The sequence below is a fragment of the Apus apus genome, chromosome 1 (assembly GCF_020740795.1).
Source record: "Apus apus isolate bApuApu2 chromosome 1, bApuApu2.pri.cur, whole genome shotgun sequence".
NCBI classification, from domain to species: Eukaryota; Metazoa; Chordata; class Aves; order Apodiformes; family Apodidae; genus Apus; species Apus apus.
In genome coordinates, this window is record NC_067282.1 from 198,425,918 (window position 1) to 198,480,557 (window position 54,640).

Sequence of the window (54,640 nt, forward strand, 5' to 3'; positions counted from 1 at the left end):
GTGACAGCCCTAGGTAAGCTGACATGTTTATTAATGCTTACCAGATGAGAAAGCTACCCCATAACTCAGACTTGGTGGGGGAGAGGGAATCTCAGCCCGTGTAAAAATCCAGGTAATAAAGTCTAGGATATATTAGTTTGATTTTTTTCAGCTGGTTGTGAGCTGAGTCCTGCAGCTCTTAGCTGAAGATCCCTTTGCCATGTGCCCCTGTACTCTGGGAAGGCATTTTAGCTTCTGCCCGGCACTTACACCTGAGCTGATCCCACTGTGAGGAGGGTGGTGACAGCAGGAGTTCCCAAATTGTTGAAAACATACCTCGCTGAGCTTAAAAAACAACCCAAAACCTAGAGGGTCAGAGTGCTCCACAGGGAAGCACAGCTACATGTGTGTCTGCAGGTACAGACCAGGATGGGAACTAGAGGATAACCTGTGATTAGGACAGTCCTCAGGCATATATCACTTAGGTGGTCAAGACAGCAGGAGGGAATGAGGTTGGAGTACCCACCATCCCTTTGGTGAACAAATTCCTAAAGTTGTTTTCATCTCACAGGGCAAGAGTAGGCCAGAGGTTGTTAACAGCAACCAAGCTGGATAAATCAGTACCCTGGGAATGAGGAATTTCTCTTGCAGTCTGAAGTCATTTGCACAACCATTTACGTGAGCTAAGGGATCATTGCTGGAGCACAACCAAAGGGCAGGACTAAGATGTATTAAAGAGCTGAAAGACTTCTCACTGCTGAAAGTTGAGTTCATGGACCAGTTTCTCATGTGATAAATCCATAGGTTTCAGTTACAGACACCTCAGGGCAGATTCGTTGCCTAAGAGCACAACATCCCGTACCCCTAACTCTGATCTTGGCAGACAAAAAACATGAAGAATCAATTTTTCACTCCTTTGTTTGAAGAATGACTGTCTGTAAATGCTGATTATAAACTTATTTTCAGTGCTGGAGTGAGTCCAGAGAAGGGCAACAAAGTTGGCGAAGGGTTTGGAGAACAAGTCTTATGAGGAGCGGATAAGGGAACTGGAGTTTAGTCTGGAGAAAAGGAGGCTGAGGGGAGACCTTCTCCCTCTCTACAGCTGCCTGAAAGAAAGTTGTGGTGAGGTGGTGGTTGGTCTTTTCTCTGAAGTAAAAAGTGGTAGGACAAGAGGAAATGGCCTCAAGTTGTGCCAGGGGAGGTTGAGATTGGATATTAGGAGAAACTTCTTCACTGAGAGGGTTATCAAACACTGGAACAGGCTGCCAGGGAGGTGATAGAATCACCATCCCTGGAGTTGTTTAAGACATGTAGATGTGGTGCTGAGGGACATGGTTTAGGACCAGACTCAGTAGAGTTAAGTTAATGGTTGGACTCAATGATCTTAAAGCTCTTTTCCAACCAAAAAAATTATAGCATTCTAGGATTCTGAGAGCCATGTCCTCATCCTTTCCCTCCACTAAATAAAAGTATCCAAAATGCAACAGAGAGGAAAACTGGTTATGTGATAAAGACAGAATGTACAAAGCTTGATAATGGTGTATGGGCAGTTCTTGCTCCATAAGACCACAATCCAAGCAACTCAGAACTCAGGTTTGCAGTAAACCAGAAAAGACAGACAGCCTCCATCTGGGCAGGACAATCTTCCTGCTCATTCACTCTTTAGAGTCACATCCTTGATTGGTCTAATCTGCACAGCTCAACTGACTACACTCAAGTGGAGTGGGTTTACAGCAGGTAATTACTCATGCCTAGAAACCTAAGTGCTGTTGACACCATGGAGGAGCAAGTCCATCTACAGACTGAAGAACTGGATTTATCTTTCTGACTTCTACAGAAACTGCTAAAGCAAAAGGCTCAACGAAGAAAGGGAAAATTTAGGTCCAAAGCATTGAATTAAGTGTGGGGAAAAGACATGTTGCATCATGCACTCCTTCCACCAGTGCAGGGATAGGTCCCCAAAGCAATTAGTTTTCCAGGAAATTCATCGCAGCTTTAATTCAGAGGCAGAGAGTCAAGAGCAGACTAAAGGGCTTAACAGCTCACAACACAACCACTAGAGAAGGATTTAAATCTGGTGGGTCTTGAACAATCTTTTACATGTCTTGGAACACACCTTTTCAGCTGAGGGCTTCCGGAGACTGTGCTACAGACAGAGGAGAGGGGTTCCTGAACATGCAGATGTGGAAGCCCAGTCTGTATTTTCATGCTGGGCTCAGGTCTGCCACTGATTACTGAAGCTACTGATGGCACTTTCACCAGTGGAACAAATTCAAGAATCGTGCCCCCAGTGAGCAGCTTTAAATTAACCTGATTATTTCATCCCAACTCTTTGACAAATGAGTCTGATTTATTTAGCTCATCTGAAACAAGTTCATTTTAATGAAGTTATTTATATAGCTCCTTGATGCCATTAGCCAGATTACATGCTGTCCAGCAGGCATAGTGCATGATCTCATTTCCAACTTACATCCCTTCTATTTCTTTCAATTCTCTAACTTAAGTAGCAGGAGTTGAGAACATATGTTCTTCCGTTTTCTCTCTAGATGGCAAAAAAGTCATTTGACAGCTGCCAGGTAGCATTACCAGCTCATTTAGTCACTTTTTCTCTAGCTTAGGAAATCAAATTAGAATGTGAAATACATTTGTGCTAAAGTGCATGGAAACACAGGCCTGTTTAATGTCCAGAAACATATCTCTGTCACTTTTGGGAATGGATAGTGTTATCCTGGCCATTGCCCTGTAAATTGCCAAATTTGATTTACTGTTTTAATTACTTCTGAAGATTTTGCTCACCAGTTTTTGCACATCTCTGACAGGAAAAAATAGACTGATTGTGACCCAGGTTTCAAGATCTACATTGCAATTAATTTTCCAAGAGATGAACTTCTTGCACTGGTATCCAACCCCTCTGACATCAGTGCATCAGCATATGGGCACAGAAGTCCACTCTGTAGAGCACCTGGCATGTCTGCAGCTTTGCTCTGAACACATCAGAGAGCCCAAGATGATGGACACAGGTACTTCAAGTCACAACTGAAATTGGGCACTGGGACTAGCACTGAGACTCCTTGATTATTTGACTTCAGGTGGAATTGCAGTAAGTGAGCTAAATGTAGCTGAAGAACTCAGTCATGAAGGACTGGACTGACATTATCAATGTCATTTATTAAGTGTTGAGTTTGAAAACCTGAGCCCCAGACATGCTTAGAAGTCACAGGCCTCTCCCTGGTCCTTCTGATGCAAATGCAGGTACTTCTCGAGATGTCAGAGGAGAGGGAAAAGTATCTCTGGACATTTCTGGAGAATGATCTTGTCTGTCTAAATTAGCCTCTGGTCTTCTTCTTGAGTGAGGCATCCACAGAATGTGTTAGGCACCTACATCCTAAGTGGACACATCTATCTGGCCATCACCTCAGAACAGGTCCCTAAAGGACTGGTTTCTTATTAAGAGGGAAAAGCATGAGCAGAGCACCAGTGCTCACTACTTTTTGCATGAGAGCTGCTGGCACAAACTGTGTCCTGGAAGTTGGCAGGTTTGTGCTCAGGCTCCTTCTCAAAACGGGAGATGGGTCCATGGGCATGTTCTCCTCAACAGTGAAGCCATCTAAAGAGGTTTCTAAGGTATTCCTCCCACAAGCACTTCTGATCAGATGTCCTGGAACCCTCTTCTGTGGCTTTGCAACAGCTTTGTGACTTTGTACTGAAAACTAGTCACTGAAAAAACCCAGAACAAAGCAGGAAAAGAACAAAAACTACCTATTTTTTACAATCTTCTTAACCCAGATCATTTCAGTTATGTTGCATTCTGGAAGGGATGGTGAAGGCATGGAATGCTGCTCCCTCTCTCCTGACATGGAGCCAGACAATGAGCCCAGGGTAGGAAGCCTGAAGCTCAGCTAGGAAGGACAAAACAGACTCTCACATTGAGTGCCCTGGAGCATATAGGGCTTTTACATTAAATTCTTTTTGGAGAAAATCGGAGGCTAGTGACAGAAACCCATGATTGGCTCCAAGTGTGCTGGCTGCTGGAATAGGGTCTTCCATTTTCTTGGTGTTTCAGGTCTACAGCTCTAGCATTTGCAGCCATTCTCCAATAATATGGGTGCACAGCTCCCTCCCAAGCAAAGCAAGGAGACATGTGAAGAGTTTAGGCACCTCTTAGACAGCAGTTCTAGAAAGTGAGGTCTATCAATTAATCTTCAGCAGCTTTTTAGATCTTCACATTTATAGATGACTGATCCCCCATCCTTCACTAATTCCTCTGAAAATTTTTTTTTTCAATAGAAAAGAGATTGTTTGGGGTTTTTTGTTTGCTTGTTTCCCAGAAAGAAACCACTGAGAAACTTTCAGTCACCCTGTACACTGCAAGAAAAACAATCAGCAATGAGCCACAGTATCAAGAAAGCAGATACAAGGAAATATTAAAAACTGGGGCAGAAGTGATCCTCAGAAGTTGTTTAGGTTGTGTCTCTGGTGTATCTACTGGCAGAAACTCAGGACTACAATTAAAGGGAGGCAGCAAGACCAGCATGAGCCAAAAAGACAGGTTTTGCAAACACAAGAAAATCCTTCATCGAAGCGAGTGTTGCCATCGGTATCTTCTCTTCCAGTGGAAAGATCTGGGTTAGGAGTAGAGTTCTGCCTGTCAGCTCTGTGCTAATCCAAAGAGAAAAAAAAAAAAAATTAAAAAAAAAAAAATTGGCCAATATACTTCAGTAGTCGAAGTTGGAAGCAGAACACCAAAGAGACAAAGATTTTCATTTTGTAGTACAACAAATTTAGGAAGAAACCAGAATGAAAACACGAAGTAGAAGCCGTTTGCTCACATACCCTCTATGGGCTTAAGCTGGTTCCCGGTTCCTGGATATATCGCAGCACCATCTGCCAGCAAAGAGTAGAACTACATGATCAATGGTACATTTGCCTGAAGACTGTCCCTTTCAAATGCACGGGAACTTTGTCATTACTTTCACAGTAACCAGCATTTGGCAAATACCACCAAAAATATGAACCTACATGAAAGCTAAATCAAGCTGCAAGTCCAAAATAGGATGTGTCTTTCCAGTATGGAATACATCACACTCCTCCCACAGCTTCATGGAGAGTTCAACACCATGACCATACAGCTCCAATTATTGGAATGTATGGGTGATATAGGCCAAGGAACCAGCTCTCATCCTCCATGTTGTCCCTCCCTCTCTTACACAGCTGCTTCTCCCCTGCCCACCCATAGCCCCTGCAGACAGTCTGTGTATGATGCCAGGCAGAAAGCACCTATCCACCTTTGTCTGTCCCTCCTACAGCAAGAATGGAAATTTGCCACCCTCTCTTCATGCCTCCCCCTGCCATCAGTTCCCTTCATTTCAGTGGCACATAGTAAGTTACTTCCCAGCTGGGATCCATCTGCTCCTCCCATATGCCCTGTCCTTTTCTGTCCCACCAGTGATTCTGTGAAGCCTTGTTCCTTCCCCTCTTCTACTGCCCATTCAGCCATCTAACAGAAACCAGTTCCACCTTCCTCTCCTCCTGGATAACCCCTCCAGCCACCAAACCCTTTATGGATACAGTGGACTGCACAGGTCCCTTTCTGCCACAGTCACTAGCATCATCCTGATGCCACTGGCAGCTCAGACCATGTAGACCTTGATGGCAGCTTGCCCTCTTCTCAGTGTCTCTGGGACTCTGCTCCTTTTTCTTCACATTGAGCTATGTCAACACATGCACTGCTAGTCTCAGGTTACGTTCAGTGTGATTGCTACTGTTATGGCCCCAGACGGGAGAGCTGGGCACCTCTAGATGGCAACCCAGGTGGTAAATGTGCTTGCCCATACAGCCTAGGCTGACTGTGATTGTAATTTAGGTGTCTCAGTAGAGGTTTCAGGGGAAAAAAAAAAAGAAAAAAAAAAGAAAAGAAAAAAAAAAGGCCTTCCTTCCCATATCCACAGCTGTCTATATCAAGGATCCAGCATATATTGACATACCTTAATATTTTCCAGGATTCTAACAGAGGGTAAGATCTTAAGGGTCTTTTCATTCTATGATTCTGACTAACTCAGCAGGCATTCAAAGCATATACCCAGAGGCTTTCAAGGTGGGTCAGTCCATTACAGCCTCACCCAGGTGCAAGCGAGGAAATATATGAAATTGCTACCAAAGACAAGGTCTCAAAACAAATGACAGCTCTCTATAGGATTCTTCCTAGGCCAGGCCCCAACGTAATAATTTTTCTTACAGGAGATTCACTCTGCAGCAGAGAAGCCACACAAGCTTGCCTCATGCTCTGTTACTTTCTCTGGCATCTCCCTCTTTGATGGCAGCTCTTCAGAGCCTGAGCAGTCCTCCCTAGCCAGCACCTACCAAACTGTGTGCATATAAATCAACATGTGTTATATAAATACTAGATTGTTTATATCTATAAATATTTTTTCTATAAATAAGTAATGAATAATTTGCTATATCCATATGTCATTAGATGCATATCTATACAGATAGAAATCTATTTAAATATGCATAATCTCTTAAACAAACAGGAATCTGAGAAGAGAGGTGTCTTTCCCTCCAGGCATGTTCCTTCCACCTCATGACAACTACTTACTCCACTCAGAAATTCCCTGCCCTAGAGAGTAATATCTCCATGTCTGCAACAGCAAGATACAGTTCCTTGGGGAAGGATGGAAATCCCACCTACAAATGCTTAGTAGGGGATAATCCATGAGAGATAGTCTAGCTTTCCTCTGTGGACTTGCCTTTTGTTTGTAGCAAAATTGTTATGACTGGCATGAAGATACATTTTTGGAATGTGAATCCCAAACTGCTGCTCAGCACCCCAGTACCTGTCAGTGAGACTAGGAATGGATGGAGTTACAACAGTGGACTTCTGACGAGTTACTTCTGATGGGTTAAATCAGTGGTTCAGCTCTGCCAGCCCAAAGCAACAGAGGGAGTGATTCACACTAAGTGGGCATAACAGATAAATACATGTAGACAAATGAGGAAACCTGAGGATTGCAACAAGCTGGAGGAAACAGCACAACTTGTGACAGCATCTTCCACGAAACCACAGACAAGAATACTAAACCAGTCCAGGGTCTGCACTGGGACCAGTGCACCTGACTGCACGAAGCAAGGTGCATCTTACATACCAAGGCAGAACAGAAAGATCCTTTTCCTGTAAATATCAAAGCTCCTTCCATACTGTTAAAGTTCCTTCAGTGCTGTGTTCAGTTCTGGAGAGCTCAACACAGGAAGGACATGGAGCTGTTGGAGCAAGTTCAGAGGAGGGCCATGAAGATGACTAGAGGCTGGAGAACCTCTCCTATGTGAGACAGTTGGGTTTGTTCAGCCTGGAGAAGAGAAAGCTCCAGGGAGACCTTACTGCAGACTTTCAGTACTTGAAGGGGACCTACAGGAAAGCTTGGAAGGGACATTTTACAAGGGCATGGAGTGACAGGACAAGGGGAAAGAGTTTAAAATTGAAAGAGAGTAGATTCAGATAAGATATTAGGAAGAAATTATTTAGTTTGAGGGTGGTGAGACACTGGCACAGGTTGCCCAGGGAAGCTGTGAATGCCCCCTCCCTGGAAGTGTTCAAGAAGAGACTGGATGGGGCTCTAAGCAACCTGGTCTAGTGGAAGGTGTCCTTGTCAGTGCAAGGAGGTTGAAACTGGATGATCTTTAAGGTCCCTTCTAACACAAACTATTTTATGACTCTGATTCTGCTGCCAGTGCAGAGACATACAACTGAAGACCTCCTGGGTGAGATCCAGTTCACTGAAATTAGTATTTCTTCCAGCATTTAATAATTTCATGCATAAAATGAACTTCCAGAAGTCAAAACCCTTGAGATCTCCATCTTTTCTACAACATAGGCAGTAGGAAGCCATCTTATCCCAGAAGCAGGAGGTGCAATGGGGCAGAGTTTGAGCAGCTGAGGTCTACAGGTGCCCTGCATGGGAGAGGCTGTGACCTGCACTGGGCCATTCACAAGGGTCTGAAACTGCTGTAAATGAGCCACTGTGTGCCAAAACACCAGCTTGTCAAGGGAGCACATGGAGCCCCTGCTCAGGCAGATTTAAGGCAGAGAGGCAGCCACAAAATGGGAGGGAGGAGCCAGCTGAGAAGACTGAGGTGTGGCTGGAGATTTGCTCTTGGAAGAGGATGCTCCATGCCAAAGGGGTGCACTCCCAAGAGATTCTGGTCATGGGCAACACCCCATCAGTGCAGGGATACCCCTAAGGGAGTGCAGCCCAACAGAGACCCAAGCTAGAGCAATCATTAAGAAACAAAGAGCAGCAGAAAGAACCTTATCACATTCCAAAAGCTGGAGACGTGGAGATTCTCACAGGTTCTCGCAGAGACAAAATACAACATTGGGTGCATAAAGACAATCACCAGGGCTGGTGTATGGATTATGGAAGATGGGGCAGAACCTCCTTGCTTTCTAAGCTCCCTCACTCTCGTGTAGAGCCAGGTACAGCCTAGTATAAGTCATACAACAGGCACACCCCTTTGTCCTGAGGGACCCTGTCAAGAAGATCTAAAGGTGATCCCAAATGGTGAAATTAAGACACAAACAAGGTCAGATGTCACGTACACACCAAACTTTACTGGAGCTGCACAACAAAAAATTAAAAATCCCTAGAGCAAATAGGACAGAAAGAACAAGACAGGAAAGTGAGGAGAAAGCAGAAATATGGAGAACAGCAAGTGACAGGATCGTTACCACCATGGTCCAGCCACGTCATCAGGTGGGGAAGCACTTCACTGTATTGATAGTGTCACAGCTCTTTATAGTCACAGTTCTTGACCTCAGCCCCTTTTCTGTGTACATGCCCAATGTGTCTCTGAGGTGATCTTCAGGGGGGGTCTCACATGGTGACCTCCTCCTCACAAGTCTTCCTCAAACCTCAGGGCTGCAGGCATTCAGCTGAGAAGGGAAAGGGGTGAGTACCGAGCTGTGTCCTTCCTTTTTGATTCCAACACCTCCTGGTTAATTTCCATGTCAACGAGACAAGCCATTGTTTTGAGCCAAAGTTCATTTCCATGCCTAACGTGACAAGCTTGCATTGAGACACCTTGACGCCACAAGGTTAGCTTCTCACAAGCCTGCTGGCTGTCACCTTAGCAAAGGCACTGGCACGGCCTCAGTGTAACCCACAGGGCATCTAGGGGAAGTTGAGTCTGCAAAGAGGCAGAAAATGTGTTTATTTAAATGTTTGATTGATTTTGCTCCTATTTTGATATCCAAATCAGTGATCAGAAGTTGGTGCTAGCTGGTAATAAATTAAGTAAAAGCTCCTCTGAATTCGAGATTCCTTTTCCCATGAGTAGGTCCTCTGAAGCTCTAGGGAATGGGTCCTATATTTGCCTACTGCAGTAAGAGGGCTTACCTAAAGGGGTGTTGGTTCTCTCCACACCAAAGGAAAGTAGCAGCTTTGCCTCAAGTTGTGAATGCTCCCTCCCTGAAAGCGTTCAAGGCCAGGATGGATGGGGCTTTGAGCAACCTTGTCTAGTAGCAGGTGTCTCTTCCCATGCAGGGGGGTTGGAACTAGATGATCTTTAAAGTCCCTTCCAGCCCAATTTTATGATTCTATGAATCAATTGTTTGTCTGAAAGTGCATCTCAGTGGAGCAGCAGATGGGAGGTGGCTGTTTGTCTCAGAACAAAAATACTTCATGTATCCTTGGGAAACTCAAGTTAGGAGCCTAAAGGACTTCACAGACAGGGGTGCCCTAAGAGATCAGGTTGATCTGAAGCATAAGCAGTTTGGACTGCCTACTGGAATCTGCAGGACTTCAACGTTTCAAGCAATTTACATGGGGTTTGGGCATGCTGATCCCAGCCAGTTAATTTGAGAGAGAACAACAGAAATAAAGATTTGTACAAAATGTTTCCTGCACCTCTGCTAATTGTTCTGACTAGACATCAGGGAGATCCCTATGTCAGTTCATTCGTGCTACCTGCCCACTTGCAACTGCTGCACCAGCCTTTCCTACATGCTGGCCCGTAGCTGCCCACCAGCAGGCATGCCAGCCTCCCTAACCAAGAGGCAGGAGACAGAAAGGGATGTATTCACACCCCAGCCCATGGATTCAATAACATAATCAAGATCTATGGTTTTCTCTTCCAGCTACATCAAAATCTATTCCAGGGCTTTGAATACTACTCCTCCCTATAACCTTCTTCACATTTAGACCATACACACTCTTTTGGGTCAGTACAAAAGCAAGCTGCTAAGGCAAACCACACTGCTTGTTATCTTGTACATCATCCACCCTGTGCACCTCCCAGTATTTAATACATATAATTCAAGGCCTTCTTTAACTTCTACTTTTCCTTGAATCTTGCAGATTAAAACTTTTTAATCTGTAATAAAAAGGTTCTACACCAAGCTTTCAGTCTTCCATACTTCCTGACACTGTCCATGTAATCAGATTTAGGATTATTAAGAGTTTATATTTTGCCTTCAGGATTTACTGAGCACCATGGTGAGTCACCAGCATGTTGGTAATCCCCCACCTCACATCTTCTTATCGAGCAGCGCCACAGCCTCACCTTTACCCTAATGTCTGATGAGGAGTGAGCGTAGTGTACCTACAGAGCAATCCTAATTTAGCTTTAACTTCTTCGAATTTAAGGGAGAGAAGTTCCCCCTCTGGAACGCAGCTGGTGAATCCTGAGTACATTGCAGTAGAGACACCTGGTGGCTACGAGCAACATAGGTCCTCTGGAAGAAAACTGTATGGGTAGAAAACCACCTGCTACTTTTAAAAAGGGATTGTTAGGTTCATAGCAAACTCTGTGTTTGATTTGGAGGTGCCCCTGACAATACAGGCGGGGTGGATCTAGATGACCTTTAAGGTCCCTTCCAACACAAACCATTCTGTGATTCTATGATTCTTTCATCAGCTTAAGTAGATACATACACATGCAGTTGTTCCCCTAATGCATGAATCTCATTTGCTCCACAGAACAAGAATCCGTTACAGTGTAAGATTTTACCCTGTTCATGCAACACCAGAGAACACCAGTCATCACTTTTTCAACATATATCTTGAACTTGATATAAAGTAAATGTTCAAGTGTGGTTGCATCTAGCATCTGTCAGGAAAAGTGGTATTATTTCCATTACACAAACAGGCAGTGGGGCACATACAAGGCTCATGATCCCAAAACTGTGCAAAAAATCTTGCAGGTCTGTGAATAAGACACAGGATGGTGGGACACAATTCCCAGTGTCCCAGTCCATAAAGGGCTGCCATGTGATCTGACAAGAGTGGCTTTTCACCATATCTCATTATGACACATCCCAGAACAACACTTCTACATAAAAGCAGGTAACATTTTTTCACTTAAAATAGGGTTTTCTACAAAGTACATCCAGATAAATAAGATTAAAAAATAAGGAGAAAGACTTTATACCCAGCATGAACAGAGCTCATAACTGAGGAGATAATATGTGGAGAAATTAAGCGTGGTATGGAAGAACTCCTTCATGTTTGCTGCTTACTACAAGAGTTCTTTCTAGAAATTTTCACATGGTGAAGACACATATGAAATGTCAAAATCACTGCTTCCATACATTATGATGTATTTTGGTACAGCTCAACCGTTGTTTTTAAAACAAGACCACAGCCACCCTGAAAAAAAAAAAACAAAAACAAAAAAACCCCAAAAAACAGTAAAACACAGTTGTACTTCAAAAAAAGGCAAATGTAGGGTCTTGCTTTATTTGCTGCAAAAATTGGGGCAAAAACCTCAAGGAGCTGCCAAGAGATCATGGGCTGGTGAGCCCAACAGCTGCATGCAAGCCTAGAAAAGCAAGTTGTACCTCTGCTTTGGCCAAGGAGTGCCTAAAGGCACCAGGCACTTAAACTTTTTCCTGCAAGTCCACTACTGGATACGGAATTTGAGATTCCTTACGGTTGATGTCCAGAAAGACCAAGTACGCAGACATCAGTGTTAATTTAAGTGCGCTTCGAGCAAAATGGATTATATACATCCTGCTTTCAGCTCTTATCCCAGCCACCCTCTCCTTATCCCAGCCATGCATTTCATCTCCATTCTTCCACCACCACAATTTTATATGCAATGTATCCTCCCTGCCTTGCTTTGTCTCCCCATCGCAATTCTGAGTCTCAGCCTCTCCCCTTCCGTGTCCCATCTAAAAGCCTTTGTTCTACAGGTGCAAGTGTCCAGGTTTCCTTCATTACTATGTTTTGATCTAGAATAAGAGGCAGCAAAACCAAGCTTTGTTACACGCCCTTCCACATAGTCTCCGTGGAAGGAGTCAAGAGAGGATCCTGTTCACCCCAACATGCCCAAGCTGTAGCATGCTCAGGGCAAACAAAGCAACCCAAAAAACCTTATGAAAAAAAGATGTAGTTGCCTAACCACAGCCATCCGGCCTCGAGACATCCTAGCCTAGATGGGGCATCTGTTCTGCTTTCAGCAGCCCACAGGGCTCCCCTGACCAGTCCCCTACAGGCGTATTTGACACTTCTGGGATGTTAAGGTATATAAAGGCACCAGACGGTTAGGACAATGCATCCTGCCTGGCACCAGGTTCTCCAAGTCTCTTCTGAGGGTTTGGGACGTTTACAGCCTGTGAGGAAGGTTTGCAGAAAGCCTGTTCGCAAGGGACAAAAGCACGTTGCGATGCTCCTGGGCTTTGGGAGCTGGAGTCCTGCACGGAAGGGCAGCGGGCCCAGGGCCTGGCAGCAGAAGAGCAGCCAGGTTTTCAGACGTGACACGGCGGCGGGGACGGTGCCCACCTGCTCGCCCTGACCTGCTCGCCCTGACCTGCTCGCCCTGACCTGCTCGCCCTGACCTGCTCGCCCTGACCTGCTCGCCCTGACCTGCTCGCTTTGCTGGCGCGGGGGGCTCGGCGGGCGACCCGTTTTGGCCCAGGCACCCAGTCGGTGAGGCAGCCGGCACCACAACCCGCACGTCCCTAGCTATTTGTTTATCATCTCTTTTCAAGGCATATATATATATATAAAAAAATATATATATATACACACATATATGTGTATATAATTTTTTTTTTTAATAACACGCCATTTTTTTCCAGGCGGCAAGGCGGGAGGGCAAGGCAGAGCGAGCCACGAAGCGAAGACGGGCGGAGAGCGGGGCTTCTCCTCCGGGCCGGACGCGGCCAGGCAGCCTGCCCCGCGGCCAGGCAGGGGAGGCCGGCGCGGCCCGGAGCCCCGCGGCGGGCCCGGGGCCGTGCGGGGCGGAAGCGGCGGGCGGGCCCTTCCGGGCGGCTCGCGGGCTGCCTCCGCCTCGCCCCGCCGCTGCCTCCGCCTCCCCCGCTCGCCGCTTCGCCGCCGCCCGGCGCCTCCATCCTGGTACTTGGGAGTCTCCATCCTGGTTTCTCAAGTGCCCGGACCCAAAACAGGAAGTAAGTGCGCGGGAGCCTGCGGGCTGACAGGGCCGGGAGCGGCCGGGCAGCGGCGGCGAAACGGAGCAGGCTGAGGGGATGGGGAGGGGGAGGCGGCCGTGTCCGGCCCCACGCCGCGGCCGCAGACGGGCCGGGCCGGGTTGGGTTGGGTTGGGTTGGGTTGGGCTGGTAGCGGGGCTGGCAGCGGTTTTAGCCGGCGCCTCTGCCCGCTGAGAGGACGGGAAAATGGCGGAGGCGCCCCGGGCCCAAATGGCGGCGCTGGCGGCCGGGGGGCAGCGGGGCCGGGGGGCAGCGGGCCGGGGGGCGGCGGGGCCGGGGCGGGCCCGGAGCCCCCGCCCCAGGGCCCGTGTCTGCCGCCGGCTTCACGCCCCGGGCCGGGAGCTCCCGTTCCCCGCTGTCCCGCCGGGCGTCGGGAGCGCTGCGCGGCAGGAGGTTGGGGAACGGGATGGACGAAACCCTGGAAATGAGCAAACCTCGGCTCCCTTGGGAGGGCAGTGGAAGGAGACGACGGCGTGCATGTTTTTTAGGTTGTTTTTTTGGTCTTTCTGTGCTAAACTCCCCCTTACTTGGATGCCTATAATAAAAAGGCCGGCTGCACCAACGCGGTTAAATATCCCGATGGCTGGGTCTGCGGTTGGGGTATCCTGAGCTTGTGGCTTTTATCTGGTTTTGTTTCATAACCTTTTTTTTTTTTTTTTTTTTTTTTTCCAGCGAGAGTTATGATTTGAGGTTGCTTGGGACTTTATTTTTAAGTGGAGTCTGAAATGTGTAACTCGTTCTACCGAGATTGGGGGGTTCATGTAAAAGCAGGGTTTTCTGCACTAGAGTTATGCTCTGTCTTGCTAAAATAAAGGATGCTGGTTGGACAACCCTTTTTTTTATAATTTTTTTTGTCTTCTTTTTGAGGTGTCTTTTATTCTTGGTTGTGCACTTGGGCACAGAGAAGTGTATTAGACTTCTACTAGGCACCTCTTTAGCTGACAGATAGTATTTGTACGTGTTTACTTACAAAGAGTTACTATTTTTCAGCCCCACCTGGCCATTTTATGTTATGTATTGAAGTAATCGAGAAAATGCTTGTTGTTTGCCAGCTCTGCTCTGGCCACGGATGTCAGTTGGCTTCTTGACAGCATAGTTAAAATCCCTTGGCAAAACCAGGAGATGTGGGCTTTGGAATGAGGTGGACACATTCCTATTCCAATTTCTGTCAATCCATGTGAATGTAATAATGCCAACAACTTTGTGCTTTTTTTCCCCAGACACACACTGAAACTTGCTGGATTATGTTTTATGACTTACTGAAAAGACTGAACATTAATCAAAATTCCTTAAATAGAATTTCTAAAAGTACTGATTTTTTACTTAGCCACTCAAAATTATAAAAAATGGGTGTATAAGAGACAAAGACCTCCATTTTGTCTGTACTGTATTTTATGTTTTCTAATAGTCCCTTATTTATGAACATTAACTCTGTGCTTATCCGTCAGGAAGCAGCAGAATTGTGGCTTTATCAATCTTATGTCTTGTACAGTTAGGATAACGATCAACTTGTCATATTGTATGCTGAATTTCTTTCTTTTGTTTATAAAGGTAAAGAATTTACTGGAATGCTTAGAATGAAACTGGATTTGCATGAAAGAAAAAGAGTATTTATTGTAGTATATATCATACTTGCCAAAATTCTTGTCCATAGTCGCAACCTTGTGCCTGCGAGCCATTTCTTGGTACTGAAAAAGATAAAAACACTTTCTGTGTTTTTTAATTTTGGAAGAGTAAGGATTTAGGGGTTTATTGGGTTGGTGTTTTGTTTGTTTGTTTTTTCCTGTGTGGCATTTAAAGCATGCTCAGTGCTTGTTATCAAATATCAATGAATAGGCTAGAACTCATGGAGTTCTGCCAAATTTGGATCGGTGAAAATGAGAACAGTTTGTCCCATTGTGTCTCCCATATATTCCATTTCTTTGATGGCCCACTTCTCTAAATGCCACTGATGAGTAGACTGTAACTTTCCTAAAGGACTGTAATCTTGTGCTGATACAGCTTAATAAACCTTTCTGTGTCTCAAACTCAGGTCTTTGGGTCCTTCTGTTTGTTAACTGTCCAGTTTGGTCTCCTACTTCTCTTGTTGCAGCTGTTAAAAGACAATTTCTGTGTGTTGGATTTTTAGATTTGAGTGGAACCCACTGGTGTGGAGAAAGAAGGCTTTTGTTTAATAATGTAATAATAGTTGAAATAGTATAAATTTCTGATTTAAGTATTTACTATTTCAGAGCCATGGTACGGAATACACTAAACATTCAGGCTTCCTTAAATATGAGGTATATGAGGTCCTGCTCTTTCCTTTGTGTGACTCTGGAATGAATGCCTTGAAATGCCAGTGCATCCATGTGATTGTTCTAGTTAAATGCCTCAATACCCAAAAGCCTCCCTCAGTAAGCTTCAGTTTTTCCTTCTTGCAGGATTTAGTGAAATACACTTTTTGGCCAGTGCAGAGAACACAGCCTTAAATATGGCTTCATGAAGAAATTTTAAAAATGTACAGCAGTCCAGGGAAGACTAGACATAACATTGCATTAATAACTAGGCATCATGACAGGATTCTGTCTGCAAGGGTAAAAATACTATTTCTTAGAAGTCCCTAATTTTTACAATGCACAGAATAATTGATCCCATCTGCCTGATGAAGATGATTTAATGTTAACTGGAATTTTGTATTAAAATGTTCTTTGAGGTTTTTTTTATAACTTGGTATCAAACCATCTTTGTAATTTTTTTCTGTGTAAACCTGCATCCTGTTTCCCAAATAAATAATAGCGGCTGCATTATGTGGCTTTAGTGGAAAATTCATATTGGAATTCTGTATTAAATTATTCTTGTAGGCCAAGTATCATCCTGTATGGTTGCACTCTGAAACCTGTTTAAAATTCTATTGCAACTCTTAAAAATGTTTGATTTGATAAGTATGCCCAAGAATCTTAACAAAGCAAAAAAAAACTTGTTAAATTTATACTCATTTCTAAGGTGCTATCTTAGAAAAGCAAGATGATGCTATCTTCCCTGCATTTTATAATATGCATCCACCCTCAGTGTCTGCATCCAACAGTGATCCCCAGAAGCTGACACCTTCCTCACAACATAAAATATTAGTGGTAGATTGGTATCTCTATAGTATGTTTGAATCAAAGATCAAAGAAAAGTCTTGTGTCATGCATTTCAATTTGAAGCAAGCTTTTTGTTTTTAATAGGAAGGAATGCATTTTCAAATGCATACTTAGTGAAGCTATGAAAATAAGGTGATAATTTCGGAGGTGATGAGAATACTCATGTTGTCATTCTCTCTAATAAGACACATTGGCTGCCATTAACTTTGTGTTGAACTTTTTCAAAAGCGGATGAGTAGTAGATTTGCAGATGGTGTCTGTATGAAACAGAATTTGCATGGCACATCCTAAAAGCCCTCTGCAGTGGCACAGCACTGTTTAGCATGGCTTCGGCTGTCATCCCATGATAAATCAAGGACATCGGGTGAGTAGCGTCCCTGCCACCGGGATCAAAAGCCTGCATCAGAGGGTGTTGTCTCCTGCAGCAGCACTGTGCTTTCTCCACTGACCTCGCCATAAACTCCCAAGTGGTCCCACTGTATGTTTTATTTGATGTATCTGCAACATACATGGTAGTTTTGTTGTTATTTATGTGTAAATAAGTGATTTTTGTTAAGATCTGAAGTTTGTTTCCTATTCACACAGAAGAACTAATGCAGTTACTCAAGATTTTTTTTCTCACCTTTCAGTCACTAATTCGTATCTTCAGGGGTTATTGCTCCTGCCCTGGTATAAATGTATCTCAAAAGAAGTTTGTTTGTTTCCTTCAGTTTTCCTGTATTTGTACACTCTAATGAATAAAAATTCATGTCCAAAATACGTATTTGATTTAACTCCTCTTTGCATTCAGCTTTCAGTTGAGGTCCAAGGCCAGATCCATTAAAGTCAATGGAAGTTTTTCCAGTCAAATCAAGGATTTGGTTCTTCATAATTTTTGTCAAGGCTTATTAGTACCTTTATTCAGAAGACTTGCTAAATCCCAACTGCCTGACACAGAACATGGTTGGGATTTGGGCTTTTTTTGAGAGCCTGTAATTACTGGGAAATTGGCAAAAAGTTATACAACCCTGCTCAGTCTGTTCAGTCCTGTTCCAGTTCTTTGTATGGAAGTGTCAGGGTATCAGCTATTGATCATGGTGTATCTTCCTCCCTACCTTTGATGGAATTGCCAGGTTTGGATGTATGGACCCCTTCCCTGCTGTATCCTTTTCTAACGAGGTAAAGCAGTGAAGGAGAAAATGCCGATGGACAGCACTAATTACTCTGGTTTTGACTCAGGAGCCTAATCTTGTAAACATGTTGTTTGATTCTCAGCAATTCCTGAGTAACTCCTAAAAGAACGGCCCAGCTTTGCTATCTCTGTATTCACTTTTCAGTATTCTTTCAATAAAAAGAAGGAATGGTCTTCTGCTGTGGATGGTGCTGTAGCTTCCAGATCAGCTTTAGGTGAAGTACATGATTGATGTAACATGTTGTATAAAAATAATTCTGTGTTTCAAGCCTTTATAGTAGTGAGAAGAAAAGGAGGTGATTATTGGAAAATAAATATTTCACTATCTTTCCATGTATAGTTAAAAAAGAATACTCTATGGCATTTCAAGTAATTATGGGAATTTTTACAACAAAATTCCTTGTACTAAGTGTTATTCAGAACGTACATATGAACATGGAAAAGAGAGTTGTATCTCTTTGTTTTGGCCTTTCAGAACTATGTAATTTGTTCACTCCCCAAAAGTTTAATACCTCAAAACTGAGTTGAATGAGTTAGAGTCTGCTAATTTAGCTGTAACGCTTTGGATTTCTTTTTTCATGTTCCAGAGGTAGGGATGTTTCTTTTGGTTCTTAAAAATCAGTCCTATAGCTGTGCAGCAAGCATCATTCCAGTGGAGGACAGGACAAAGGTTGCAAAACTCAGAAACAGATGAATTCCAAGAAGTTATTGTCTGCTACACTTGTATGTGGCAGAGAGCTGTTGCTGATTATAGATACGAAAGTAAATTTGAGAGCCTTCTCATTTAAAATGTCAACAGTAGCTGAAGTTTTTGACGTATTCAGAAGGGTAATACCACCTCATTCTAGGAATTGGTCACTACATGTACTTAAAGATGTGCCCAATCTACAGCAAATTTGAGAGATGATAAGTAATTTTATTGAAAGGCTGACAGTAGTTTCATCCAAGAAAATAACTGCTCTTGGGAATCTTCAATACCAAAGAACAAGTTTTCTGATTAAAAATTAAATCATTTCCTGCTGAAGCAATATTGTTAACATTATACAGGGGATTTAAAATACAGCTTGTAAATTCCACTTATGTATGAGTATACCTGCCTGGTGCCTGGAAGCTTTGTAATGTAATTGTGATTTTTAATTATTTTTTTTGAACTACAGTAAATTATTTTTTTAACAATGTAAGTTAGCATTATTGGTAACAGTACTTTGGCTTTACCGTAAAAGTTACAAGTATTTTTTTTCTGTTGACATACGAAAAGGACTGAGCACTTCAAGGAGAAATAGGTCATATTTTCTTTTTACAAAGCTGCCAAAGACAGTCACCAACCCAGGTGCTCAAAACTGATGAGGACATTACAAAGTTTCCGGTTATTGTAGATGTGATTTCTGCAGCAGAAAAGGCTGCATTGCTTTGTAGTTGATGGATTAGAACATTTTTTTATGGAATTGTTTTATTTCAAAATTTGTAATAGTACTAGTTTAAATTGTTAGAAACTGGGTTTCTTTGTAGTATTTTTATAGTGGAAATGAGATTATCAGAAGCACTTTGTATTGCCTTAGTTCATTGATTTCATTGTATGCTGTGTATCCTGAATAACTTTTTTTCTGAGTAATTTCTGATACTGGTGATTGCCTGCCCACAATTTTTCTGTTGTTCATGTTATTCAATGGTAAAGAAAAAATACTAGCTTCACAAGAAGAAAACTTGGCTAAAAATCTATAAATAGTGCAGCTATTAGTAGTATGACACTACAAAAATACATCTCAGTCCTGACAACTTTAGTTATATAGTAACAAAATAATAAAATGAGCAGTGGAGCAAATATTAATGAGACAAGAAATGTCAGATGTGAAAAAGTAATAGCCTAGATTTGTGTTTAAAAAAAATAAATTGCAAATACTCCTGAATAGGGAGCTGAGGTACAATTTTTAACTGGAAATGTACCTTTGAAGCTATCTGATGTTCTCCTCTGCAAAGGCCAGGTCAATGTTCTAAACGATGGAATTGTTCATGTGAAAGGACAAGATGCTGGTCGTTCTCTGCGGGACTTCATGCTGGTTATTTGGGATAAAGAAAGCAGCATTTACAGAGTGGCAGTTTGAAGAAAAGTAATCTCTGTATTTCTCTTTCAGGTTTGAGTATGAGCACAGTTGAAGAAGAGTCTGACACAGTGACAGTAGAAACCGTGAACTCTGTGACTTTGACTCAGGACACTGAAGGGAACCTTATACTTCATTGCCCTCAAAATGGTAGAGAATTCTCTTGCACAGTATTTTTTTCTTATTTTTTCATGGATCCAACCATCGTACTTCCCTGCCCCCAAATTTTGTGAGCTACTTGGATTCTGATTTCTGTGCTGCGATTTGTTCTGTTCCAATTCAAAGAAGGATGAAGTGCCAAAATTAGGTGTAAATCACAAAATAATGTATGTTCCCAACCAGAGTATAGCTGTTCTGATTTCTTTCACTGGAAATGGGTTCTTGAAACCAAGCATGTACCCAGATTTCTGTAGACTTAAGGATGTAATAAATTCTGGAGGGAATTTACAAAGATAATCTCACAGCAAATATATGTTGAGGAAAGCATTTGAACTGTTAATGCCCATAGCTGAGACCATGGGCAGTAGCAAAGCACTGAACCAACCTATCACATTTTTTTTCTAAATTTTGTTTTGATTCAAAGCTCCACTTTGTTAGCAGAAAGTAACCTGCATGTGTTTTTGTTGTTAGAAACTGATGAAGTAGACTCTGAAGACAGCACTGAACCTCCCCATAAGAGGCTTTGCTTATCAGAGGATGATCAAAGCCTTGATGATTCCACTCCCTGCATTTCTGTTGTTGCAGTTCCAAGTAAGTTCTTTTACATTTATGTGCTCTTGTAGCAAATGTTTCTGTTGGTAAAGGTTAAAAGTGAACTCTTTAGATCACATTAGAATATTGTGCATGTTTTATTTTCAAATTTTTATTACTAAACTTAGGTATCATCTTTGCCTCTCAGAAACTTGAATTGGTTTTGCAGCAATTGTTATCTATACAGTACTGAGAAAATAAACCTGCCTTAGAGATAGAGGATACAGGCACAGGTGCTTTGAATAAGTTGAAGGATAAGTTAATGAAAAACAAACTAGATGCAAAGAGCTATTAGGCTTTTTTTAATGCTCAAACAGTGTAGTTAGTATTCCCATGTTTTGTAACATTGAGATGTATGGTAGAGATTGTTGTGCAAAAGATAGGCTGAGTACTGAATTAGTCTTAAGGAAGTTGACTGAATATTATTACATAGTTCAACATAATCTCCCAAAGAGAGGAAAAACCAGATCCAACAAATTAAAATACTAATTTACAATACCCACAGTGGCTGCTTAGTTGGTGAAACCTGGTAGAAATTCCTTAGAAGTAAAGGAATTATTGTGTTGAAGTTGAAGGAAACTGGGGAAAAAGAATGCAGCTGAAAGATTTGAACGTTGTCCTTTAGCAGTTGGAAAATACTGAAGATAGGGCTGGAAAGGAAGGATTAATACAGTACCAAATGTTTGCACCAAATCAAACATCTTTTATTTATGTTTCACATTAGGTCTTACTTCTGGTCAAGCGTGTAACTGAAGGTTTCAAACTCCATATTTACATTTTAACAAGAGGAACAGTTGATAATTTGATGATTCTACTGTGTCAACAAATACTGTTTAAGGCCTCTTTAAAATTTTCAGAGCAATGGTACCAAAAAACCTGTAGCATGCATAAAACTTACAGGAGTAAGGCATACAACTAAATTATGCATTTTGAAGTTTCAGAAAATGATCAGAGCTTTGAGGTGACCATGACTGCTACCACTGAGGTAGCTGAAGATGAGATTAACGAAGGAACTGTTACTCAGATTCAGGTACAGTAAAATTTCAAAATGGACCTAATTGATGTATGTTTTTATTTACAATTAAATGAACAGGGACACAAATAAAGGGCTTTTTAAATGAGTAAGATTATTTTTAGCATGAAACTAAATATTTGAGAATGGATCTTGTTTGTAAAATGCTGATTTAAAAAAAATGCAATTGAATTATTTTATATATGAAGAGGTGGGCTATACAGTGAACAGTAGTAGGTGTAACTCTTCACTGATAATTGCTTTTGAGGTGATCTGCAAGTTTATCTGTTCTTTCCATCATTCTTTGATTATAAATTAAGCTTTATAACAGGCCTAAATGTGCTTTGTCTTGTTACCATATTTAGAAGTTTAAGACTGAAGATGGTGGACATGGTCCTCCTTCCACCAAAGCCAGTAAGACTCCTCCAATTCACTGTACATTAAACTGGATGAAGAATGTTATCTAATTAATTCTCACAACTGCTGTGTTTTAAGATGTTAACACTTATTCATGTTTTAAGAAAGGTGAATGTACTTTTTAATGCCATTTCTAAAAAGTGAAAATTTCTGAGCAATCAATAAGGTAGCTAGGTGTGCTAGTTGCATTTTCCTTCATGTTGGGCCTCCATGTTAAATGCAAGTTGATAGAAAGAACTGAAAATCTTACCGGATTATTTCATATTGGTCTTTTCAAGATTCTTCAGAATGAACAGCTGGATGAAATCACCCCAATGAGCAATGAAGAAGTGTCAGCTGTTAGTCAAGCCTGGTTCACAACCAAAGAGGATAAGGATTCTCTAACAAATAAAGGTAGGGTATTTTCAATGCAAAAAGGTGAGATATTCCAAGTATCTCAGAACATCTTGCAGGTTGTATAAAGTAATCTCTGGTCTGACATTTTTACTGAAGGTCTTTGAAAAGACTGATCCTAAAAGTGCTGGCAGATCTAATAAATTAAATCTTCACCATCTCTCTTACATTTTCTGTGCAAGAAGGAAGTTGGAACTCCAGATGCACTTAGAGAGGAGGAAGGGCCATGCTTGCAGTGGTCACAGTGATTCTGCTGGCTTTGGTAGAGAACCGCTGTAGGTAATGCGTGTCAGCACAGATGGAGCAGACAGTTGTGTTTGCTCTGTTTCAGCTTCTGCCTGGTTAGGAGTCAGAAGGAGGTTCACCAGGAAAAAAAAAATAATCCATGCTCAGGTTAATACATCTTCCTCCAAGTAGGGTTTATTAATCTGGCTGCTCTGTTGTGATTGATACTAAACAGTTTCTGGAAGGGAGTTGCTGCAGAAGAAGAGGGATTATGTAGACCAGGACCTACTGAAATAATCACCACTACTCCTAAAGCTGCCACCCCATCAGCATTGCTCCTTTTCAAAATACACCTGCACAAGTCATGTTGTAGTTGTCAAAGTTTAGAGCTTTTTTTTTTGTTTCCCCTGGGGAAGTGCCTTTCTAAATCTAGAGAAAGAACTTGGTGTCAAATGAAGACACATTGTTTCTCCAGTTTTCTCAGTCTCTCTACTATTTTTCTTACCCTGAGTTTACCTCTTTCTAAGGGGAAAAAAAAAATACCTTTTTCAGTCAGTCCAAAGCAACTCCCTTTTTTATTAGAAAACTTCAGGAAAAAAAATTAATGGTTTTCTCTCACAGAAGCAAAGGAGCTCTTACCCACTGAGCTTTACTCCAGAGAGCTGAGTGTACTGCTGAGTGAGTGAAAAACTGTGGGTGAGGCATGCAGAACCCTTGGTATTGGATATGGAAAATTCAGAGAGAGGGAGGTGAGCAGCTCTGTCAATGACCATTCCACTCACTGATCCCAAGTATTCATTAGCAGTTGCTTCTAGCAGCCAATAACTATTTTTTCCCTATTTTCTCTGTTATTATTTCTTAGGTTTATAGGGCTTCAAAGCTGTTCAGTGTTCAGCCCAAGGACTGGGGCAGAGATGGGATAACAAAGAGATCCCTTTGCATCGCAGCAGTGGGGTAACTGGGTAGAAGTAGTGAGAAACTGTGTTGCTACAGTTGCTGTGCTCTAGGGTAAGAGGAAGCACAGAGATTATGATCTTTCCATTAGCAAAGGTCTTTGGTTGGGAGCAGCATGTTCTCAGCCTAATTGAGGAGCACATACTAGTGATTTGGCAGAGAAATTACTGTTTTCCTGTGATTTATCTGATGAGTGTCTAGTTACACATATTAGAAACTATTGTACTTGTTCATTTTGTGGTTGTCTCATAGGCATATCAAGTGATCATCTAAGTTGCATGTATCGTTCTGAATAAATATGGGCACTGAATCTGATTATTCTAATCGAGATGTATAGTTTGGGGAAGACATTTCCAATAAAATACATGTAGACTTAAATTTTAGAATCCATACTAGCTGAACCGTTCTCAGAGTCTCCATGCTCTGTCACAGAGATCAGCTGTAAAAGAGTCCCACTTTGCATCCCCTTTTACAGGAGCTTGGAGTTTGATGTGTTGCCTGAGCTGATCATTTCATATCCACCTGCTAATTCTTACTTTGAAGACTGTGGGCAGGCTATAATAATCTTGGCACTGAATACACAAACACATGAAGTGCAAAATAGACTTCCTTTCCTAAAATAGTTGGGTGCTAAAGCTTATTCCATGTAGAGTAGCAGTGCCCCTTGAAGTCAGTTCATGTGCTTGGATAGAGGTGTGAATCACAGCTGCAGTAATAGGTTATTGTTCTGTCTCTGTAGCTTTGGAAGAAGAGGTTGAAGCCGTCAGGCACATGAGTAGAGTTTTCTCTCGTCAGGTCCAATGGAATTAGTAATAATGCCTGTACTTTTCATTATAATTGGATTTGAGTAAACAGTCTCTCTGGTGTGTTCTGCCTCTCAGCTCTGGTAATTAGCAGGCTGAGAAGGAAGTACCCTTATTTTTTGAGCAGAGATGGGCAGTTAGCCAGCACACACCAGTATGTAAACTGGGTCACCAGCATAATCTTAAGTGATAGTTAGCATTATATATGGTGTGAGCATGAGGGGGGGGGAAAAAAAAAAGGAATCTATATATAAATTCAAGGTAGGAATGTTTTAATGTTTTATTGATGGAGCTCAGGTTTGAAATTTTCTGTCTGAATAAAGTTGATTGGTTTTGTTTATTTTAAAGCTTAGCTGGCTTTGTAGTTACTAAGTTATGTCAGAGACATAACATGTTTGTTTTTATTGGTTTGTCACTTTTATTTCGGAAATAAAGCACTCAGCATGAGTCTATATCTCGACTGTGACCACTGGGCATTATTCCCAATGCAGAAAAAAAAAAAAAGAGATAAGGATAAGCTTGTCAAAATTGACTGGGTAGAGCATTGTGGAAATGCTCACAGTAGGTGGCACTGCTCACATGTTGGGAAGTCATAAGGAATGTAAGAGAACCCCACATTGTTGTCAATTCCTCAAGTAGTAGTTTGAGTCACATTTTAAAAGTCCCGGCTTCTGATTTGAGTGCATGGAAAATTCAGATATCAGTTTAATTACAGTTTTTCTAGTTGTGGCTGAAGAGAAAGCTGAAAATGTGACTTGCCAGCACATAGAGGAATCCATGTTCTGGTTTTAAAAATTGATGTGTTTCAAGAGGGGTCTGACTCACATTATTTAAACATTAGTTGACAGTTACTGAGGATTGTTTAACAGCTCTAAAATAACGTTTGAAATTAATTCTAGTTAGCATAGCTAAAATTACTACTCTCTTTGTTAATGGCAATAATGAGGGTTGCATTTTTTGGTATTTTATTGTTGCATTGCTAACTGTCACTTCAGTAATTAGTTTGTCGTTTCTGTTTTCAGGCCACAAGTGGAAGCAAGGGATGTGGTCAAAGGAAGAAATAGACATTTTGATGAGTAACATTGAGCGTTATTTAAAGGTATGTATTAAAGTGTGTTATACATAATATATAAGATAGAGTAAGATATCCTATTTGTTATGTTAGAGTGCACACTCAGCAGTTTTGCTGACGACCAAACGTGGTGCAGCTGATACACTGGAGGGAAGGGGTGCCATCCAGAGGGACTTTGGACAGGTTTGAGAGGCAGGCCCATGCAAACAGCATGAAGTTCAGCCAGGTCCCACACATGGGTCCAGGCAGTCCCAAGCAGAAATACAGGCTGGGCAGAGAATGGTTTGAGAGCAGCCCTGAGAAGAAGGACCTAGGGGTGTTGGTTGATGAAAAGCTCAACGTGAGCTGGCAATGTGCACTGGCAGCCCAGAAAGCCAACTGGATCTTGGGCTGCATCAAAAGAAGTGTGCAAGGGAGGTGGTTCTTCCCCTCTGCTCTGGTGGGACCTAACCTGGAGTACTGTGTAGAGTTCTAGGGTCCCCAGTACAAGAAAGACAGGTTGGAGGGAACTTTGAACAACCCGGTCTAGAGGAAAGTGTCCCTGCCCATGGCAGGAGAGTTGAAACTAGGTGATCTTTAAGGTCCCTTCCAACTCAAACCATTCTATGGTTATAAGATCTGCTAGGAGGCATGATGATGCAGCTCCTGCTAGAACCCAACTCACTTCAATACTTCCCAGAATGTAGAGTAAGTGATTCTGGTTGGTTCATAGTAGAAATTGTGATAACCCATTTGAAATACATAGGATGATTGTATCCATGCACAGGATTTAAGACTGCTGAATGTAACACTGCTTTTAATTTGTGTACTGAATATAACCCAGTTTAGTATTTCACATCAGGGGGCTCAAGTTGCCTCATGTTCACTCATTAAGTCTTTCAAGAAGAGAGAGGAAGAAAACTGCACTAGGGATAGAGATAATTCTCCTTACCAAATGTTGTATACAACTTCCAGACTTCTTTGATGCCCTCGCTGTATTTGTTTACTACACTAACAGGATGCCTGTATCAGCTTTCTTTTCCTTACTATATTGTTGCCAGAGTTCAGTGTAAAATTAGGCATGCAGTTAAGATGCTGACAGTGATAACTGCCTATAAGTCATATTGGTGGTAGAGTTACCGCTGAGATTACTTGAGCTGAGCCCTTACAGCTGAGAATAGATAGCCTGGATACTAAAATCTCACCAACCTTTGTTGTTGTTGTTGTTTTTTTAAATTAAAAAAAGCTCTGAATTTAGTCTTTATTGGTATAAAAATCCTCATTGATAGTTCTAGAAAATGTGCCTACATACACGTGTATTATCATCTCTACCACAAAGTCATTCATAGGTAATACTGTTTTTTTTAATCTAGAGAAGCTTTTTTCAACTAGCTAAATTGAGTTGCTGATAACTCATTTGATTCATTATTTTCCCATTTATCTTCTTGCTTGTACTGCTTTGAATTGAAATAGTATTTTTAAGTTTAAGCAGAAGTTAAACTAAAGCTTTCCTTTTGTACTTAACTCCAGTGTTTTTGTATCAAATTTGCTTTTTGATTCCATCAGAACAAGGAGAGTAGTTTAATTGAGAAAAATTGCTTTCAAATAAGAAATACCTAAAATTACGTGATAAACTGATACAGCACTTTTTGACAGCCTTCTGCTGTATAACCCCAGAATAATTCTCCAAAGTACATTTTCCGTGATGTTTTAAATGACACTTCAGTTTTTGATCTTAAAATATACATTGGACAGATTTTTTTAAATGTAGATGAAAGTTAAATTTCTGTGTCTACCTGAACTCCAGCGTTAAAAAAAAACAACAAACCTAGTATTTTAGGGTTTGTATTTGTAGCTAATTCATTAATATTAATTTTAAGTTTCAGACTGTAGTATTTGAGATACATAGAAAAATGTGTAATAATATGCTAGGCTCCAGTTCTTAAGAGTTCTGCTTCTTGGTTATCTAGGAGATTTGATCTAAGGTGTATTGTTTGTGGTTTGTTGTTTGGTTTGTTTTTTTTTTTTAAATGCTTTCTTCTAGGCCCGTGGAATAAAAGATGCCACAGAAATTATATTTGAAATGTCAAAAGATGAAAGAAAAGATTTCTACAGGACAATAGCTTGGGGTCTGAATCGGCCTCTCTTTGCTGTCTATAGAAGAGTTCTTCGCATGTATGATGACAGAAACCATGTTGGAAAGTACGCAAACCTCTAATGCTGCATGGTTTTATTGATACAGGTTATTAATTTAATCTTTGACATGTCATATGTGAGACAGATGATTCTAGAAAAACAGACCTAGCTCTTCCTAATCCTAAATCACCTCTGCTGAATTCTGTTAGATCACCCTTGACAGTAGTTGTGTTTCATTGCTAGTATCCACAACCTTTTCTTAAAAAAATCAAAGATGCAGAGGAGTCTGATATGATGAGGAGATTTTGACACACACATGGATCTGCTGAGATGCAGTTTCTTTCTTGAACTGTGACCTCGAGCTAATTGATCTTCATCTCTTTCCATGTGTAAAGCCATGGATATGGCACCATCCAGAAGGGCTTAAAAGGATGTTAGATTTTAGTTTTTGAAGATAGTTGAAAATTAAAAATACCATCTCAATGCTGATTTATTTTTTAATGGAAAGTCAGCCTTATGATGATTGTGAACTGAGAGAGGAAGGAAAAAATAGCTGATTTTTTTGAGAGACTAGTACACAAAACTCTAATTCTGTTCTAGTAGTAAGATGACAGAGAACAAAGAGTTTTGCTGGAAAATGAGGGGAGTGTCAGACCAGATAACCTTAGATGTGCACTAATGTGGAAAATTACATTTGTTCTTCACATTTTTTTGAAGCATTCAGTCAAGTTGTTTCTTACAGCTGAAATGCCTTAAATCTCTGGTTGTAACTAGATGTGTACTGTGTGGTTAGTAAAGCAAAAATATTTATGCTGTATGCTTTCTGTTTAAAATAATGTCTTTTTATTTACTTGTTGCTTAGGTATACTCCTGAGGAAATTGAAAAGCTTAAAGAGTAAGTCTTTTTATTAACAAGGTCATGCTACCTTAATTGTGTTTAGTAGCTTGAGTAGTTTTTACAGGTTTTGTTACATGACGCCACTAAAAAGTTAAAAATAAATTTGACTTCTCCAACTCTTATGAGAAAATAGTGGTCACTAAATTAATTTGAAAAGAACTGAGTCTACATTTGGATTAATTTTTGTGTTTTCTAATGTGATTCATGACATAATCAACATACAGAAAAGTTCTGAAGCAAGCCTTCTGTTGAAACTAGTAATGTTTCCAATTTGTACAAGCACAGTCAACATTTGCAGTTATGTTTATGAAAAACAGAAATTCCCTTTATTTAGGAAACTTGAGCAAAGCTTATTTCTAAAGGAAGTGGGTGGTCAAGGGGTAGGAGCTCTCCTATGAAGTATTAGAGAGATACAGAAATTGCCAGTAAGACTCTTTGGTCTTGACTGTGAACCTGATAGATCAAAGGAGATGGAGGGTGCAGACTTTATCTTCTTCTGCAGCTTTCCACAGCTGAGCAGTTTGAAGAAACCATGTTGAACTGAAGGGAGAAAAGGATTTTCATTGTGTTGATGGATATGTTTGCATCAATTTAAGTTGTGTGATTTGAAAGGTGCCTGTGGCCCCAGATTTGTCAAAAGTAGTTGTGGCTCAACATGTTAAGCAACCTTGTTGTCATGTGTGGGAGGAAAATAATAGTTAAAATTATGAGCATGATTATGCAGTGTTTTGCCTCATTTAAATTGTAGGATGCCTGGGTTTTCATTGGGCATTATTTAGATTTCTCAAGCTATCTCTATGTACCACTGAAAATCCTTGAGGAACTTAAGTAAAACAGACGTTGTCTGTTTATCTAAACATTCACATTTTGTATTTAACACAATAATTAAGCCTCACAACATTCCTATGAGACAGTTAGATATTAAAGATTGTGTAAGTGAATATCCTGTGGCTTAACTGGAATGGCTTCTAGAAACACGTAAAAAATTAGCAGTGATGATTGAAAATATGTTAATACTGTGGTATCAAAGTGACTCCCCATTTTGTCTTTAAACCTGAAAAATGAACATTTATCCTGTCTTTTTTAAGAGTGTATTTGGTAGTTTGGTAATCTCATAACTGGATATGGTGCTAATGAGCATATTTCTGTTTAGGCTGAGAGTAAAGCACGGTAACGATTGGGCCACAATAGGAGCTGCACTGGGGAGAAGTGCTTCCTCTGTAAAAGATCGGTGTAGATTGATGAAGGATACCTGCAACACAGGTGAGGTAAATGCTGGTGTCAGTAATAGATTTCCTAGTTAAAACTGTCACTATTGCCTTTGTGGATGGTGTTTTCCTCTGCACGGAGGAACTTGCAGTGCGAAATCTGGGGACGTTTTAGAACCTATTTGGTGTGTGTTTCTCCAGTGTCACTTCTTAAAGATCAGAACACTCAGTTTATTTTTGCAGTCTGTTATACTTCATCCATCTGTGCCACTGGAGCATGTTTTATTGAGGTGGATTCAAAAGTACTTTCCCTTGTGTTTAATGTTTATAAACATGCACTATATATTTGGTGTCATTAAGAAGGCAGATGCACTTTAGGAGTATTCTTTATTTTGTAGTGTATATTCAAATGGGAGGAAGATTTGGTCAGACCTCATGTAATTACTGAATGCTAAATTTTTGCATGGTTAATTTACTTTAACTAAGATAATTCAGGTATCTTGGACTAGGTTGCTTTGGTCAGTATTTTGATAAATTCTGTGTGGCTTTATTCATCCGCAAGAGGAAGAGAACAGAAAAACCTGACAACAAAACAATGGAATTACACATTCTTAATCAAGAATGGATATAATATAAATTGTTATTAAGTAAGAACAGTTACATCTTTTTCACAAGTTACTGTTTGTGTCTAAAATGAGGTGTTGGACACTGAAGTTAAATGTCTGCTGACACGTCACAGATCAGAGAGCATCTGCTAAGTTGGATAGGTTTTCTCTCTTTCAGGAAAGTGGACAGAGAAAGAAGAAAAAAGACTAGCAGAAGTAGTGCACGAGCTAACTAGCACAGAACCAGGTGACATTGTCACACAAGGTGTATCATGGGCTGCTGTGGCAGAACGGGTCGGGACGCGCTCTGAAAAGCAGTGCCGATCTAAGTGGCTCAACTATCTCAACTGGAAGCAGAGTGGGGGCACTGAGTGGACCAAGGAAGATGAAATAAATCTGATCTTGAGGTTTGTTAATTTAGTTACTTTTAAAGGTTCCTAATACATGACACTAGCAGGATTCCACTGGGCTCCATGTTGTTGAGTTCTTAGACACTAAAAACTCTAGATCCCTCCAAAAATCACTGCTGTGTTTACAGTTTCCAGAGATTTATTATTGAACATTTTCTTTGTTTCTTTGGTTTTTTTTAGTGAGTGTTAGTGTTCGTGAAAGGTGTCAGATTGAAAACCCTGGAGACTGAAATCTTCTTTATTCCACAGAAAAGGTACAGCACAGGCAGTGACCATGCAAGCTTCCCACATGTTGCCCCACCAATGCACTTTAACCCTTGACTGGAGGGGAGTTCAGTCTTCCTGCCCATTCAGTCCTTGGCCTCTCTGCTGAGATTACGAACAAGGGTCAAGTGTGGTGGTGGTTTCTGTGATGTGGACACCTTGTCTACAAAGGACTAAACCGAGACTGCAAATTAATTTCAGCAAACACTGATAGGATATTAGCATCTTTGACTACATTTGAACTGGCAACCTGGTAGTAACTTTGGAAATCTTTCGCTCTCGCCAGTCCTCCTTCCATTTTGAATGCCTTTAACTCAGGCTTTTTAGCCAGTGGATTTTTATGGGTTGATAGCTTTAGGTGGGAATAAAAAAACAAGACATCCAGGGAACCTAAGCATTATTTACAAAGCAACATTCATTAATTTAGTGAAGCTATTTGATACGAACTGTAAACCTGATTCCACATTTCAGAATGTGCTGGTTATAATTCTTAATATTTCTGTACAAATTGTGTCTGTTTTGGTCTGTCCAGGTATCCTTAACTCATCCTGCAGGCTTGGTTTTGGTAGCTTTTTTCTTTGTTCCTTTTTTGTTGTCGTTGTTTTTTAAGCTAGCAAGACTGTTCAGTACTATTGCTTGGTTTGTGAAGAGAACTTTTTTTAACTTCCACAAAAATCTTTTCCTCTCTCACTGTTCATCTCTCTTTCACATGCTCACATGTGCAGATGAGCTGGAGGCAGTTCAGAGATAATTAGAGTGTTCAAACAGGTTATGGTAGTGTGTGCATAACATCGGCCAAAATTAAGTGAAGCCTGTCCCTTACCTGGAGAGCCCAGTGGGATTGTTGCATGAGGAACTGTTTAATACTGTCACTAACTTCATCTGCTTTGGCTAAGGAGCATCTCAGAGGAGGCAGAAATCAATGTTAGGGACAGATGAGTGTAACATACAAGAAAACAGAAGTAAATATAGTAGCATGAAATTAATTAAGTGGAAGTTCAGAGTGAATCGCAGGAAGCATTTCCTGCCTTGTGTTTGGGGAATGGTTTTCCAAAGAGAAAAGATGCATCATTTGGAATGCTTTACAATAATCTGATCAAAGTCCTAATGTATATGTAAATAAGGGGAATAATCCTGCATGGCAAGGAGATGAACTGGATCATCTAACAAGTCTAGTCCATCTTCTGTTGTTTGTGATTCTGCTTGACCTCTGGCAGCGTGGAGCCTTGGAAGCCTGTGTCAGTTCATGAGCTCTGGTGGACTATTCACTGGCATGCTGTTTCACTGCTGCTACATGTGACAAGACTGGAGATCTGCAACACCCCTTCCAGTCTGGAGGGTAGTTTCTAATAGGTAAATATTTTCTGTATCCTGCCAGGATAGCGGAACTTGAAGTTTCTGATGAAAATGACATCAATTGGGATTTACTAGCTGAAGGATGGAGTAGTGTCCGCTCACCACAGTGGCTTCGGAGTAAATGGTGGACCATTAAAAGACAGATTGCAAACCACAAAGATGTTTCATTCCCTGGTAATGTACTACTTGCACACTTCTTTTCTGAAGCTCCTTTCACAAATTTCAAAGCAATAAAGCTGCACTTTGTGGTCTAGTTAGAGCATAGATTTTGCCAACTCCCTTCACTTTGGCTGAAGTGAGAGCAGCTCAGCTGGCAGGTCTCAAATTATTATAATCTTTGGTATGGAGGTCAGTGACCTCCTGAGGTGGAAGAGGAGGTATGTATGTGTCTGCAGACTAAAAGTATCACTTCAGGCTAGATTTGTTACCTTTAAAATGTTAACATGTGTGAGGTGCTGAACCTCAGCTGTTGGTAGAACAGAGATATACTAATACCTGCACAGTAAACAGGAGGGGTGGAATCAGAAAGATAAAGATCCCCAAATATATCTCTCGTCGCTCTCATTCTTGATCAGAGAAGCTAGTGTCTGAGCCAAAGGGTATTTCAGTCTCCATGACCTTTCACTCAGTCCTCCTTTTCTCTGTCTTGGGGAGAGGAAAAAAAAAAATAATAACATAGAGATTAGTCATGTCATAATAAAAGGTGTAATTTAATTGGCACTTTTGCTGCGGTTGCCAGGGTTGTCATGCCTGAAGGCTGCAATTGAGAGAGTAGCTCTGTTATGCTTAATATGTTAATTGACAGTTGTTGCATTAAATAATTCATAATATAAATACACCACTGAGTCAACAGGATCCACTCTCTTTCCCCAGACAAAATGTCATAGTGTCAAGGCAGGAGATGTTTGAACTGAATCATAGTAGAGCCATGTGAGATTTATTATTGCTTGTTCCCTATTTCCAGTGACACTTCTGTCAACCTTTTGAACAAATCCACTGCCATGTTTTGTAAGATTGGAGGGTTTCTGATAGCAGCACAACACAGCTAGTTGATTGTTACATGGGCATACACCATTCATTTTTTAGAGAGGTTCAAAATTTTATGAGGGCTTTTTTTTTTTCCCCAAGCATCCTTAAAATGTCTAGGTAGGTTCCTTGAGGAAAATCAAGTTCACTCCAGTAGCTGACTAAATATGTTTTGTGTATGTGCTTAATTTCTAGTTGATATATCTCTGTAAATTGTGTAAGTTCCAAATTCAGAAGGATTTTCTTTACTCTTCCCATCTTGGAAAAATCTCACATGCAGCATTTCAAATGTGCTCCTTCAACATGCTTTAGCTTGAGTATTCTTTCTCTCAGTGCTGATAAAGGGTCTTAAACAACTCCATGAGAACCAAAAAAACAATCCAGGGCACCAGCTTTCGGACAACAAATCTGGAAGTGGATTACCAAACACTAATTCCAGTTCTGGAGTTCAGCACGTGCAGATTCGGGTGGCTCGCTTAGAGGAGAATGCAGGCAGCGCTCCAAGCCCTGTGGCAGCTTTGCAGATTCCAGTCCAGATTACACATGTCTGTAAGTAGTACAGCTCGCTGTCCTCTCATGAAGCCTAAAGTTTTCTTACAGTAAGATGGTGAAGGAGGAGTGGACATGTCTCAAATAACTTTATTAATTCTGCTTTGGTCTTGCCATAGTTTAAGATGAAGGATTCCTGGATTCCATTTGCCCGTTTCTAACTTTGTAAGGCAAATGTAGATCTTAGTGTGACAGTAGTATCAAAAAGCTGCAGTTGGGGTGCCTGCACATAGGGCTTACATGTCTGTATGTGCACGGATACCAAGAGCCTGCCATACAGTGTATTCTTTGAAAAGGCTTCAGTACACAGGCCTCTTAATGAAGATGCAATACATATGCTTATTCCTTAAGTTTATTCTGGTAGCTCTTGTCCAGAGCAATGAACATCATGTACACGATACCCTTTTATAAAACATGTGCACTGCTGTGCCTAATTTCTGATGAAGGACACTGAAGCAGAAATGTGTATCATGATTTTCCTAATGCTGCTCTGTATTAATAGCTGTTGTTTCTAGATACAAGCACTCCAGAAGGCATTAGTTGCCAAGTCATATTCATGTTCAGCTTATTATCTGCATTAACCACTTCATTTTTTTCAAGTTGGTGCTTCCCATCTTCTAAGGATGAACTTTGCTCATTATGGAACATTCAGTAACAGCACTACGTTGATCATAGTGCTTCTGTCTTGGTTTTTGTTGCTGATCTTATCAAAGTAGCTCCAGTCACTCCGATTAAATCACCCTGTATGCATCCTGTCATCTTCACGATGTGCTATTTTGCACTGTGTGTCATTGGTGAATTTTATTGGGATAAATTAGTTCTTCTGTCTTGCTCATTACAAAATTAGTTAATCAGGCTAAAAACTGATTCTTCAGACTATGACTAGATAGGCATTTGGTAAACAATTTTTCTGTTTAGAATTTTGTTAGATTAGCCTGTCTTAGTCTACTTGTTCATTTCATCTGCTTTATTTTTTAATTAGAATGGGATGTAACACCAAGCCAAGGCTTTTTAATCTGTACTAATACATCAGTGGTCTCAAACTTTCAACCAAGGTTGGTCAAAGCTATTGGGTTTTAATGAACAGGCAAGAGGTGCTGGCATTCTCTAACCTTTAGTCCTTTCTGAATCTAATTCTTCATGGTTATTTTGTGAAGTCATTTGCCCGGGTCTGTCTAGCAAGCCTTTTTCTCCATTTTAGTCTGCTTTTCTGGAGGTTTTATGTTTGTGTAATCAAAGTGAATTTTGTATTGTGTCTTTCCCAATCCCATGAGAGCTGAACCTATTAGCATATTATGTATTTAATAGAAGGCTCAAGGTTTCAAAGGAATAATTCCTGTAAGCTTTATGAACATAACTGGCTAGGTAACAAGCAGGCCACACTTTACAGCTGTCTGCTACTAGATGCTGGGAAATCTGCAGCAGGAAACCTTGAACATGCTACTACCAAAATAAAAGCTTCAAAATCAGATCTTGTATCTTCTTAAGAGACCAAAATTACTCTACTTTGAAGCCACAGAGTCTGAGATGGATAAGTTTCCAGTGCTTGGAGCACTGCTGTCATCATGTAGGTGTTTCACCCTTTCAATATTTATGGAATTACTGAATAATTCCAGGCAAAGTATTAATTTGCCTCCAGCTTCCTGAAACTTCTGTTTTATTTTAAGAGTGTGTAAAAGTCATAATTAAGGTTCCAAGTTCTGCAGTCTCCTATAAAGCTTTGGGCATGAGCTGTTTGGACCTGGTGATCTTGAAATGTCTCATACATAAACTGTTTCCAGTGCTTGTCTTCATTACTTTTAGAATTAATTGAGATAACTGCATAAATAATTATACACTTGTAAGAATACTTACAGTTTTTATACACAGCAGTTGTAACACACAGAGTATGCAAATACCTTGGGGAGCATCTGATGTTTCATCAGTGGTGGACAAACTGTGGAGGGCAGAAAAGGTTAAAAATACTACAAGAAAAAAATGTCTGTGAGAAACAGCAATATTAAACTTGACACCAGTTTAAAACAAGTTACACACAATCCAAAGGATAGCTATACCAGAACCTCTCACAGATCTCATTACAAAAAGTAATTAGATCCCATCAGATAACTTTGTCCTCTTCTATCCCTGTGCACTGAAACAATTTTATCTCTCTTTTGTTCGGTACCAATCAGAGAACCTGGTTGTAAGGATTGCAGCCAGTTTTCTTTTTCCTCTTACTGAAACTAACAGTACCCTCCTTGGTAGTAATTATAGGATGTTATGCTCTCTGCAGGGCTGACACATTTTGGTTTACATGCTTTCTTTTTCCTTCTTCCTTTTACAGCCTCAGCAGATTCCCCTGCTGCTACTGTTGACTCTGAGACAATAACACTAAACAGTGGAACACTGCAGACCTTTGAGATTCTTCCAGTAAGTAACAGAGAACTGATATTTGTTACTGTTTTTCTTTTAAGTAGGAGCTACTTCCTAGGTTATGGAACTGTGCACTTGTGGAAAAAAAAGGAAGAAAGAAAAAAGCTAGAAAGAGAAAGTTAAGAGATCAAAAACATAAAAATTCAAAGCAAAATGTAATTTGTTAGAGCTGTAGAGTAAAATGGGAATTACAGTTAAATGCTTTAAATCTGTCTAAATGCCTTAGTGCTATGAAGTTTTCATTTGCGCTTGTTGTTTTGGGTTGGTTGGGTTTTTTTGTTGGAACCTGACGTAACAGAGCCAGAGGAAGCTCCCAGCTAGTGAAGATTCTCTCAGTTCCATTGTACTGTAATTTATAGCACAGTTTCTCTTTCATCTAAATGTTAAGAGTAAATTGACTTTGTTCCTTTCTTACCTGCTGTTGTACAGCATAATACAGTCATGCTTGACTTGGTAGCTTAAGGCTATACATGAGTTTCTTTCCGCTTCTGGAGTGCAGTTCAGCAATCAGTGCAGTAGGGATAGGGTTTGTTTGTTTGTTTGTTTTCCTGGCGTGTTACAGTCAGGCCAGCTCATGTAAATAAGCACGCTCTGAGCGCTGTTTGTGGCCCAGGAAGGCAGTGTGTTTGAGTATTAAACTTGGGTTGTCTTCTGCAGTCTTTCCACCTCCAGCCAACTGGAACACCAGGTACATACTTACTACAGACAAGCTCAAGCCAAGGGCTGCCTTTAACACTGACGACTAGTCCTACCATGACCCTCACGGCTGCTGCTGCTCCAGCCTCCCCAGAACAGATCATTGTTCACGCCTTATCGGTTTGTACTTTGAGCAGTGTTAAGACTGGAGTTTGGGCAGTGGGAGGAGGGGAACATTATACTCACATCCCTCTATGTGCATGCTAACTTTGCAAAGCAGTTCCTAAGTCATAACAGCGTTACTTTGCTTAAAACACTGAAGAGTGGAAATAGTTTAGGGTTTTTTTAATTGTTGTTTTTTTTAAACTTCAAGTTGCTTCAGAACTTAGCTTAGTAAGCAACTTAGTTCTTACTGTGGCTGGACATGATGTCTCCATCTAGTGGCTTGTCCCCCAGCAAAACAAAATACCACCATTTCCTGATGTTTCCAGTTGCTCTCACAAATGAATATTGGTGTTCACAAAACTTGTACAGCAGCGACAGTCTTAGGTTTTATTGGAGGAAGGAAAGGGGAAGCAGATTGGGTGTTACATTAAAAAAGTGGTGCAAAATTCAGGGAAAAAAACCTTGGATCTTTCGAATCTACAGTGATCCTCACCTGAACAGCTGCCTCTTTATTTTAGTTGTGAGTTAAAGAATAGTTGTCACTCAGTTCAGCCTATGAATTCATAATTTAAGGCCAGGAAAAGTCAACAGATGATCTGATGGGCTGACAATATATATATGTAAAACTCTACATCACACTTAGTAATAAGTTATTTGAATCCTTTACCTTTTATTGGCTGCAAGATTTGAAGATACTTAGAGGAAAGTCTCTGATGTTTTTCTTGGTTTTGTGTTTCTTTTTGCAAATACTCTTACAGCCAGAGCATTTGTTAAATACAAGTGACAATGTCACAGTCCAGTGCCACACGCCCAGTGTCATAATCCGCACCGTTGCTGCTGAAGATATCTCCTCCTCAGTCACTCAGGCAGAACTTGATTCAGATATTCAGTCAGCTGACCTGACAGATCCTCCTGATACCCTGGAAACAAATACTTTCCCAGATGATATCCATCAGTCCAAGCTGAATGAGGAAGACCAGTCAGCCTACAATGAAGATGATGCCTCCAAATTCAGCAGCAGGAATAGTAATGAACTGATGGATGGAGTTATGGTAAGAACTGAGGAGGAGATTTCAGACACCAGCTTGAAACAAGAAGAGGATTCTCACTCTCATTTACCCAGCACTTATGTTACTGAGGTAAGGGAGTGCATGATACTTGGTATTTTCCCCATCTCTGCATGGAGAATTATTTCATTGCATCTTTGACCTTTATGTTAAGCTATTCACGTGAAATATGTCAGCGATTTCATGTGTAACGTAGTTCTGTGAGTATTTTGTTCAGATCCTCTATTCTTGAGCTTCATTAATACTGGTTTGGGTGTGAAAGTGATAGAATTTATTTTGGTACTAAGGCTTATATTTTACTTTGTCTGGAGCATTGAATACCTCTCTAGCTGTGGAGTTGCTTCACTACTCAGGGTGCTTTTGCAGGGTGACTGTGAAAAGTAGGAATATTAGTGGCACCAAATAGTTGCCTTCATCTGATTTGCCTTCATGCTATTTGATGCTGTTGCTTTAAACTACACTGTTAATTGTCAAACACACATACTTTACAAGCAGATAGACTGCTGAGCAAGGGAGGAAAGGTGCAGTATGTAGGTTTTGCTCTATGAATTTAACAACGTATTTTGAGGTGCATCACAGTTTCCATTTCTGAGGACATCTATTAAACATGCAAGTCCAGTTAAGTGTCTGTTAAATTGGAACTTGAAACATTTAAGCTATTTCTTTCTCTGGCCTCAGTTTTATTCAGCTCCAACACCTGAGATGCAGAAATGAGTTTATCCAAATTATTTGGGGCATTTAAATGGCTTATACTAAATTCCTCCATCTCTCATTTGCTGGAGCTATGATAATAAGTCAATGAAAACAGAGATGCTTTAAAGGGGATTAATCTTTTTAGTGGGTAGAAAACACCTCCTTCCTTAGAAGCTTGGTTAGGTAAGACTGTGGGAAGAGATTAGATTCAAATACCCCATCCTGTTCTCTAAAAGACTGTACTCTAGAGTTGCTGTAGTTCTTCTTTATCAGAATCATGGAATCATAGAATGGTTTGAGTTAGAAGGGACCTTAAAGATCACCTGTTTCCAAGCCCTCTGTACTGGCAGAGACACCTCCCACTAGACCAGGTTGCTCAAGGTCCCATCCAGCCTGGCCTTGAACACTTCCAGGAATGGTGCAGCCACACTTCCCTGGGAAACCTGTTCAAGGGTCTTACCACCCTCACAGTGAAGAATTTCTTCCTCGTGTCTAACCTAAATCTACCCTCTTCAGTTTAAAGCTATTTTGCCTTGCCCTGTCACTATATGCCCTCAAAAATGTCTTGAAAATCTATTGTTGATGTGCTTTGACTTTGTTAGGCTTTGTCTTTGAAAATGTTTATGATAGACACTGCACATCTGTTATGCTCTTACAAAGAGGAGGATCTTCGTGTGTCTCAACAGTCTGCTACTATAGAAGCACTTGAATCTTGAGTACATCTGAAGCTGGGGATTATTTTTCCATTTTTCTGTTTCTTGTCTCATGTCACTTGTTGTGATAAGATTCATGACAGTTGAGGCAGCCCATCAGCTTTCTACTCCCAGTTTAAAATGTCATCTTCTCAAGGCAGAATTAGTAAACTTGCTATAAACCTAATTCCTAGTTAAATTTTGTAGAAATCATTTATGGCTACCAAGATATAAAGAGGTACTAAACCTTTTTCTATATAAAAAGACAAACTGAGTTTGTAATTCTAATTTGCCTTACACTTCTAGTCAAATTCAAGTATGATGTGTATTTAAATTCTAGGAAATAGTGAACTGTCTGTGAGTGATTCTAAGTGAAATCTAGAAAAACACGCCTAAATTTTGCTTTCTTGAAGTCTGTTATTTTGATACACTTGCCAGTGTTGTATTGTCACTGTGGGTGTGAGTAGTGGGAAGCAGGCAATCATGCTGCAGGGCTTTAATATTTCTGGCTGGGAAAGGTGCCCACTTGCCACAATGGCTTCTTTAGTTTTTCATGCCTCCTTTTCCCAGTTCCAAACCTTGCGACTTGGTGCTTGTCATGGGTGGGCTCAGCTGAGCTCTCAGCAGCTGCTTTTGCAGGTCAGGACTCGTGTGCCTTGCTTGAACGGGGACACGTCTGGATTGAGTCCAAGTCACCAAGCTGCAGCTCAGGTAGTCCACTCCTCTTCAGCAGCACAAAGGAAGAGGGTTTCAGGTAGTTGCCTTTGCAAAATCATTGTGAAACTTTGTAGAGAAACAGGTTTTCCTAAAAAAACAGGTGGAGAAGCTTCAGGGTTTTCTTGAACAGAGAGAGCTGTTACCTCTCTCAAACATTTCCCACTGCCTCTGGAAATGGGGATAAATCCAGGTATCTTCCGTTCTGCCAGCAACATTTTCTAGCATTCTGAATCAGTGATTCCTGAAACTTGAACCAACCTTACGCATTTTACACAAAAAAACTGGAATCCAAATATCTCTGCTTATTCTGGCTGGACTATCTAGGATGTCTTTTCACTGCATTTGCAGAACCAGGAGTCCAGTGCAGTGTGTCATGACACTGAGTAGGCCAGATGTAGAATTGGCATTTCAGGGCCAAAGAAGCAGCAGCTGTTTCAGAACTGAGAGAGGGTGGGGGGATGGACAGTCTGTACATGGAAGGAATTGGTGTGTTGCCAATATTTTGATATAATGAGGCTCAGCTAAAAAAGTTCAGAGCCACCCTACAGTCAGCAAGTGACAGGGCAGGTAAGGCACAGAAATTAAAATGGTCTTTTGAGCTCTGTGTCCAAAAGCAGGAGTTGTGAAACAAAGTGTTAAGTTCAGGTAAAGTTATTGCTGTTGTGGATCTGTAAGTACTGTAAAGGTATGGCTTCAGTATCTCAGAACATCTAGACAGTAAGTAGTGGAAAAGCTTAATTATTCCTCTTTATAGACCAAAGGTTTGATGTACAAGAGAACATTTTATTACCACCCTGCAGTCTCTCCTTTCCTCTCAGATTGCTTACAGAGTATTCTTCTCATCTTGTTTTTAGATGCCTGCACTAGGATGAAAAGTGCCCTGTAAATGCTGAAGTAAACTAGCTCAGATGCTCACATTTCAGTTGAACAAACTAAAATTCATCCAAAGAGAAAGTCTGTTGCTTATTATGGAGTATGGCTGACAAAAGCAGGTTTTTCTGTTTGTGATACCAGGATTATATTCTCATGTCCTGTTGTTCTGTGTGGTGCAGGACCTGGGTTCTCCAACAATAGAAGAACAAGTTGATCAGCCTACAATAGATGATGAGACTGTGCTTATTGATCCTTCCTCTCATGGTTTTATCCAGACAACAGATGATATAGACAGCGAGTCAGTCTTGCCCCTGACAACTCTAACAGGTACATCAGTCCCTTCATATGGCTGATGCTGCATCTAGGATTCATTAAAACAATACATCACTTTGAGTTCCTGTAAACAACACTTTTAACAATCCTTGCTTTCTTTTAAATAATTTTCCATGTCGTTGCTATGAAACTTGAAGCAAGTTGGGTTACCCCACTTGTATCAGTAGAAAGAAAGTCCCACTTAACCTTGTGGAAAAAGCATTAGAACACCAGCTGCTTTATCAGTTGCTGAACTGCTTGCGTCACTCTTGAGCGTTGAATTAGTACACATAGGCTAATGAGTAACTTTTTCTGTAGTGTGCATTTCTTCATGCCTGGTGCTTGAATGAAATCTGGTTTCTTATTTGAGAGAAGGCCAGAAGCATCAGAAATGCACTTGATACCTCTCATGGTGAGGGGCTGGGATTTGGGGGTGAGTTTACACAGCACTCAACTGGAATGGCTTGCTAGCTTGTGCCACACTTCCCAGTGCCAAGAGTCATCTCAGACTGGAAGCACCACAGATGTATTCTCACACTGCTGCATGTAACAAATACTCCTTTCCAGGGGAAGGGTTCTCTTTGCAGAGCCATCAGAGACTCAGCACTATGCCTGATACACTAATACCTGATAAATCTAAATGTGAGTGGCACCAGTTGTATCCCATATTTGTCACAGCTTACCTTGAAACTAGAAATTGAGAGCTGCCTAGTTTGAGCAGCATTGCTTAAAATTGGTTAAAATTCCCAACTGCCTTTTCTGTCTCCTAAGTGTGTATTTTTTTGTCTTGTTATAACAGCACAGTAAATAATAGTTCTAACGTGCTGTGTCTCCTGACAGATCCTATCCTACAGCATCATGGAGATGGGTCACACATTATTGGCTCATCACTGGGCAGTCCTGACTCAGAAGATTCAAAGGATGTTGAAGATTTAGTGAGCTGTCACTGAGCAGCAGGGATCGTGTCTGTTATCTATTAACAGTGTTTGCATCGTGAAATCAGTTACAACCCTGTGCCACCTTTCCAGAGGACACAGTCAGTCCAGGTCTTTGAACAGCAACTTCCAGTTTGGAATGACTACAGTGCACTTTCTCTGTCAGGCTACTTACCTCATTTGTAAAGGGTTACAGAGCAGCCAACCCAAGCCTGATGCACTACGTCTGCCGGGGTGTTCCAGTGTTCTGAAGAACCTCTGTTGCAGTGCTCACTGCTGGGATCCATGTGGTTGGTTCTGATCTGACTTGGTACCAGTGTGCTGGGCTGCACATCTGGAACACTGGACAGAAGTCAGGGATCGTGGAGCGCAGCCTCCTAGTGCCACAGCAAGAATTAGTTTGCACAGGTTTCATGAAGAATGGGTGAGGATTTCTGCACTTACTGACTCTTGTAATACATGGAGTAAGAGACTGTTACATTTCAGGAAGAAATGTGTTCCAGCAAAGACTTCAGGGAGCATGGGTAGCATCCTGAAGAAATGGTCTGTATTCCCATCTCGTCTGCCTTGTTATTATGTCTACAGCATAGGAAGACACAGATGCTTATGGGACTTGCCTGGTCTGCCTGTTCCTGAGGAGTCCGTTGCTGGCAACGGGTGAAGCTCAGAAAGATCACTTGAGGAAAACTTTTTTTTCCTTCATCACTACAGCAAGCTGAATAAAAAGGGAAGGGCTACGAGAAAGGGAAGCTACTGGGACCCACCAGCCTCCCCCCACAAGCTTGTAACTTCTTTGAAGACTTTTGTGAGTAGGCTAGAACATTTGTCTCTCTCGCTGTTTACACAACACCACCAGCCACCTCTCCAGAGGTGATTTATGCAGCAAGTTGGTAGATGGGGGGTGGTGTGGAGGTGGCAGAGTCTTGGAGAAACAGCTCTCTGAAAATTCGGGCATAGGGCCCTGAGGCAAAAGAAGCCAATTATTCCTACATTCAAGGGTTTGAAACAGACACTAGGCTGAGCAGCAGCCTGTTAGCTAGGGATTGAGAAAAAGCTATAGGAACTAAAGACTCATGTATAAATTATTTTATTTATTTCTGTAATTAGCTCTTCATAATCAAGAGTTGGTCTTTTTCAGTCCGTGGTTTTGTTAATGTGAAAAATAAGTTGTAGTTTCAAATGGTTGCCTAGGGAACAGAAATAATTGTATATTCAGTTTAAACGAAATAAAGAGTATTTGTCTTACATAACTGTAAGATGCCATTTATTTATACTGCTACAGAACCTTGCAATGCTGCAGTTTATTTGTACAGTATTAAAAAAATGCATTTTTTTCCAAAATGAAAAAGCTTGTGCCATTCTGAAACATCAGTACAACTGGAATGTTCATTAAGTGCAACAGTAGCTCTTCAAAAAAAAGCAGCATGTCACATCTTATGGCAATAATTCTCCCCAACAAGAGGGACATTACATGTACATTTACATGAAAATCATGTACTGATTTATCCTTGCACAACCCACTTCTTTCCTCTCAGGCTGATTGTCCTCACTTAAGTGTGTCGAGTAGAGCTGAGAGCCGAGATGGAAGCAGTCTGACACAGCAGCATCATCGCTGGGTATTCCCAATGTCCATTATTTATCCACTTCATGGAAGTACAGGTTGGCACATATACATAACATGACAATAGAAAATAATATATAGTAAATTAGGTTCCTAAATTTAGGTTCCAGGTCTCCTTGTCGATACCAATAGATCTAGAAGAGAGAAGGAGTTTGTATTACTTCAACATGCCAGGTACTTCTGAGGAAACTTTCTGTGGCAACTGGATTGTCAACTTCCAGAGCTTTTTTTTTCCCTGTATAACAACCCAGCTTCATCTGACTAGACAAGACTAAGGGTGGAGTTCAGCTAATTTTCTTAATGATTAAGAAACGTTAAGAAAAGCTTTCTTAGTATGCTTGTGGGACACAAGGCTATTTCTCCCCAGAACAAGGCTGTTCATGAAACTAGAGTGCCAGGTTAGCTATGAAGACATGGGTTGTCTTGTCAACTTTGTGGAAGAGGGTGGGTGGGTTGGTTGAGTTTTTTGGGTTTTTTAGCACTCAAAACTGGCTACACCCTGGTTGGTGAAGACAAATGTCAGGTTTTGTGCTACAGAATCTGTTTGGGCAGTCATGGCTACTAATCATACAACCAGAAACTGCTACTGACCAGGCAACACAGAGCAACTTCCCAGCTTACCCAGCAGTGAGGAGCACGGGCTCAAGGCCACCACCAGTCCAGGTCACAGCTGGAGGAAGGAGAATGCTCCAAGAATGAAAAGCTACAGCAGAGGAGGAAGGAGGTGCTGGTATCTCTGCCTATAGCAGGGGGGCTGGACTAGATGATCTCTGAAGGTCCCTTTCAACCCATCCTGTGATTCCGTGAACTCTGACCTGCCAGTTCCCTTTGCCAGCACTTGGGACCAACTCTCTTGGTTTGCCATAAGTGTTAGGTAGAGGAACCTTGGCTCTTACCCCAGTGCCACCTGCTGCTCTTTCCTGCCACTGTAACTCATCCCCTCCACCTGAAAGCTCACTGACTTCTTTAAGTGCCTGCCCCACCACATCAAGTGTTTTGTTCCAGCCCTGGTCTGCTGCAGCACAGTCCATCTCTGCATTCCCATCTCACTGCACTGCTCCTTGTTTTCCTACTTCATGTCTCCACTGGCAGCTACAGGTGGCATTGTCACAGAGGTGACAAGTCATCCATCACAGCTGGTCTGCAGAAGTTGGTTTAGTTCACACACTGCAGTAAACGTGGAACTGGTTACCATGCTTTCATTGTCAACTTGTTTTATGGAGGCAGGAAAGCTTTTCTAGGAGAGTGTAAAAAAGAAGGCAGCACCACGTAAAGCAGATTTTATTCAGATTCCATCCTCAATCATAGACTTAAAAGCTTCCACATCAAACGTGGCAGTACTTACAAGTATGCCAGCAGAAATGCAACACAAGGAGATGCAGAAAGCAAAAAATACATTCACAGGTTTTGGAGGTAGTTGCGGGAAGACAAAAGCACTGATTAGAGTGACCTGTAGGGAGGAAAACAGAGATGGAGACTTTGCTCTCACCTGCAGTCAGAGCTGTGATGAGAGGAGGCTCACCCCCAGGGCTGGCACACTGCAGCACTCACATGAGCTCTGCACAGCCCTCCCTGCTCCTTAACTCCCACCCCATGAAGAGCTGGAGAGAAATGTAAAATTCTGCAGGAAAACTACTTTGACACAACCGCAGACTTAGAGGGGTGGGAAAAAAAAAAAACGAGGAAAGCTTTGCTACTCTGGCTTCTTGCTGGAAACAATCCTCCAAGTACCCATAAAGCCAGCAGGCACAGTGATGGAGCATTTCTTCAGCCAAGCTTTCCACCAGCTGGCACCTTGGCTCTCCCCCACTGCCTCCCTGCATCTTGGCTTGCCCATGATGCTGCCATCATGGACCACAAAACTGATGCTCTCCAGTCACGATGGAGCTTGGGGAAAGCATAACTTGAGAGAAAATGACAAACTTAGAAACACTCCTATAAGCCATCAATAGATGGAAATAAAATAAAGAGAAACAAACACATTCTCCTGGGTCATAAACACTTTGTCATCTCACCCAGCCTCAGGCTCAGCTAGGATGGACCTTCTGCCCATGGACTTAGGGCTTTTTTAATTGCACAGCCAGATCTTAAAACAGCCTGAAGAAAGGTATTCTCCTGTTGTCAAAGAGTTTCAAATGACAGATGCACCCCAAAGTGTCTACCTGGGCCCCAAACAACAGCCTGTTCAGTGAAATTTCGCTGCCCATTTTGGGGAGGTTTTCACCCCATTACCTACGGGAGTCTTAAAACACAGGATGGACCGGAGGATACTTACTACGAGCAGCAAGGACGTTAAGCCACCAACAACTAGATTGATGATTCTGTCCTGGAGAAAAGAGAGGACAGTTACATGCATGCCTTGCCAAGAAAAAAACAACAACAAAAAACCAAACACATAAAACAGGCCAGCAATCAACACCACCACCAAGAGCACTACATCAGCCAGGACCCAAGTTATCCCCAGCACACCCAGCAGCACCACTGGGGCTCCACGGTCTGCTCTGCCATGCCATGCAGGAAGGTTTCCTTGGACTCCATGCACCTCCAGAAGGTTGCACTGTCCAAGTCCCTGTGCAGCAGGTTTGCTCACTGGCAATTGGCTTCTTCACTACATCCAAGTTGATGGCAGCTGTGCAAGTCATTTTTAAAAAATCTTGAAAAGTGGGAGCGCACAGATGAAGGTTGTCAGAAAACGCTTCTTTTAGCCTCAGTGCCTGAGAATGAACAGCTTGATGGTGTCTTAGGTGATAATTTGTGGGCTGCTGCCAAGGTGAAGTGCCCCCCCCTCAAAGGTTTTCCCCCCCGAGACCAACAGACCTGAACACACCTCAAGGTGTCCCTGCATGGATAGATAGATAACCCCACCACCATTTCTTTCTGCTGCTCCCCATCAGTGTAAAACACTTGGCTATGAGGAAACAACCTTTTTGCACCTGGGAAGAGTTATTCCTCTGTGTCAGCACTGCAGTCCCACCACAGATGGCGTCAGGGCAGGGACTGGCAGTGACACTGGGCAACGTGACCACAGGCTCAAGAGGAGTGACTGGGGCATGACCCCATACTGACGCACTTGCTGGAGTAAGAAACTATTTGATGCAAAAGGAGAACATTTGCCATCCCTGCCAAGACACCTTTCTCCTCCCTTTCTTCACAGTGCTGCTCTCTGAACATAAACATCTATCTCCAAAGTCAGACTGGGTTGCATGCAGTCAGGTGTAAGACCCCAGACAGCTGGTTCCCCAGATAAAGTGCTAAAACAACAGCTACAGCAGAAAAGATGTGCAGAGAGAAAAAAACAACAAACTGAACTTCAGTTCATTATACTGAGAGTCATTAAATAGGTATGGTTAAAGGAAAAAGAAGAGTCGGAGCAGTAAAAGCATCTTGCCCAAGACATTCCATCCAGCAGACAGGGCAACCCAGGTTTTCTTCCACCTGGTCTTGCACCCTTCTTCCCTCCTATCATTACATTTTGGAAGACTATCCATCAAGGAAGAAGCCCCAGGTTATGCAGAAGTAACACATGACAGCAGCAGAGAGAAAGCAGGAGGAGAAAGCAGAAAGCAAAGAGGAGAAAGCAGAGAGCCAAATATGCTCTTGCAGGAGACCACCAGCCCTGACCTGGCACTCGGAGTTTGGGTGCCTGAGCTCATGGTTTAGTAACAGGCAAATGCTGTGCCCTGGTCAGTGGTTGTTCTGTTCCTTCATGCCCCAAGGGAAAGGGCCACAACAAGCTGCATTTTAAAAACTTCTTCTGTTAGTCCCTGGCTCCTCTTATGGAAAACCAGACCATTTATGCTCCTACAGCTCAGAAGGCCCAAGCCATGGGGAATGGTAGTGGCTGCAGCAGTGGGACATGCTCCATATCCATAGGAAATTGTCACCAACACCCCCTGCACAAGGTTGTCACCAGCCAGTCACAAACACCTTCTCACCAGCATTTCCACACACTGTGTCTGGGATACAACAGCAACTTCTGGAGGACTTCTATGAGGTACCCACCACCGACCCCAAAAAATGAGCTACAAGAAATAACTCCAGGCAAACAGCAGAAGCAACAGGGTGAAATACAAACATGCTTCCACGAGGAGAGGGTATCACAACAGCTCAGCTGGGCTCCTCCACCTCAGCTGAAACCAATCAATATAAGAATTCAAAGCTAACTTTAATCTAGACAATATGATGAGTGGTCTCTACCCCCAAAAGCAACTCCTGTATCAAGAGAGGATGTTGGTTTTGGGGACCTGGCTGAGCCCACCAAGATGATTTTACAGAGGGAGACCAGAGTCTGCATTTGGGCTCAGCTCCCCAGAGCCAAAAGGGGTGGCAGGAGGTGAGCAGCTGGATCCCTTCTCCTTTTGTGCTGAGGGGAGGTGGGTTTTGAGCAGCAGAAGAAAGGGAGGGAGTGCCAAGGAGCCAGCTGCAGCTGGGCAGCAGTGGGTCACCATCCTGTACAGCTAACGTGAGGAGCACAGTCACAGCCAGCTCCGTGGAGAGGCTCAGAGGGGCAGGCACACAGTCACACACCTACAGACAGGATACACCATCCAGAAACTCAGCTACAATTAGGTTTCTCATAATTAACTCAAGACTTGGAGGGTGGCAATTTTAAGATGGGGAGAATTCACCTGTTTTGCCAGGACAGAGATTGATCTGCCGCGACAAAACAAAAAGGGTGGACTTTGCGGTGGCCATGGAGCGTTTCTCGCTACCTTACAGGGTGCAGGAGAGAGGGTTCTCCCAGCATAGGGACCTCTCCTCTCACACTGTTGAGTGACAGACATGACAGCAACAGCCAGGTCAGGTACAGATGCCATCAGCAGAGCAGGTGGCAGTCAGTACTGCCCTGCAGGTCAGGGCATCCATCCCCTTCCCTGTGGTCGCTAAAATTTTCCAAATGCGCTGCAGGCAGAAGAAGGTATTTCAGGATCCAGGGATTAGAGCCACTGATCCTGAAATCCCAGGCTTGCCAAAGCAGCAAGAGGCTGTATTCCCCAGTGCCCACTGACACTTCAGCCCCAGGCAGCTTAGCACAGCAAAAAGGTTAAAAATACACAAGCAGAGGCCGAGACGGCTAAAGGGATTGGGGATGACGGAGCCTTTCACCTCTGTGCCACATCCGAGCGTGCAGCTCAGCCCCAGCAGACACAGATACCAAGCATGAAGAAACAGGCTGGGAGAAACCATGTGTCCTACAAGCCACGTCACCCAGCTGGCACTGCCAGCTCTTGCAACCAGCACAGCTGATTCAGGGTGGATTTTACTCTGGCATTACTAGGTATTATTACAGCTGCTAGAGTAAAAAGACACACACAAAAAAAACAAACAACAAAAGAAAAAGCAGCGTGCACACCAAAACAGTGAGCACTGCTGGAGATCACCTGCACCACAGCACGGTGCTCACACATGGACACTAACTTCTGATGCAGCCTGCAATGTGCTGGTGAGGATCCCCACTTAGCCAGCCAACAGCTGAGACACAGTGAACTGTTGGCCTGAGAGGTGACAAATGCTTTGGTGTTGCACAAGCTGCATTTCGAAAGAGGAGTTTTTGCCCTCTCCTCCTACTCTGGGGAGTGTGTTGCAGGGGTTGGAGGCACGGGGCTGGCCCCAAGGAGCTGCTGTGGTGCAGAGGTCTCCCTCCAGATGCCTCTGGGCAGGGGAGACAAGGTCAGGGAGCAACAAGCCCTTGCAGAGCAGGGGGGCACAATCCAGAATCCTTCAGGATCTGGGAACCAAGGCAGGACTGAGAGTGTATCCACAGCACTGTGCCCCCAGCACGGGCTTTAAGAGAGCAACAGCTTTGCTCTTCACCCTGTTCCAGCTCAGCACCTTGTATCCTCCAAGTTAGCAGCTTGTGGGCTGAGCCCATGAGGAAAAAGCTCCAGGTAGAGGCTTGGCCAGGGCAGGGGAACGGGCTGGTCCCCTGGAGGTTGGGTACCTGGTGGCAACTCTGCAGGCATGAGAGAAAAGCCATTTTTATGCCTTACATCAGCAAGTCCAGATGGTCAGCAGCAATTGCAGTGAGATGCCAGCCCACTGCAGCCATAGGGAAATACCTTAGTCTAGTGCCAGATTAACCAACGTGGAATAGCAGACATATGCTATACAGGAGGAGAGCTTTGGTCAGGACCAAATGCTCTTGAACTCTTGATGGCTCCTCATTCTCATCTTGAGCTGCTCGGTCTCTTTCTATTGCCTTCTCCTTCCAACTCGCAGCAATTAACACCCACCCGCTTATACTGAAATGCTTGCATCACAGAGGAACCCAAGCACCTTCTACTTTGAAATCCTTTCTCAAAGACTCCTGCATCTGTGACGCTCGATCTCCCCTCTGCCACCACACTGCCTGTGCCTTTGCTTTGCATTGTCTCCTGCACCCCCAGTAACCACAGCTGAGTCCACAGTGCTTGGTGTTCATCAGCATCATCTCACTACACTCCCCCTTTCCACCAGAGACTTGTTTGGTACCAGCTCGTCCCCAGCCTCTGCTGGCACGTGCTGGCACGGGAGGGCGAGCTTGGCAGAGCAGCCAGACCACGGGAAGGGAAGGAGACTGATGCTGCTGCCTGTCTTCCTTGTCCCCACAGCCTGGCTTTAGCCCCAAAGCCACCAGCTTGGAGACTAGGAGAGCCTAAGAAGGTGAGAAGAGGGCATCCCCATCTCTACATCCATCTCCAACCACCCAAACCTCTGATTTGGGTGCAGGGCTTCCTGGGGCATGAGCACTGGCCCTGCCCCTCCCTGTGGCCTTGTGTCCAGCTCGAGCAGGGTCCCGGTTTGCCAAAACCAGAGACCCAAAAACAGAGCCAGGACACAGGCAGATGCACTCTTCCCAGCAGACCTGCTCCCATTTTAAGGCAAAGTTTAGCTTCATTATTTCTGCTGCAATTCCAGCTCTGGACCTCACCAGCATCTGTCTCTAGGCAACACCAATGAATGATGGAGGAAACCACCCCAGGCCAGCACAGCGATCCCTTGTCCATCAGACACGGGTATGGCAGGGAGACACCACCAGCTGCCACCAGTTCCTTATGACAGGTTCCAAAAACAGCCACAGGAGATGGGCATGAGGTGATGTGCAGGACACTGGATCCCTGTTTGAGCCCAGAAACAGGAATTACCATCCCATGTTTGTTATTTACTGCTCTCCATTGTGAGCAGAGCCTCAGCCAGGAAGAGACAGGACAGGGATCAAAGGCTTGACCTGGGCTGGAAAGTTTGGGGCTTGCCTGCTGGGATCACTGCCTGGCTCCAACAGCACATCCCACTCCCCACAAGTCCCCATTCCCAGCAGCTTCCCAAAATCCCCAGCCAAGGATCAGCCATCGTTATCCCTGTGCAGGGCACTGTGGTGAAGATCCCTCACCTCTATCCCCTCCTTCTCAGGGCCAACACCAGCTGCTCAGGAGACCTGCTCCCCCCTCATTTCACCTCCTGAAATCCCGCTTGTCCTCCTCCTCCTCTCCTACATCTTCCTTTTCTCCCCTCAAATGTGGCTGTTCTCACTTTATTTACATTTTTATTAAACGTTATCATTTTAGCAGCACTTCCAAACATTGGGGGGGGGAGGTGTGTTGGGAAGGACGATGCATTGGACACGCTTTTGTGGGTAACTCAAGCACAAGTTCAGCCTGCACCCCTCCAAAGCCACAGGTTGATGTGCAACCCCTCCAAACAGGGGCCAACCCCCCAGCCCCGCTGGAAACGGGTGTGCACACAGCAAGTTAGGGCAATTCCCAAGGGATCTCCAAGCCCCCCTGCAGCAGACATGGACCCACAGCAGCACCCAAGGCTGCCCAGCTGAGCAGCTTACAGGGGATTGACACCTGAAGAGCCGGTGCTGCCCCGTGTCACCCGGCCCAAGAAAAGCAATTAATTACCAGGAAGGCACCCAAAGCAGCCCCCCCAACCCCAGCAAAGACCCCAAAACTGAGTGAGATGCAGCTCAGGGTCCTGCAGCCCTGGGTCCTGCTTTTTGGAGCTGCAGGGCCACACACCCCCCCCCTCCAGATGGGGCACCCCAGCTGGAGTGACCCCCCTGGCTGCACCCAAGCCCCTTCAGAGGGTCCCCCCCAGCCCCGGCGCTCTCTGCACCCCGACCCCCTGCTCTCTGCTGGGGGCCTGGGGAAGGGGGGGGGCTGGTTTGGGGAATTATTTGGGAGTTTACTTCTTGTGGTGGGTGGGGGGGATGGGTCAGAGGGGGGTGTTGTATGAGTTTGCTATTCGGGGAGAGGTTCTTGCTTTGGGGGATTGTTCTGGGGATGTGGGTGTTTTGGGTTTAATTCTGCAGGTTTTTTGTTTGGGTTGGTTTTGATGGATTATTTTGGGGGTTCTTTTGGGACACTAAACAGGAGGGGCTTGGGTTTATTTTCTGTTTGGTTCGTTGTGTTGTTGTTTGTTCTTTCTTTATCATTCTGGCGATTTGAGGGGCTCCTTTCGCAATTTTTCGGGGGACCTTTCTGTATTTCTTCCCCTCGGGGGGCAGCTCTGTTGTCGCTCCCCTGCTCTTTGCCGGCTGCTCTGGAAGAGCCGGGTGATGTTCCTATTTCACGGGTGTTTTCGTATTTTTGTTGGCACGATTTGAGCAGGTTCCTCTCTCTGCTGGGGGGCGGGAGAGCGGCTCCTTGGGCTGCCTGCGGTGCTGGTTTTTGGGTTTTTTTCCCTTCCTGAGCCCCGGGGGAGGGTTTTTCCGAGGGCGGGGGGGGGGTCTTAATTACTGAGAGTATTTACTTTGGGGGGGGGGGGGGGGGGGTGAGAGGGACGGGGTGAATTGATGCATTTTTATGGATGGCATTTATTCTGCTGGGGATGGGAGGTGAAATTTAGGGTTCTCCCTTGGGTTCCGGGGAATGTTTTCCACTTCACCCCCCTCCCCCCCTAAAAAACAAACAAACAAACCAACCAACCCTGCCCGCCGCAGCCCTTACCCTGGCCGAGGTCTCCCCGAAGAGCGGCCGGTTGTCCGGCCCGCCGGTCCCGTAGCTGCGGGCACCGAACCCCTCCATGGCGCGGGGGGGCGGCCGGCGGGGGCCTGGTCCTCATGCTGCGCCCCCGCTCCGCTCCGCACCGCTCCGCACCGCTCCGCGGCCCCCGCCCCCGCGCACCGGCACGCCCCGCGCAGGGCGGGGAAGGGAGGGGAGGGGGGGGGGGTTGTGGCCGCGGCGGGGCCGTGCGGGGCGGTTCACCTGCGGGGATGGGGGGCGGGTAGGCGGCCTGTTGGCGTATGGGGGGGGCGGGGGGTGGGGGTTTTCACCCTGTGCCCGGAACCCGCGGGGCCTCCGCAGCTGCGGAGCCGGCAGCCCTGCGGGGGAGGAGTGAGGATCACCTGCCTGAGGCTGAGCGAGTTCGTTTGTTAGTCTTACAAAGTCGCGTTATTCAAGCAAATCTCATTATCGATGGTCATATTGTGACCGGGAGAGATTAAGTTATTTTATTTCCTTTTCTTCTATTTTATTTTATTTTTTAGTTTATTCTATTTCCTTTCCTTTTCCCTTCCTTTTTCCTTCCTTTTCCCTTCCTTTTCTCTTCCTTTTCTCTTCCTTTTCTCTTCCTTTTCCCTTCCTTTTCCCTTCCTTTTCCCTTCCTTTTCTCTTCCTTTTCCCTTCCTTTTCTCTTCCTTTTCCCTTCCTTTTCTCTTCCTTTTCCCTTCCTTTTCCTTTTCCCTTCCTTTTCCTTTTCCCTTCCTTTTCCTTTTCCCTTCCTTTTCCTTTTCCCTTCCTTTTCCTTTTCCCTTCCTTTTCCTTTTCCCTTCCTTTTCCCTTCCTTTTCCCTTCCCTTCCTTTTCCCTTCCCTTCCTTTTCCCTTCCCTTCCTTTTCCTTTCCTTTTCCTTTCCTTTTCCTTTCCTTTTCCTTTCCTTTTCCTTTCCTTTTCCTTTCCTTTTCCTTTCCTTTTCCTTTCCTTTTCCTTTCCTTTTCCTTTCCTTTTCCTTTCCTTTTCCTTCCCTTTTCCGTCCCTTTTCCGTCCCTTTTCCTTCCCTTTTCCGTCCCTTTTCCTTTCCTTTTCCTTCCCTTTTCCTTTCCTTTTCCTTCCCTTTTCCTTTTCCCTCTTCCTTTTCCCTCCCCTTTTCCCTTTCCCTTTCCCTTCCCTTTCCCCTTTCCCTCTCCCCATCCCCCTATCCTCTCCCCCCTTCCCCCTTTCCTCTTCCCCTTAACGTTTGTTGCTGGGGGTTGATTCCTGCAAGACCCCAGTTAGGTCACAGCTCACAGGAGCTCCCCACCTGTCAAAACAGAGAGTCCAGTAAAACCAGTCCCTTTTCTTGCGAAACATTCCAGTCGTTTCAGGTGAACAACAATGCTGGGGCTGCTTGACCTGAGGGCACATGCTGTGTACACAGGCCTCTGGGTGCACTTCATCTCCACTCAGCCTCCTGTGGTCAACACTCTTGAAGACCAAAGCAGCGCAGCTTCAAAGATGAAAGACATTCAATTCAGGCAAGGCCAGGAAATATATCAAGCTTTCAATGAGCTTGACTTGGTCCTGAGCTGAAGTGCTGGGTGGAAAATCATAAAGACCTCCTGGAACCCTGCAGCTTTTGTTCCCACACTCACAATAAAGGGTCTCCAGGACTCGGTGGAGAGACTCTCCATGTCATCTTGAGCCACTTAAAAAAAAATAATCCCGTGGGGAGAAGGATGTGACTTC

The 54,640-nt window shown here is 43.0% G+C and overlaps 2 protein-coding genes across 4 annotated transcripts; one reads left to right on the forward strand and one right to left on the reverse strand.

Moving 5' to 3' along the window:
* The first annotated feature begins 13,241 nt into the window (after nt 1-13,241).
* Nucleotides 13,242-43,624, forward strand: DMTF1 (cyclin D binding myb like transcription factor 1). 3 transcript variants are annotated; one of them, XM_051613787.1, is made up of 17 exons: nt 13,242-13,384; nt 19,849-19,965; nt 20,446-20,565; nt 21,501-21,595; nt 22,273-22,387; nt 25,392-25,468; nt 27,465-27,622; nt 28,419-28,451; nt 29,608-29,717; nt 30,446-30,674; nt 32,320-32,471; nt 33,657-33,872; nt 36,196-36,281; nt 36,942-37,100; nt 37,844-38,224; nt 41,307-41,454; nt 42,280-43,624. In XM_051613787.1, exons 2-17 carry the CDS (start codon nt 19,857-19,859, stop codon nt 42,387-42,389), a joined length of 2,298 nt encoding a protein of 765 aa, XP_051469747.1. In that variant the 5' UTR covers nt 13,242-13,384; nt 19,849-19,856; the 3' UTR covers nt 42,390-43,624. The 3 variants fall into 3 exon arrangements, with proteins under 3 accessions (XP_051469747.1, XP_051469756.1, XP_051469765.1); XM_051613796.1 differs by lacking the exon at nt 41,307-41,454 and having other exon boundaries at nt 13,255-13,384; XM_051613805.1 differs by lacking the exon at nt 33,657-33,872 and having other exon boundaries at nt 13,255-13,384.
* On the reverse strand, nt 43,622-53,111 carry TMEM243 (transmembrane protein 243). The gene is made up of 4 exons (XM_051613815.1): nt 52,926-53,111; nt 46,271-46,321; nt 45,341-45,445; nt 43,622-44,129 (listed from the first exon to the last, which is right to left on the reverse strand). The coding sequence occupies exons 1-4, from the start codon at nt 53,001-53,003 to the stop codon at nt 44,007-44,009; spliced, it is 357 nt and encodes a 118-aa protein (XP_051469775.1). The 5' UTR covers nt 53,004-53,111; the 3' UTR covers nt 43,622-44,006.
* Between the last annotated feature and the right edge of the window lie 1,529 nt (nt 53,112-54,640).

What these genes read in the sequence shown, in the direction of transcription:
- DMTF1 (XM_051613787.1), top strand. Translation starts at nt 19,857, where the DNA reads ATGAGCACAGTTGAAGAAGAGTCTGACACAGTGACAGTAGAAACCGTG. An exon ending in GAACTGTTACTCAGATTCAG is followed by an intron (nt 21,596 to 22,272) that starts GTACAGTAAAAT and finishes GGTCTTTTCAAG; the next exon opens with ATTCTTCAGAATGAACAGCT. An exon ending in GACAGAAACCATGTTGGAAA is followed by an intron (nt 27,623 to 28,418) that starts GTACGCAAACCT and finishes CTTGTTGCTTAG; the next exon opens with GTATACTCCTGAGGAAATTG.
- TMEM243 (XM_051613815.1), bottom strand. Translation starts at nt 53,003, where the DNA reads ATGGAGGGGTTCGGTGCCCGCAGCTACGGGACCGGCGGGCCGGACAAC. An exon ending in TAACGTCCTTGCTGCTCGTA is followed by an intron (nt 45,446 to 46,270) that starts GTAAGTATCCTC and finishes TCCTCCCTACAG; the next exon opens with GTCACTCTAATCAGTGCTTT. An exon ending in GCATTTCTGCTGGCATACTT is followed by an intron (nt 44,130 to 45,340) that starts GTAAGTACTGCC and finishes TCTCTCTTCTAG; the next exon opens with ATCTATTGGTATCGACAAGG.